The 70,182-nt window shown below is 54.5% G+C and overlaps 1 protein-coding gene across 1 annotated transcript; it reads right to left on the bottom strand.

Annotated features, from left to right (window-relative positions):
• Positions 1-27,281: 27,281 nt before the first annotated feature.
• RXRA (retinoid X receptor alpha) lies at positions 27,282-65,539 on the bottom strand. The gene is made up of 9 exons (XM_086475553.1): positions 65,330-65,539; positions 60,232-60,382; positions 59,271-59,450; positions 44,789-44,958; positions 39,339-39,468; positions 34,393-34,525; positions 33,190-33,281; positions 31,404-31,509; positions 27,282-27,429 (listed from the first exon to the last, which is right to left on the bottom strand). The coding sequence occupies exons 1-9, from the start codon at positions 65,537-65,539 to the stop codon at positions 27,282-27,284; spliced, it is 1,320 nt and encodes a 439-aa protein (XP_086331679.1).
• Positions 65,540-70,182: the final 4,643 nt, after the last annotated feature.

Raw genomic sequence — 70,182 nt, 5'->3', positions numbered from 1 at the left:
AAATTTGTACTAATTGTTGCTTTGCTGGAGAATTCACGGCTTCGGCTGTGCTGTCTGAAGAGCTACTAAAGCATGGGCGCTCTGCGAGCTCTGAGAAACACAGTGGTCAGCTCTGGTTTGCTTTTCAGAAAGGAAGAGAGGCAGAAAGGCTGGGGGTAAAGCTGGGTAAAGATCTGAACCCTAAAACTAGCCATGTCAAAGTACAAGGAGGCAGAATGAGGCGTTGGAGACCCAGGCACGGAGAACCCGGCCGTGCCATCACCACTGTACCCAGATGTCACTTGTTGGTCAGATTTGACCTGATTTGTTCTAATGAAACTCGAAACTTGCTGACAGATATCGGACAACTTCAAATATTTCCTCTCCTGCAGTACTGCAGGTGGAGATTAGAGACAACCTCTTCTCCTTCAGCCTAGAGGAGTGTTCAGTACAGCGCTGGGTGGTTCTGGTCATCTTTAAACAGGATTAAAGGGTAATTACGAAGCGTCTCTCTGCCACAGAGAGAGTATCGACTGCGTTGGGCTGCCAGCGCTGCAGCGCGGATGCGGCTGAGCTCGGGCTACTCCTGAAGGCGTCAGATGCGGAGGCCAGCAACCCCCCGCATTTGCAGGGAGGCTCTGCACTGAGCTGCCCTTTCAAAACCAGCCTTCAGCATTCAACGCCCAGAAATCTCTGCCCAGTTTGCTGTACTACCCTCCGTCGCCTTTACCGGTGCTGCGGAGGCAGGAGCTTCAGCACAGCCGTGGTGGGAAACCCGTGCGAAAGAGGCAATGAAATTGCCCCGGCTTCTTTCATTCTCCAGGCTGAGCCAAGAGCTGAAAGCTGGCAAACCTGGGGGGGCTTCAAGCTCTCTACCAGCATTTTTGTGCTTAAGTGGAGTCACGGACTCTGTTGGGGTTCGCTGGAGCTCAGGAGAGGGAGATATTACGGCCGAACGCGAACGGCACAAAGGCGACTGAGCATAATTAAGGCCCTAACGACAAATGTTGGACTTGGGTTTAATCTGCCAAAAAAAAATCTCTTTCATAACATCCCCGCAGAGGTATAAAACGCTGAGCAAACCTGGAAAAAAGAAGATAAGTCTTTTCATTTCCTAGACTGATTTATGCTCTACAAACAGTATCACATGCTGTCGCTGACAATTTCACGCTGAGTTACTTATGCTGCTTTCCCGACATAACGATACCTACAGATGGGAAGGAGATTTGGTGTGCCTCGGAAAGAAGCAAGGGAATATTTCTATTTGACAGCTTGTTTTCTTTGGTCAATGCATTGAAGGATTTTAGTTCATTATTTCATGTCTAGGCTCGGTTCCCAGCCACCAAAGGGACAGCTGAAGTCGTGGGGTTAGATAGAAACTGAAATACTTTTCCTGATTTCGCCTGAGCAAGTGAGCAAAATGTGCCTGGGGACACGGAAAGGAATTAATTGCTGTAATCCGAGTCCTGAAGTCCTCGAACGAGGGTTTTAATTGGGTTAAAAAAGGGGGGAAATCAGGGCTTTAAAGCACTTTTCGAGCCAAACGCACTAAGCTACGAGGCGCCCATGGGTGCTCTGCTGGGGCTGCAGCCCCGAGGGACCGTCTGGGGAGCAGATGCTGGTGGGATTGGATGGAGGAGGAGGAGGAGGAGGAAGAGGCAGTAGCAGCACAGAGGTAGCAGTGGGGATGTGGCCAACGGGGACCGGTAGCTTCAGGTCCCAGCCCTGCCAGGGTTCCTCCACGTACTCGGGGAGCTTAGCCAGGCATGTTGTGCTGTGCCCTCGCCTTCACCCTATCTGCCTAATATCCATTCATGATTTAGGATTAGTCTTGGCTTCAAACAGTGAGGCTAGAGCTGTAACATGAGCTGAAATAACACAGGGTAACAGCCTGTGCAAAGGATAGCAGTGAAGGAACAGTATTTTCTTCACATGGCGGTTAGGAAAGCAAAGGTGGGTGTTGGGAGAGGGTTTGAGGGAGTTGGGTATGTCCCATTCAACACCCAGTTGATGGAAACTAGTGTGACTCAGGTCCCTAAGTACCTTTTCCAGGCTGTCTCTCTGTCTCTGTGGCACAAAGGACACTTGGACAGGAAAACCCCTTGCAAAGAGAGGCTGGAGGAGCCTGGCTGTGAGGCCCCATAAGCTGTAAACACTTGAATTCTCATTTGCACTCCTGCCTTCCCCTGAGGATTTGTAGAAAAGACAGCAAACGCTTTCAGGATGCTGGGAGCAGGGTGCAGAGTGTTTGTGGTGCGTTATCAAAAAGCTTAACCTGCATCTCCGCAAACATGTCAGGAGATGCTATTTACTGCCACCGCCGAAAAATCTTGTAAAGGGTCCAAGACATCACCCCGTGGACAGTGTTAGCGGCTTGAAAAGGTCAGGCTAGTAAAAATGTGTCCAAACAGGACAGCTGAGGTGCAAATCGGCTGCATGGGTTGCATGTATAAACGGGGCACTCACCGAGCGCGGCCACCTTGAGAGCACAAAGCAGAGACAAGAGCCACATTGTGCTGCAAGGAGAGGTCACATCCTGGGACCTGCCAACCTGGTTTCTTCTCCTTCTGCTGAGGGCTCTGCAGAATGAGTCTGAGCGGGTTTACACTTGACCAGTCCCAGCTGCTGCACTCGTCCTGCCCCTGTGGAGGTGTTACTGCTCCTGGTTCACCATCCCAAGGATGCCCCTTGCATCCCTCCTTCTGAGAGGCTTTCTCATGTGCCTTTGCTTAAATCCAGCTACAACTCTCAGTGCATCCATAGTTGCAGTCCTGGTGTCTTTGCTTTCCAGGAACATTTGTGTTTTGTTGTTTCCAGTGTGAGCGAAAATTAGCTTTTGGCTTTGATAACTCATAAAAGCAGCAAAAATCCCGTTCCCTCAGAACAAGCCTCACCAAAGCTGCTGGAGAGAGCGGAAGATTTGCGTTGGCTTGAGTGAGCTTTTCATGCGGGCCTGGCTGTCGTCTGCAATCATGGCACATGTCAGGGCTTAGGGAAAGCAGCTCCAGCTGAGAGCGATGCCAGGGAAGAGCTGGGCTCTGTAGAATTTCATACTCCGTTTCAACTGATTGCATTGGAGAAGGGTGCGGGCACTCTGCAAAGCCTTGCAGGACTCACCAGCTAAATGGGGAAGTGTGGACCAAATTGCTCAGCCCCAGAATGGAAAAGGAAAACCAGGGCTTTGGCATGGATGTCTGGATCTTCTCCTTCCCATGCCTCCTCTTGAGAAAATGGCAAGAACTTTGCAGTCAGCGATTCTGGGAACTCAATGTCCATCCCAAAGAGACCGTGACCTTATCTTGGTGTAACAGCAGAAAACGAAGCATGTAATATTCATTGCTGCAATCACCATTCTAATTAAGATCTAGCTAGGTGTGAGATGAAGATGCAGTGTGGAGGTTTCCACAGGAACCTGGCTGAGGTTTAACTCCAGCAGGTTCCCCTTGGCCTCCCAAGCTGCACCTCGATGGGAGGAGAGCTCACAGCAAGAATTCAGCCCACGTGCCACATTTTGCCAAGTTAAAAAAAAAAAAAGGGAAACATCACAGGAAGCAGCTGAACCTGAAGCTGCTGCTGTGGAAGAGCCCAAGGCAGGCTTTGGGGCTGACCCACACAACAAATGCATCTTTCAGCTGCTGACAACCATGCAAGCCAAATGGCCAGGGACTGCAATGTCCAGGAGTCAAAGGCAACAGCTTCCAAAATGAGGCGAGAGATTTCCAACTTGCCTGCTCCAGTGAGGTGTTTTTTTTTCCTTTCAGCTCTTCCCAAGGCAGCTGCACGACTGCAGCAGAGCTGGGGTGTCGTCCCCCCGCCCCGGGCACACCTTGTCTGTGCCTCCAGGGAGCCTGGGCACACTGTGCATGTACAGACCCATTCCCAGGGGACACCAGCCGTGCCTGGACTGATGTCTGCACGCTGAGGATTGCCTGGGACCTGGGCAGGGAGCATTCAGCCTCTCCCAGCTTTGTTCGGGTTCAAATGAGAGGAAACGCTGCATATTTTAAATGCCTGCAGATTGAAGGCTGCTGTTTGATTGCCTGCAGAAAAGCTGCATTGCTGGGATGTCAGTTCACAGCAGCGGAGCCCAGGGGGATATCGGGGATGAGGTGGGTGCTGCCAGCTCCCCTCGCACAGCCCTGCTCTCAGCTGGCTCCCCTGAGCTTCAGGTGGCCCCTGAGCTGGAAGCCGAGTCCCAGGTTTGCAGCGAGCTCCAGTCTCCATAAGGGGTTGCAGCAAAGTCCCAGTTCTCCAAACACGGCTTGTGCTGGGAACATGGGGATGTACTTTGGTGTCCAGCCTTTTGCCAGGCAAAAAAGGACATCCAAGGGTGGAAACAGCATTTTGCTCCAATGATCCAGCCCTCCAGCTGCCTGGATATTGCCCGCAGGCTGCTTTTCTGCCCGCCACCAGCATGCACACGCAGGTACTGGGCTATCTCAGGTGCCACTATGAGGTGCTGGATTCCCTCCCCTTAGGCAGAAGTTGAGGATGAGATGAGCTTTCCTCCTCCCTTCACCTCCAGGCAGTGGCCCCCCCGACTCTATGAAATAAAACACCCTTTGCTGCAAGAAATCCAGGATTTTTTACATCCCTTCAGCGAGGGGAAGGAGAAGGGAAGGCGGTGCAGGCAGGGGTGTTTCACCACAACGCCCCACGCAGCGCTTCAGCATGGGAGATGCCTAGTAGAGGCTGCAGAGCATCCCCCACCTCTCCTGACCTGCTCAGCGCTCCTCCAAAAACCCCAGCCACACAGCCCAGCAGCCTGGGCTAGGCCTGACTGGGACATGGGGATGCTGGGGACCATCTGTGGGGCCACCACAGCCACCCGCTGCTCTCTTCTGTGGCCACGAAGCCATGCTCTGTCCCACTTGTGTGATCAGGAGTTTGCTCACATTCCTGCTTCCACCCAAGCAGGGCAGGGCTTCCCCTGCACTTGGTTTTTAGGTGTTTTTTTACTTCTCCTGACAAACTGGTGAAACCTGAGGTTTTTCATTGGATATTTTCCTTCAACCAATCCTGGGTTTGTACTGAAATATTCAGGGTTCGTGTCTTCAGCGAGACAGTGAGAAATTCCAGCTGAGCACCGTTTTCTGAGGTTCAGCAGCCAAAAGATTAGGAAATAATCCCTTTTTTTAGCCAAAACTCCTGGAGAATCTCCTCTGCCCTCATTTCTGATGAGCAAACACGCACACACACCCTTTCTTTAAAAAGAGACTTTTACGTGGAAGCTCCAGCAGCACCCGTTTCCTCCTTGGTGTTAGATGCAGAGATGCCCTCCCGAGCCATGTCCCTTCCCCACTACTGTCCCTTGCCCCACAGGGAGAAGGGACACCAGCAGACCCCCAGTCCTGCCCTGCAAGCGATGCTCAGCGTTGGCTCTCGCCAAAACCACCTCTCCAGGAAACCACGAGTCTCTCAAGCTCTCATTAATGAAAGCAACTCGCTGACATACCCTCGTATCAGCTCTCTAATGAGACAGGCTGGATCCAGCGCCATTCATTAAAAGAAAAAAAAAAAAAGAAAAGAAAAGAAAACACCAGAAACTCAAATTATTTCTTTATTCACAGCCAAGGAGCGACTCACACATTTTTCTAATACCTCTGCTCAGTCATCGTCTCCCCCAGCATCAGCAACGGTGTCTCTGGGCAACTTCTTTTGGCACAGGATTTCCCCTCCCCGTTTGCACACCTGATTCCTTCCCATGGGAACTGGGCGGGAGGGGGGGGGACACACACACGGATTTTTTCCTTATTCCCAAGCCTATTTTGTGACAGTTTAACCCCTGTCAGCTGAAAGCCCAGCTCTCCTGCAGCTTCCTGCTTTTTCCAATGGAAAGTCCACTCAATCTGACAGCAACATCTTTATCCTTTCAAGTGGCTCTGTCCCACTGCCGAGCTCCAGGCTCTGCACAGAGACCCCGCAGCCAAATCTCCCAAAACTCTCCCCAGAGACAGCATCAAACAAGCAAGGTTAGCTGGAAGTTGTCTGAAAACAGGAGTCCTCATGGTTGCTAAACTGGGATCAACAGCTCGTGCTTACCCCGTTCACCAGCTGGGCTTCCAAAAACTAAATAGACCCTCATCAGTGCAAGCAAGAAGAGCCCAGCCCGGGACGTGTTTCGGCTGGGAGCAATCCAAGCCCCAGCTCTGTCCGTGGGGATTTCGGGGCTCAAGGCAGCAGCAGACTGCTGCAGGACAGAGGAGGTTTGTTTGGATAGAGTGAGGAGGCATTTCCCCCTGTCCCAAGGGATCCACAAGACACAACCAAGGCTAGGAAAGCAATACAGAAACAGCCCATCTGGACGGCGCCCTTCTTCTGATTCATAATGTTAAATAAAATGCCAGAAACTGATCTCTCTCTCTCTTTTTTTTTTTTTTTTTAAAAATCAGCCAGTAGGCCCTTCATATTTTCCCACTTACATCATCCAACATGGTTTGAATCTACAGTGACTGGTAAAGCCTCAAAGGCATAATTGCAGTTGTCTTAGGAAAGTGAAATCATATGGTGTTCCCAAGATCCCCTCCCCCTTGCTTTTTTCCTTTTCTTCTCTTCTTCCCCCCCCCTCCTTTTTAAAGTTTCTTGCTCAGCTTCCAGATGTTTCCTGAGGAAAAAAAGAAACAGAGCAAGAAGCAAAGCAAGGCGAAGAGGAGGGTGCTGTAGTGGACAAGGCCACGTGGCAGTGAGAGCTCCCCGGCGAAAGCTACAGCCTTCGCTCAGAGCAGCCCAGCTGCTGGGGCACAGCGACGCTGCTGCCTGTGGGCCTGATGCTGGACCACGTTCTCCCATCCCATCCCATCCCATCCCATCCCATCCCATCCCATCCCATCCCATCCCATCCCATCTCAATCCTGCTGGGAGCTTGGCCAGCTTCTCCATCACCCCACGGTCCAGGCTGGGAACCCCGTAAAGGTCCTGAGCTGAGTGAGGGGTACTAAGCATCAACATATGTCCAAGACACAGTCAGCCTCCACATTTGGGGAAATCCCAGATCCGTGTGGGACTTCTTGAGACCCTGTAACTCAGACCAGGCTCCCCACCTGCCTGTCACCGTGACAGAGCCTTTGCCAGCCCCTTCCTGAGCTCTGAGCGCTTTCAGGACTTCGTTAAACCACCGTTTCTATGGGTTGCCAGTGCCTTGGTGGAGGTGCTTCCACCCACCCACAGACCTCGGGCTTGGGAGGTGAGTTTGCATCTAGACAGCCTCACACAAGGCACTTGCCTCGGTTTTTAAAGACCCCCAAGCACTGGAGGCATCCAAGCCCCACTGACCCTCACGTATGATGGAGGGTAAAAAATTATGACTGTGCTGGAGTGCCAAATGGCCTGTTAGAGACAGAGCCCTGCACGCTGACACTGGAGGAGCTCCTCTGTCCCTGCAAACAGCCTCACTACGAGCAGAAACACTCACCCCATGATTTGGGCAAGCACAGCTCAGGCCTGGTTTCAATTAGGGCTGTATTTTACTGAGCTGGCTTGGAGGAGGGTAACACACACTCCGAAGGAGGTGCCTGAAACCCTGCCTTCTCTCCTCCGAGTTCCCTTTCCTTGGGGAAAGGGAAGAAGGAGTCACACCCTGCTGAAAATGTCTCTTTCTTCCTGCACAACCCCTGCTGTGCTGGGACCGGTAAAGCTGTGGTGCCAGAGGATCAGGGATAAAGCCCATCAGTGGGGCAGGCTGGGCTAACCCCACCTCATGCCTCTCCCTGCCCTGTGATGGGAGGAGAAGCCCCAGTGCCCGCAGGAGGAGGCGGCAAGGGGTGAGCTCAGACTCCGAGAAGGGGAGGGCAGGGATCACTGGCCACAGTAGCCAGACCAGCCTTGCCTCCCTCCCCAGCCAGCAGAGAAATCCCGCCGGCAGCGCTTCCCCGCAGCTTTGTGGCGGCTGTACGAAAGCGGGGGTGGCCCCGTGCTGCAGGAATGACCTTCCCTTTGAGCTGACAGAGCAAAGGATGCAGCGGTGGTCTCAGCACCGTTCCCCTGCCGCACAGAGGATGCTGCAGCCCCAGAGGACCACCGTGATGACACCACTTGACCAGTGGGCCTGACACAGTTGTTAGGGAACGAGGCAGGTACAGTTCACCAGAGATGAGTCAAGCGCTTCCTAGGGACTACAGAGCCCGCCGAACTAGTAGCGTGAGGGGGTGGGAAGGGATGCAGCCAGCCAAGAGTTGTTGAGAGTCTGGGTCAAACACATCTCTGAATCAACTTAAAGACCTCAAAATTAAGTCATATCCAGTGTCTTCAGAGCATCAAACTCCTAATAGTGAGGGGGTGGTTTCCAGCCTCCTGTTGGGAGTGCAAATACAGCTCACCCAAACCCATTCCAGATGTTCTGCCCTTGCTGGAAAAGAGGGAGGAATCGTAGCTGCAGCCCCCTGGGTCTGTTGTTGAGTTGATTTAGAAACAACAGTGAGTGCAATGCATCCCGTCTCCCTGCTCAGAACAGGTAGCAGCAGGCTGAAGGGTTGTTTAGTTGTGCAGGATTGTTGTTTTGTGCCTCCCCAGTGTAGGCACCGAAAGGGTTAAATGTGATCTGCATGGGAACGCATCTCATTTGTGCTGAGCCAAGGCCTGGGAGGGCTTGTGCTTGTCCCACAGGCAGCTTTGAAGGGCCTTCTCTACCCTCAGCACACAGTTTACCATTCCCAGTGGAACAGAAATCTAGCTCCACCCAGGGCAAGAATGAGACCTGGCTGGAGAAGCCCGAGTAAGAAAAGGAAATTTGGCCCTAAAACATTGTCCTGAGTTTCTAGATAGTCTGTACTGCTGCTTCTTGGCCTTTGCCAACCAGATGTTACTATCACAGGCCACAGCCCAGCTCCACGCCAAGGCTTGCCTCTCGGCTGCACTGTCTACATTCAGCAGAGCCACTGTGTTCTTCCCCAGAGAATTCAGCACGACTGACCCTCGAAATGGGCGTCTCAGTCCACACACCACGCAACACCCACCAGCGCAGAAGCTCGGGAGTTCAGACTGGGAAAAAAAAAAAAAAAAAAAAAAAAAAAAAAAAAAGAAAAGAAAAGAAAGAAAAAGGAGCAGAGAGAGAAGGAAAGGAAGAGACAACTTGTCTGGGAGCAGCAGAGACACAGAGGCAGCGTTAGCAAAGCACCCAGCCTTGCACAACCCTCCCTTGATCACAGTGCGGCTTGGTTTTGGCAGCAGTTTCACCCCGGTTCCCCCTCCCGCCCCCGCCGCCCTCCTGCTCGGGGCCCGCTGCTTTCGCGCAGACACGCGTTGGGTGCCTCCCCCGCCGCTGCTGGATCCCCCGGGGGCAGAGAGCGGGGAGAGCAGGGGAGAAGGGGAGAAGCAGCGAGTTTGGGGGGAGACCCGAGCGACGGGGGGATGCGGGGATGGAGGGATGGGGGCGGGGGGGGCGGGGCGCAGGACCTGTTGCCAGCTGGTTGCCAAGGCGACGGGCCGGCGCAGCCAATGGGAGGGCGCGGCGGCGGCGGGGGGATGCGCGGTGCTACGGCGCCACCTGGTGGGCAAGGCGGGGAGCGGCAGCGGTGCCTCCGGCGGGACGGAGCCGGGCAGACCCCGGGCAAAACCCGGGCAGACCCCGGCCGCAGAGCCGAAACCCCGGGGGGGGGATGTCTCACCCAGGCTGAGGCCTCCCCACGTAATCCTGGACCCCGCCAGTTTGAAGCCAAAGTTTCATCGCGGCTGGTTTAAGGCCGCGCAAGGCAGGAGCCGAGCAGGAGGGGTAAGGGAGATCTTTTGTCTTTCTGATCTTGATGAACCCAGTGCGAAGCCAAGGTCCCGAGTTTAAAGGCTTTGCTTCCTCGCATAAACTTGCCATCGTGTTAACAAACCACAGGCTTCCTCCGGTCCTCGCCAAAACTGCTTTGCAACGCGCGCAAGCCCTGACTTGTTCACGGTAGGAAACAAAGTTGGTCAACGGCAGCTTCCCGAGGCTTCCAGAGAAACCTGTCTGGAGCACTGGCTTCTTATTCTGGTTCCTAGCACTGGTTTCCATACTCTTATCCTCTTCAGATCATGCAAATCGTGTAAACACAACAGGTCCAGGGAGGTTCCCTTCCCTTATGACACCAAGTTGATGCGCTGGATTTTCCTTTCAGGTTGAATCTTTCCCATGGGAAAAAGAAAAATGCTGTTTATTCAGCACTGTCAGGAGTGGAAAGAGCCCCCCCCCCCCCCCCCACACACACACACACACCTGGCATTATAGGTGCTAGAACCAAAGCTCTGTGGGAGAGGGGCTACATTCTGCAGCACCAGGAACCAAAATGTTTGTCCTCTCAGCAGAGTACAGAGCATCAGTGTGGTTCAGAGCTGTTGCAGGCAGAAAACCCCGCAGCTTAAATTGTGAAATCTTACAAGTGGAAGATAATTGGATGTGTATCTACAGGGAGGTGAATGGCAAACCAGAACTTTTGAGCTCTCAACCTGCTATGCACAATCCGCAACCAGTGGGGGCTGGTTGTAAATTTTGCTCCAAAAAAAAGTGAAATATCCTGGATGTTTCAACTAAGAAAGAAACAGGAGACAGAACCACTGATTAGGAGGCTGATCACACACTGTGCTCCTGCACACAGGCTGTTTAGATCAGGAAAAATGGGGACTTAAATTTCTGGAAAGAAGACGAAGCCAGAAAGAAGGATTCCTGAACTGAAGAAGTGCTTTTTTGGAAAGAGAGAAATAGTGGGCTTGGAAAGAAAGGAATTTCCTCATGGCTGGAGGAAACACCCTGGGACTGGTAAAATCCTGGAGATCAAGGAGATGTGTGGGGATGCAGAGGGAGCATCTTCCGGCCGAGCCGGGAGAACGCAGCACTGGGGGGAGCAAGTGAGTCAGTGTGAGGGAGCTCAGGTCTCGCCAGTAGATAAACCCCAGTTTCCAGGTCCACTCCGGGCTCTCCTTCACTCTGGCCCGTGACAAGGGCACACGGCTTTGCCGTACCCCCACTTTTCTCCTCTGTGCTCAGGCTCGGTGCTCCAAAGACCTTGTGCTGTTTTCCACTCAGGCAGGGAGGCGAAGGGCTCCCCTCTTTGCTCCAGTTTCTCCTGAGGCCCTTTGTCCTGGCCCTCTGGCCAGCTCCTCCGCCAAGTCCCCAACCTTCATGTCACTGCCCAGGTGCTCTGCCTGTCCCCGGGGAGCTGCTCCAGTGGGACCGACGTAGCAGGTACCACCACCAAAGTCCTCTGGGCAGGGTCTGCCCCTGAGCCCCGCAGACCTCCCTGGGCTGTGACAGGGGACGTGTATTTATGGGCCAGCCCTCTGAACCAGGGCTTAGCATGGAGATGCTCAGGCTGAGGCTGAGGAATTAGTCTTCAGCCCTTTGTTTAGCTTCTTAGGGCCCGGATTTTGACTTTTAAAACACTTTTCTAAAACTCTATAAATAAATCACATTCTGCGCGCTTGAGTCAACATTAGCCTAAAAACCACCCTCCTTATAGCTCATGCCAGGCAAATAAGACAGGCTTGATAACTGGAGAGAGTGATTTATAAAGGCACCATATGGGAGCTTGTCTAAGATTTATAATTGATTAGTGAGTGGCAGAAATATTGCCGTGGTGCAGCGCATGAATACCTCAACGGTTTGGCTCCTCCAAGGGGAGTGCAGCGACTCTGGCGGTCATTCCATCCCGGCCCCTGTAAAAATCACCCTCCATCCACACCCCAGCCAATTCCCTGAGGGGCTTCTCACCCCTCGCACCCAGGAGCAGCGGCGCTGGATCTGGAAGCACGCTGGTGACTCGAGGCCACGATTCATCCAAGGACAGCAGAGGTGGGCACGTAAGAGCAGCCGTCCATCTGCCGAGCCCATTTATTAGAGCTCCAGGAAGAACTTCTGACCTGGGATCCATCTAGACGTTGCAGGCAGGTATCAGGCAGTGGTTATTCTCGTGGCAATAGCTCCGGGTGCCGACGGACAGTCCCAGGCAAGCATGGAGGGGAGGAAAGGATCGTGCCTTCCCTCTTAATCAGGGGGGTTTGGGGCTCAGGGGAAGTGAACAAGACCCCACGGCACACTGAGCACTTAGTACACGTCCGATTTTTTTCCCCAGCACAGCTTGCCCAGGGCTGTCCTGAGCCTCAGCACGAAGCTGGGGGGGGCTCTCGGTGCTGTCCGTGCACAAAAAGTGCCCCTTGCAGACCTGCGGCCTGAACCGCCTCCGTAGGCAAGAGGAGAGAAAGAAAAGACTTGCTTTAGAGTGCGTGACAAAAATTCATATTTCTAGCGGTAGGCAGCATCCAGCGCGCATTAGACAAGAGTTGTTGAGTTAATTAGAAATGTATATTTGATACCCAGCCTGAACAGGGCCCGGCACGCTGCTCAGGTTTAATAATTGATTTGTAATTTATTTGCCCATTAATTCTTCCTCTTTCAGAGCAAAGCCAAGAGCTCGTGCACGCTCGTCCATCATCCTGGCCGGCGGCGCAGCAGCCCCTTCTCCCACAGAGCTGTCGGGGGTGACAGACTGGGGCCTCGTGCAGGCTGTAATTAGTTACTTACTTCAGAAGCTTTTTATAGGAGACTGCGTGCCTCTCGAGGAAGATTAACAAAGGGTTTATTTCCTGCGGGCTCGGGCCGCGTGTCAGCAAAACCCAGGCTCCAGAAATTATTGATTCGCTTTCCATAAGGTTTGCATTTTCAAGGTAAGTGATTTGGCTGTTACAGGCATCACGTCCCAGGGCTCCATTCATCACAGCACAGAAACGGGGCTGACCGAACCACTGGGAGCAGGTTCAGGTTTAAACAGGGACTGTAACACTTTCTCTCACTGTCACCATGTATTATAACAGGAAAAAGGGTTTCCAGGATGCCTATTCCCAGCTAATCAGAGAGAAAACCTAATTGCAAGCCCCAGCTGGCTGCAAGACCCCCGCTCCCTTCTGCTGTCACAGGTTCAGGGGGTTTACAGGCTCGTTCCTATATGCTCATTTCTTTTATTTCCCATATGTTTTCTGAACCTTCAGGACTGTATCTGAGTCATGGTTTTCAAGCTGCCTTCTGCTGCAAAGTGGATTGGAAGCCCCCATTACCTGCCAGGGGAAAAAGGATTTTCCCAGGTGACTGGGAGATCCCAGGGTCCTGGAAACCAGCAACAGCCAGCGTGGACTGGTGGACACTGGGATGTCCAGGAGCAGCAGGACAAACAGGTAAAATACCAGCAGGATGGAAAAGGGCCCAAACAACAACAGTTGGCAAACGGGGAGGTATTTTGAGTGGTCAAGATGGACATATCACACAGGGGAAGATCATATTTTTGATGAAGAAACGTACAGCTCACATTTTTGCTGGGAAGGAGAACCCTGGTTTCTCCACAGGGCTGCAGGGCAGAAGGGACCGTCTCCCCTCCTATCTCAGCAGTCCTCGTCCTCTTTCCACTGGCCTGAAAAACTCTGGCTGTGAGAAAGTGCTCTAATAATAGAAGCCATAAGGAGGGAAAAAATGGGTAGGAATGGGGTAGGAATGGCACCTCCCCACATGGGCATGGCAGAGGCATGGCAGAGCCCCCCAGGAAGGTCGGGAGGCCCACAGGCAGTTTTGGCAGGAGCGAGGCCATAGAACAAGCCAGGCTTCATACGTGAAATCTCACATAGAGCTGCTGCTATAAATAAGGATGATGGATTGATTGCCATAAATCATAACCCTGCTGACATCCGAGAGCTCTCGTAAGCGGCAGGGATGCTCGTGGGGCTGGTTGTTCTCCTTTGGCAGAGGCAGGAGAGAGATTAGTCATTTGTTGTGTTTCCTGAAACCACCTCCTCCCTCCCCCGCAAGACGATGGCTTGAAGAGGAGGAAGGATTTGAAGTTCCTTGTGAAAAAGGCTACAACAGGTCTCAACCATTGAGTTCCACAGATTCATAGGATCAAGCCCTCGTACTCCTGGGGAAAGCATTTCTGTCGGCAAGGGTACTGCTTATTTTGAGCAGAAGAAAATGAGAATTCAAATCGTCCTCCTTTGAGGTTAAAAATCTCCTTTCTACTGTGTTTACTGGGACGGCACAGAGACCGGACCAGCTCAAAAGGGACATGTCTGCTCCCACCACAGCTCGGTTCGCCCTCGGCCACAGGAAGACCTGGTCCAGCAAACGCTCCAGAACTGCGGCGGGCGAGAGCTGCGGAGCAGGATTAGCTCTGCTCCCACCAGCGATGGTATCTGCCTGGAGGATGATCCTCCTCAACAGCACAGAAGCCCCACCCAGGGCTCTCCGGAGAGGCACAGCCTGCTTGAGTGGTTACAACCCCGGGGCTGTGCAAAAGCACCTGGTTCCTTTGTTTGACCTGTCTGTAACTTCCCTGACCTCGACAGTGCTGTTCCTGATTTACATCCCCGTGAAGACAATCTCACCCTGGACAAAGTCCCTCAGCAAAGCACCAGCAGTCAAAACCCAACAGCCCCAGCGACACCCCCCAGCCAGCAGCAGCCCAGGGACCGCTCCCCTCCTGCGAGCTCTTTAAAACCTTTGCTACAAACGCGCTTTTCTTGAAGTTCAAAATGTTCTGGGCATAAATCCTTCTCGTCCCTTCCATGCTGCTGGAAGTTTGCTACCGGCTGTATATTTTCAGATTTTAGAAATGTCACCCTCAACTGCTCTGAGCGCACGTAAGCACCGTAAGAAACAAACCATATAGACTTTCTGTCAATAACACCAGCCTCAGATGGACTCCCTGCAGCCCTGGCAGAGTAAATTATAGCCTTTCCCCCCCAAAATGATGGCTGGCTGCTTATTACTGGCTTTCATCTTTATTGCCTCTTAAGGTAAAATGGTTGGAGTGACAACAACAAATAGCTAGCCACAAATTGTCTCTCCTGCCGGCTTTCCTCCCGCTTGTCAGCGGGCTGAGGTGCTCGGAGACCTTCCATCACGCAGCAAGGATGCTGAAATGGGCTGCGTGCACCTTACCATGCCATCCAGGAGCCTTTTCTAAATCCCACCCAGCCTTTCTGCTGCCACAGTCCCTGCAGGGACCAAGCGATACGGGAGGGACACGCACCAGAGGAAGCACTGGGCACTTGGCCCTCTTTCACCCTCTCACCTGAGCCACTACGAATTTTTTATTGTGTGGGAGTGCCCCATATTAGACACCAGTGAATCCACAGCTCGCTGGATGGCACAAACAGCTCTACATGTGGGGAATGTTTCACGTGGCTCATCCCTTGCTCGCTGCCAAGGCCCCGAGACCCACCAGAACGGTCGGGTTTGTGCCTGGGGACATGGTGCTGTGTAAGGTCAGAGCTAAACTCGGGCTGAACTGAGCGGCGCTGGCTTCGTAAGGCAGAGCCTGAAAGTCATGGTGAGCATTTTTGATGTGCTTGAAGGAATCTCCTGTCAACAAGCCTCTTCCAAGGGGCAAGGCAGAGAGCTTGGGGCAGAAGAGGTGGGAATTTCCAGCAGAGAAAGTCGTCAGAGACAGTGGTCCCCTAATAACGAACAGGAAGATTTATCAATATGTGAAGACAAAATCCTTCCAGGCAGGGGTTAACCCATGGGGTCTTTGGGGACCCACCTCCACCCTCCAGATAGCAGGAAATTGTGCACAGCACGTTCTTTGCCATAAGGAGGGAAACATTTTTGGAGCAGGAACAGACAGGCCAGAGCAAGCTTTTCTCATCCAACCGGAGTCTGACGGGAGGATCCGGTTTCAGAGGATTAGGTAATGTCTTCGGATCGCCCAGGAACCCACGTCCTGCTGCGTCTGCTCAGGCAGCGAGCTGGGAGGGCAGGCAGATGTGGATGGCCATGGACACACAGGAGCAGCCCTCCCAACCTGGCCCCGCACGGCCTCCTTGCTTGCCTGCAATGCGTGGGCAGGGATGGAGCAGGGATGGAGCAGGGATGGGGCAGGGATGAGGCAAGGACAGAGCAGGGTTGAGGCAGGGATGTAGCAGGCATGAAGCAGGTATGGAGCAGAGATGGAGCAGGGATGGAGCAGGGATGGGGCAGGGATGGAGCAGGGATGGGGCAGGGATGGAGGAGGGATGGAGCAGGGATGGGGCAGGGATGGAGCAGGGATGGGGCAGGGATGAGGCAAGGACAGACCAGGGATGAGGCAGGGATGGAGCAGGCATGGGGCAGGGATGAGGCAGGGATGGAGCAGGCATGGAGCAAGGATGGAGCAAGGATGAGGCAAGGACAGAGCAGGGTTGAGGCAGGGATGGAGCAGGGATGGAGCAGGGATGGGGCAGGGATGGAGCAGGCATGGAGCAAGGATGGAGCAAGGATGAGGCAAGGACAGAGCAGGGTTGAGGCAGGGATGGAGCAGGGATGGAGAAGGGATGGAGCAGGGATGAGGCAGAGATGAGGCAAGGATGGAGCAGGGATGGAGCAGTGTTGGGGCAGCAATGAGGCAGGGACCAGGGACAGAGCAGGGTTGAGGCTGGGGTGGAGCAGGGATGGAAGCGGGGATGGAGCAGGGACGGGAGCAGGGATGGGGCAGGGATGGAAGCAGGGTTGACAGGCCCTGGCTAGTGACTGACGGGGGGCAAGAGACCTGGGGCGGGGGGCAGTGCCCTCCTTCTCTGCTCATCCTGTGGCACATAATGGTCAGAGTCCCTCTGATTGCCCGTCCAGGGGTGAGGAAGGGCTTTTATCTCCTGCTGGGCTGGAGGAAAGTTGCAGGGGCAAAGGTTTCCTCTGTCTGCAGGGCACAACCCCTTCCCAGGCTCTACCTGGACATTGGATACCACCTTCCCTGCCGTCAAGATGAAGCCCTCCAGCTCCTCCAGCCCCTCCTGGTGGCACAGTGTCCTTAGGGCCCCACCACCCTCCTGTGATGTTGGCAGTGCCATACCCCCTGCTCCTTTCCCACCACAACCAGGACGAGTAGAAGGCAACCCCTTGAGCGCGCAGAAAGGGGCAGGGAGCCCCAGGAACAGGCTCCAGCCTCAAGCAACAAAGCAGGAGGGTGGTGGGAGGCTGCAGCGGGCAGACAGGGCTGGGTGGGAGCACCCTCCCCGCTCCGCCCCTGGCTCCGCTGGCTGACCTTGAGCCAGGCAATTTCCCCTCCCTCCTCTTGTCTCCCTCCCCAGCTCACTCCAGCTCTGCGGTGAACTCCTACAAGGCAGCCCCTACCATGGCGAAGGATGTGGGTGCACTTATTACCAGGTAGGGTGCTTTTATGTTGTAAATTAAAAGGTCCAGACAAAAAGAACACCAAGAGCCGTGTCCTCAGGAATCACAGTGACTCAAACACACGCTTTTTAGAAGCAAATAAATTAAATGACTTGGCTGTCTCACTCATCGGGCTGTTCTACCTTTAACAGTATCCTAGCAAATACTTGTGTCTTCATTTAATTTTCTTCAGCCTAATACCAGCCATAAAAGAAACACAGCAGAAAGCCAGTCCGATAACTTTAGCGAATTTCCATTTGACCCTCCCCCTGGGTTTTGGGTTGAGTGTTGAGTGAATGAGCTTTAAAAGCATCTTTTCATTTAGTCTTCCACAGCAGAAAATCACCGAGCCAAGAATCATACCTCACTTTGTCAGTAGAAAAACAAGATGTGGGCTTAGTGGAATTGAGTTGCGTTGGAGCACGGTGTGGAAAATCTTGCATATAAAGCCAAACAAGGTTTCACTGCCAGTGTTGTAAGGGAGGGAGATGCAAAATTTTTGTGGCTAGTATTTCTCGCCTGTGCCTTGGGAGCTCAGGCTCTTTGGAAATGAAAGATACTCATTTTAGGCAATGCTTTACTTTAAGCACTTTGTTAACCCTTTGTCATACTGCAGGAAAAGCAGACGCTTGTATTCTTTGAAGGAAAAATGAGTTAAAATGCTGTGTTTTAGGCGGTGGGCTGTCGACTTGTGCAGCTCGCCACAGCAAGGAATTTCAGCGTCAGGACAGAAATTTCAGCGTCAGGGCAAAGAGGAGGGAAGGAAATGGAGGTGATCAACAGCGAAACATCTTTCAGGGACAGAAAGCAGCTCAGCAGCCGGGCTCAGAAAGGCCCCAGGTCCACGCACGGCACCAGGGAACGTAAGAGGGAGGCAGAGCTTCGCTCCGCGAACTTCGCAGCCTTCCAGGATGCTGCCGAAAGCGAGTGATAAACCAAAACATCACCTTTTTGTTTCCACGCGTGGTTCCCTTCCAGCCCTGGGACTGCCCTAGAAAAGGGAATTGGGCATCCCGGGCAGGAGGAGAGGGACCCGGGCAGGGGGCGAGGGACCCGGGCAGGGGGCGAGGGACCCGGGCAGGGCTCTCTCCGGTCGGGAGGTGGCAGCAGCACTTTGCTCTTCGCTCGGACGGGCCACGCCGGACCCCAGGGGCTGCCCCAGGCACTGTGACACCCCCCCCCCCCCCCCCCCCTCGGGGTGGGGGATTAGCTGCTGGCCCGCAGCCTTCTCTAAATTCAGCCTCCTGCCCTGCACCCACGCTCATCCCAGCAGACTCCAGCCCGAAATCCCAGTGGGGAAACACCCCGAGCACCTTTCCCCCCTCGCCCTGGGGAGCCAGGGATGGAGAGGGGAGCGTTGGGGCAAGGGAGGGTGATCAGCTGGGTCCTCAGGTGCATCCCCGCTGCTTGGAGCCCCAAATTTTGTCTGTACTTGGAGCCCCCAAATTTGACCCTGTACCACATCCCCTTCGAGCTGCCTGCGCGCTGGTCTCCCAGTGCTCCCATTTGGTCCCATTGTCACCCACGCACACGGGCGAGGCGGCGGAGGCACCGTGGGGCTCGCCTGGGAGTGGGTTTTTGCACGGCCTGGCGGTGCCACGGCGAGACCCGTGGCGATGTCGCTTGGAAAATGTGATGCAGAAGGCCAAGGCGCCCTTTGCAGCCCCGGAGCGGGGGGGATGGCTGCCCCGTGGGGGCACGGCAGGACCCCGACCCCGGCCCCAGGGCCAGCCAGGGTGAAAAGGCTACTTGAGAGAGGTCAGGAGGAGAAAAACCAACCTGCTTTTCTTTGGCAATTATGAAGTGACAAATTACCAGTGAAAGAGCTCATCTGTCTGTATTTATTTGTAGAGCCCCTCCTCGCTGCAAAACGAAGGCACGGAGAGGACGGGGATCACAGTCCTTCTCTTAAGGATTTCAAAACAGTCTGCTGACACCTCGCTCCATCTCTGTCAGCACTGGGAATGCCTAGAAATTAAGTGGCCAGCCTGGTGCCACCAGGCAAGATACATCTCCAAGACCAAGCACCCCGAGCATGCTCTGCACCCCCCCCAACACAGCAACTTCCACTCTGCACCCCCTCAAGCACCCAGAGGACCAGGAACGGGGTTTTGCAGGGGAAGCTAAGCCCCCTCCCGACCCCAAGCCTCCAAGAGCTCAGGGTGTAAGGAAATCTGGCAACAGGAGGCTCCTGACAAACCAGAGAGCTCTGGACCCCTTTGTGCGCACAGTCCCTGAGCTCCATGTCTCCGTGCTGCACACAGGGCAAGGGCGAATCCTGCGCACAGCCAGCCCGGAGACACAACAAAAGCCATTGCATGTGCGAGGTGTTTAATTGCGTTACAACCATCTCCTGTTATCAAGGAATCAGGAGGGGAGTCAAAACAGGCGCTTTGGTCCCTGCAGAAGCTGGAGAAACAGCAACGAGTTGGCCGAGGTGCAAACCTCCTCCTCCCTCTCCGGCAGCAGAGGATGGGGAGGCAGAGCCTTTCCCCAGAGCTGGGTTTGGGGGTCTGGGAAAGCCCCCCGCCTTCCTGGGGGTAGGGGCAGCAGCAAACGCAGCAGCAATCACCCACAGGAAAAAAAAAAAAAAAAAGAATAAAAATCAGTGGCCAGCTTGGCTTTGCTTTTTTTTCTGTTATTTAAATCTTTAAATACAGAGGCAAAACTGATTTTATAGAATATAGAAGCAAACTGTGGTTTTCAAGCCACCGAGCAGCAGCAACCCAGCCAGCCCGTGGCCAAGGACAAGCATCCCAGCGAGCGCTGCCCCACGGATCCCGGCTCGCTCCACCCTGGGAGATGGGGGGAAAAAAAACCCTCAGGAAGGGAGGTAAATATTTACTCTCTAAACACAAACTGCTGCCTGGAGGTTAACAAGACACATAACCACCTTCTGCAACAGGAGCCATCAGATGGTGAGTGTGGCCAGCCCAGTGCTCCCCAGTCCCTGGGGGTCTCCCAAAGCGGGGCAGGAGGGTTGGGAGCGGGCAGTGGCCCCGCACTGGGGAGCAGCAGGTTGCTGCTGAGGCGAATAATCCCCCCCCGTGCCCCTTCCCCTGCCCTCCGCAAGCCACCTCCCAGGGCTTCCCAAACGAAAAAACATTGCGGCCAAGTTAGAAACACACAGATCGTCACTAACCAAATTGGAACTCTTATTTTCCTTCTCCATTTGAGCAGCTCTGCAGCCGTCGGGGGAGGATTTATCTCCACGGTAAACCCAAGAGCAAGTTCAATCTTGTTTGTACCTGGCAACAAATCCAGGTTAAGCTGAGGCCAGCGCTAACGGCTCCTGTTCACGCGCCCGCCGCACCGGGGCTCCCAGCACCTCCCTGGCAGCAACGCTCCTGCTCCGCAGGCACTGGTGTGGCTCCAGGAGGGATGGGGGCTGGAAAAGAGCTCGCTGTCCCCACGCGTCCCCTGGAGCTCGTCAACACTCCCTCGACATCAGGTTGGGGGTCCTGCCAGCCTCCGTGGTCCTTTGTCACCAACTGGGGGTCCTGCCAGTCTCCGTGGTCTATCTCCACACTGGGGGTGCTGCCAGCCTCCGTGGTTCTTTGTCACCAGACTGGGGGTCCTGCCAGCCTCCGTGGTCCTTTGTCACCAACTGGGGGTCCTGCCAGCCTCCGTGGTTCTTTGTCACCAGACTGGGGGTGCTGCCAGTCTCTGTGGTCCTTTGTCACCAGGTTGGGGGTCCTGCCAGCCTCTGTGGTCTATCTCCACACTGGGGGTGCTGCCAACCTCTGTGGTCCTTTGTCATCAGGTTGGGGGTCCTGCCAGCCTCCGTGGTCCTTTGTCACCAACTGGGGGTCCTGCCAGCCTCCGTGGTTCTTTGTCACCAGACTGGGGGTCCTACCAGCCTCCATGGCCCCATGCCCTCAGGACGTGCCCCTGGGTCTGATGCTCCCCCCAAAGCCAAGCCCCCCACAGGGACCATCCCTGCCCACAGCCTTGCCATGTGCCCAGGGTGGCCCAGGTCAGCCCACTGCCACCCACGCAGGGAAAGGCCACCAGGCGCAGGCGAGGAGGAGGGGGCTGCCCCGGGGAGGGGAACACACAGGGACGAGTGATGGTGTCCCTAGCAGGGTGCAGCTGGAGATGTCAAAGGGATCCAAAATTCACTCCAGGGAAATTCCTGAAGGGAAGGGGAAAAAAAAGCCTTTGCTAAGCCTTGGGGTCGCCCCTACGGTTCTGCCATTGCTCGTCACCGACAGCCGGGCTGGATTTACTCCGACTCGGCCTCGCAGCGAGCAGGAGGGATGGTGCCCTGGGAACGGGGACCCACTGGGGCCGTGGGGACCCCCCCAATGGGGACAGCCCCCCCATGGGGGTCCTGAAGGGATAACTCACGACACGCCGGTGAAGAACAAAAGAGGACTTGGACCGGGTTATATTTTAAAATGCTCATATATTTTCTTTTTTTTGTTTGTTTTTTTTTTTCTCCTTTTTTCTTTTTCTTTTTTTTTCTTTTCCTTTTTTTCTTTTTTTCCACAATTCTAATACAATTGTTCATCAAAATACTGGCGTTTCCAGCAGCAATTCTTTTTTTTTTTTTTTTTTTTTTTAAAGTGAATAATAATATACGGTAGTGATTTCACAGTAAAACAGACCTGCGGGAACGCCGGATATACGTGACAAAAGACACCCCCAGACCAGCCTGCCCCCCCCCCCGCCCCCCCCACCCCCCCCCCCCCGCCCCCCGCCCAAGATTTTGGAAGTGGGGGAAAAAATAAAAAGTTCATTCAAAAAAATTATTTCAAAAGAGATTTCATATAAAGCCTTTAAAACACGGTCAAAAGTTTCTCCCTCTTCTCCAGATCCCTGTCCCTGTGGCTGAACACTTACAGAGAGAAAGAGAGAGAGAGAGAGAGACAGAGAGAGAGAGAGAAAGAGAGAAAATAGAGAGAGTTTATAACAATCTCTGTAGAAGAAAGAAAACAATCCAGAAAGAAAATATCCAAGAATACGTAAGGGATAAAATTACATTTGTACAAAAATAGATTTTTAACTTTATTGATGCTTTAGATATTTTTCCTTATCTTTTCTCTTTTTTTTTTTTTTTCATTCTAAATTTTAACGTATTTTATTTTTTTATCTACGCATCCCATCGCCAAGGCATCCATCACTAAGTACTGGGAATTGCTAAAGCTATTTTTACTCAAACCCACCTGCTGCTCAAAAGAAAAACAAAACAAAAAAGAAGAAAAAAAAAAAAAACCAAAACAAAACAAAAAAGAAGAAAAACAAAGCAAAACAAAACAAAACAAACAAAAAGGCATCTTAAAATAGATGCAGTTCCTTTGTCTCGAGGAATAAAGATCCAGATTTGGCATCTGCCAATTCGGAAAGGGCTTCAGATACAATGTACTCGCTCACATGAAGCAAAAAAAAAAAGAAGCAAGGAAAACAATAGGAAAAAGAACTGATTTGAAACGAAAAAACCCACAAAAAGTCTGTACTTGCTACGGTTATAATATATGTATATGTGAGTGAGGGTATTTATACAGTGTATATATCTACAGTACATACATGTATACACACGCACATATGTTCTCAACTTAAACCAGCTCATGCACCTCGTCACTGATGGGGACAGCACCAGCTCTTGAGCCACGGCCCCACCATCTTCAACCCTCCTCGCGGCCAGGAGCCGAGCCCGGCCAGCCACGCCGCGGCTCTCCTCGCCGGCCAGGGTGGGCAGCCAGGACCGGGGCCGGAGGGGCGGCGGGTCCGAGGCGCCGAGAAGCTGCCGGCGAGCTCGGGGGGTCGGTGTGGGCCTCCCGCCCCCGCGGGGGCCGGGGAGATGGAGGTCCTTCGCCCGCCACTCCGCTCCTCGGGTCCCAGCCGGCAGCGGTGCTCAGCCCCTCGGTGCAGATGGGTGCTCAGGGGGAGGCAGCACCGCGATGGGGCAGCCCGCGGGCTCGGGTTGGGTTAGGGCTTGGTTGGAACGTGCGGACGAAGACAGCGAGGAACACAGCCCGGGTGGCAGGTGGGTGGCTGAAAAGCTGATGTTTGTGCTATCTTTAGAAAATTAAAGATTGTCCCACCAACAAAAAGGAATTAAAAAAAAAAAAAAAATTAATTAACAAATAGATCACCCTAATCAAACCAGATTTTTGCAGGAGTACTAAGATCTGGTTAAATGAAAGTCCTACCTCTCTAGCGAATAATGTGCCTTTTTTTTCCTTTTACCCACGTATCACCTCTTCAAACAAGCACGTAGTATATTGATAGTTAATACGATGAGGACAAAAAAAAAAAAAAAGCCAAAAGTGAAAAAGAATATAAATGAAAGACTCAAAGTCATGCAAAAGCACATTGCTTTAAGGCTGCTGTGGCAGATGTTACTGGACGCACAAAAGCTTTTCCTTCTGATGGGGAGGGCTGGGCTGGTGATGTTGGAGGGGGATGGACCCAGGGCGGGCTGGGGTCTGGGCTCTGGGGGTTGATCACACACGTTCAGGACCCGCTGGCAACCCAAAACGCTCCGTGTGGCTGCCGGGGGAAAGCAGAGGAGCTTTATGGAAAGCAAGAGTCACGCTGAGTTACAGCAACGCAGGGGCTCCCTCCACAACCTGCTGAAAACAGAAAGCCCAGAACAATGCTCAGCCTTTCCCCAAAATCCTCCTCAGCCCGGGGGGGCATGAACTGAGGCTGTGCGCTGCTCCAGCAGGGAAACTGAGGCACGGAGATGGGGTGTCCTGACCCAGAGCCCCTGGCCTGCAGAGCCTTCCCCTTTGCATCGTGCTGTTTGCTGAGGACATCCCCTTGCTCGTGGCATTTTATTTTTATCAGGTTAAATGCTAACTGGGATGGGATGGGATGGGATGGGATGGGATGGGATGGGATGGGATGGGGTGAGATGAGATGGGATGCGATGGGATGGGATGGGATGGGATGGGATGGGATGGGATGGGATGGGGTGAGATGGGATGGGATGCGATGGGATGGGATGGGGTGAGATGGGATGGGATGGGATGGGATGGGATGGGATGGGATGGGATGGGATGGGATGGGATGGGGTGGGATGGGGTGAGATGGGGTGAGATGGGGTGGGATGGGGTGGGATGAGGTGAGATGGGGTGGGATGGGGTGGGATGGGGTGGGATGAGGTGGAATGGGGTGGGATGAGGTGAGATGGGGTGGGATGGGGTGAGATGGGGTGAGATGGGGTGGGATGGGGTGAGATGGGGTGGGATGGGGTGAGATGGGGTGAGATGGGATGGGATGGGGTGAGATGGGGTGAGATGGGGTGAGATGGGGTGGGATGGGGTGGGATGGGGTGAGATGGGGTGGGATGGGACAGGAGCTCCCACTATGCAGCCCGGCAGTTGCCCGGGGCTGCAGCCAGCCAAACCCCAGCCTTGCAAGCCACCCCAGCTCAGCACCCAGCACCAAACAGCCCCTTCCAAAGCCAGCAATCAGGAAAAAAAAAAAATGGTTCCACCCAACAGAGAAGGACAACGGGTTTATTCTAGTGTACTGTCCACCAACTCTTTCACGAAACACCCTCATCCCTTCCAGCAAGCAAGTTCCAGGCTCCTTTCTGCCTGCAAGAGCCAGGCTGGGGGCTGCTGGCTGCCCGGGGGGCTGGCTTGGCTCCGGGCTGAGCTCCGGGCCGGCTGGCTGGGAGCTAACACCTCCCTGCAAGCCCCCCGCGGGGCTGCGCCAGCCTTACGCTGGCAAGGAACAGCCTGCTCGTGTTTACTGGCACCCTTTACATATTTCATTTCTCTTGCCTAGTTTTCTTGGCAAATTCTTGCAGGGTGAAGCTGTTTAATAATATTTTCGGCGGCATGCAGGCTGCTGGAGAAACACAGCCAAAACACTTTCCCTGCCTCTGTGGATTTGCCACTTCAGGCCAGCCTAAGGGAAAGTTATGACCTGAAATCCTGAGTATTTATTTAGCAACGAGATGGCCTGGTTAACTGCAGGGGATGGTGCCGGGGACTAGAGCTGCCAGGTGGGATGACAACAGGCGGGTGACAACTGTGTCCCCTCAAAAACAGGGGTGGGAGCCGGCGGGCACTGTCTCATCCCCCTCCAGGCACAAAGGGCCAGCTACAACCCGGGGGGAGGAAGGGAAACACCTTTGGGACTTAATACTTGGCTGTTTTGAAGCACAGAAGACATGAAAGCGGTGGGGAAGCCCTTGGCCCCAGGTTAACCACAGGCACCTCACTCTTGGCTCTGAGCACCGGCCCCCTCGGTGTGTTCGGGACAGCCTGTCCTGCCAAGGGGGGGGGGAAAAACCTTCCCCAACATCCCTCACCACTTGCTCTGCTGGGGTTTTTTTCTCTAACTCCTTTTTTTCAGTGGGGCTCCGGAGACAGCTGATGAGGTTGAAAGGGGGACATGAAGGGGAAACACTCCCTGGCTGACCTCCTCTCCCCACGCACTCCCCAGGGAAGCCCATCCCGTTGGGTGTGGGCACGTTCCTGGAACCGTGTCCCCAATCCCCAAAAACCTGTTCATCACCCTGCTGTCACCCCAAGACTCAAAGAAAAGGCCGTGCAAAAGCCAGGGTGCTTTTGGTGCACTCAGCATCCCAGATGGGCCGGGGACGGCCACGCTGCCCACGCAGGGAGGGGGCTGCTGCTGTGTCCCCCACCCAGCCAGGACCTCTCAGCCCCCACACCCCTGCCCGACGGGGGAGATTCGGGGGAAGGGGAGCCCTGTTCTTGCTTCACCACTAATTAACAGCCACAATTACCAGCCTGGCCAAGCACTCCCACTAATTGTTGCCTTGCAGTGTTTTGCATGGCAGCTGCTGAATCAAGAGGAGCAGGCTCCTGGGTGAGCCGAAAGCCCCCGTGCAAGGCGAAAGCTCGGGCGCTGCTGGCCCAGGGAAAACGCCTGTTGGTACCCGGGGCTGCTGCGTACCTGCTGTGTGGGCATGGAGGGGGCATTTTGTTGAGCATCAGCTGGAAACTTCCCTCCAACCTCACTAAACCAGGTCAGGCCCAAAAAAAAAAAGAACCAAGAAGGAGCCGTTGCCGACATGCCAGCTCCTGCTGCTCCAACGCAAACAGCCCTTGAAATAAAGCGTAGGTCTGGCAGGACAAGCTGGACTGGGGCCACGTCGGGATGCTGGGCACGGTGCTGAGGGCGAGGGTCCCAGTAAGTCCCCACAGGCTGGGGAAGGGCGATGTTGAGTCCCCCAGCAGCCGTAAAGCAAGCGCTCCAGCCGGTTCCTGTCCACGTGGGCAGCTCCGCGCCGAGGGCAGAGGGATCTTCGGGATCTTTGGGATGCCCGGCTGCCCCCCGGGGATGGCAAAAGGGGTTTTGTTCAGGCGCTGCTGCCCGCCGGACCCCCTGCACAGAAGGGGAGAAGGTGCCCCGGCTCCCTGTGCCACCAGTCACCTCGTTATCTGGGGGGGTGGGGGGGGGGGGGGGGTGTGGGATTCAGCTCAATTCTGCTTTTCATTGAAAGGAGAAGGCTCTGTGCAGCCACGGGTGACTCACCGGCAGGGCACGGGCCGGGCCGCCTCTCCAGCCCGCCTCTCCCTCCGCGAAGTAACTACCGAGACTACTAATAATAGTTAGAAACCAAAAATAGAATTCTTTTTTTTTTTTTTCTTTTTTTTTTCTTTTTTTTTTTTTTTTTCTTCTCTTTTTCAAAAACTCCATCCTCTCTGAAAATAGCCAGCTGCAATCCGGCGAGTTCAACCACTCCCCTCGGCTTGTCCAACACCCGCTGCCCCAAGGGCTGGGACGGTCCCAGTCTTCCCCGCTCCTGCCCCGGGTGAAGAAGCACCTTCGGCTGCGGCACACACATCGCGGGGGTCGGGGGGGGGGGGTGGGGGGTGGAGGGGTGACGCCAAGCCCGGCCGGCAGCTCACCCCAAAACTCATGGCACGGTGGGGGCTGGGGCAGGGGGGCGAGGCAGGGCGGCGGGTGGCAAGCTCTCTCCGCTCCCACTTCTTTCCATCTAGCGCAGGGAACCAGCGAGCAGGTCTCGAGAGGCAGCAGTGACAGCGAACGGACAAGGGTGAAGGCGACGAGGAGGAGGCGAGGACGGCGGGGGGGGGGGGGGGGGCGAGGGGCAGGGGTGGGGGGGTCACCCCGGATCAGACGGTGCCTCCAGCGCTGGGGAGAGGAGGGAGGGATGGGCGGAGGGGGCGGAGGGGCGGGGGGGAGCGGCGGAGGAAAGCAGAGGAAGGGGCCCCGCGTCGACCCCGGCCGGGCGAGGGACTGACCCAGCGGCAGTTCTCTAAGTCATTTGATGGGGCGCTTCCAGCATTTCCATCAAGAAGGTGTCGATGGGCGTGTCGCCTATTAGCTTGAAGAAGAAGAGGTGCTCCAGGCATTTCAGGCCGATGGACCGGAGGGCTGGGAGACGGAGCAAGAGCTTTGCGAACCTGGGGGAGGGGGGGCAGGAGACACGAACATGGTCAAGACATCCCACCGGCAGCCCCACTTCTGCGCCCCGATCCCCAAAGCTTCTGCGGCCACTCCTGCTCCGAAGGGCTGGGAGTCAGGCACAATCTCTTTTGCTACCGAAGGCATGGGGCTACAGCCAGAGCTGTGCGGAGAAATCATTAATTATGGCCCCAGCCTTGACGATCAGGCAGTCATGGTGGATATTCGCAACAAACACATGCTGATAGATGAGCTGGAAGAGTAAAATAAGAAATCAAAGGCCATCCCCGGACTGGGGTGCACCACTGGCTTCATGCATCTATGTCATGCATGTGCATTACCATTTGGTGAGCACCCCGAGATGCTCACGGGGTCCCTGCACCGCAGCCACGGGGAGGAGGCACCACAGGGCCTGTCTTCATAAAATCCCAGAACGGTTTGGGTCGGAAGGGACCTTAAAGATCATCTCGTTCCAACCCCCCCTGCCATGGGCAGGGTCACCTTCCACCAGACCAGGTTGCTCAAAGCTCCATCCAACCTGGCCTTGAGCACTGCCAGGGAGGGGACAGCCACAACGTCTCTGGACAACCTCACCACCCCTCACAGCGAAGAAGCTGTGTCACAGGCGGTGGTGCAAGCAGCTTCAGCAGCTCGATCTTTGGTCAAGGAACAGGGCAAGCAGCCAGGGAGGGGATGGAGGAGATGTTGAGCGGGGTTAGCTGGCACTTGGCTCGGCAATGCCCCTTTCCTGCAGGTACCTGTTTGCTGCTGAGCCCTGGGGGCTGCTGGCAAGGCAGAAACCCAGCTGCCAGCCGGGCTGGAGGCACCTCGGGGGGTGAAGGCAAGGGATGGATGCGAGGGCTTTGGCTCAAAAGCTGGAAGGAGCGCAGCAAATCAGCTGGGACACGGGGTGCTCCCCTTCTCCCTGCCGAGTGCGGGGCTCCAACAAGCCCCAGCAGACCCAAATCCTCTTCTCCCCAGCCTGCCTTCCCTGCTGAGACGCTCCTCAGGTCGGACCCACGGTGGCAGCTCTTCGGCAGGAGGGCTGCACAGCCAGGCAGGGGAGAGCCAAGGGGGCTGGGGGGAACCGACAGCGCTGCGGGAGCCGGCTGGGGTGAAGGAGCCGAGCCCAAGGGCCAGCGGGCCGTGCTGGGGAAAGGCTGCTGTGTGCTGGGCTCCAAGGGCAGGAGGAGGCTGCGGAGCCAGGAGAAAGCCACCAGCTCCTGCAAGGGTGCTTCAGAGCACCCCGGGGTGCCCCCACCCTGCCTGCCTGCACCCCTGGGGTGCAGGCAGCAACCCCAGGCACTGTGGGATGTTGCCTCCCTGCTCTCCAAAAGGGGGAAAGGCCTTTGAATGGTCAGGAGCACTTTTATTTGTTTTTCCTGCTCCACAATCCGGGCTTGGACATAAGCAAAGGCCGGAACCATCCCAGGGAGAAGGGGACTCTCTAGAAAACACGCACATAGAGAGAGACATGCACAAACATACAGACATTATACATGCATGCACACTTCTCTCTCCCTATTTTTTTTTTTTTTTTTGCTGAGCTGGCGAGAACGGCGGGAGCAGAGCCAGGAAAAACAAATCAGTCCTACCATCCCATTCAGGAAGTTTCACTTTAAACCAAACCAGATGATGGCTCCAGTCCTCGGATACATTTAACTGTGAGAGAACCAGCCCACAGCACAACGTGCCAGGGCTGCAGCCAGGAGGGGAGAAAATAGCCCCGATTCCCCACGGCTGCTCGGTGTCACGTACGCACGGCGCCCTCGCTGCAGAGCAGCAGGGGCTGGTGCTGGGGGAGCACGGCTGGGTTTTTCCTAGGAATGCCTCCCTCTGTCCTGCTGCTGCAGAGAAGCTCCCTTTTGGTGTTTACACGGTGCTTACAAGCTCCCGATGGCCAGGGACTAGGCTGAAGTCATGCACCGAAGAGCATCTCGCTCAGCACGGAGCAGGGGAGGGCGCCTGCCACGGGCTCGACCAGGCCTTTGCTCAACCACAGGAAGAACTTGCTTCCAGCCCCAGATGGTGATCACATTGTGCCACGAGACCAGGAGGATGGAGAGAGCTCCTGAGAGCTTCGTTTAGCTCTTGTGCAACCCTAGACTCCCAGCCCACGAGTTAACCCTCCCAAGCCACCCGGGCTTATTCCACCACTGCCTTGGCCCACAGAAGAGATGGAGTAAGGTCAGCAGTGCCCAGTCACGGCTCTCAGGACAGCCCTAAGCATGCAAAAACCTTCGAGGTCACCAAAGAAGGGTGTGAAGATCACACAAGGAGGTCCCCAGCCCAAGGTCATTCAAAGCCAGTGAGAGATCAGAACTCCAGAGCCTCTGGTGCAGGCTACCGAACCTAAAATGCTCCCTTACACATCGCTGACCGTTGAGGTAGAGCCCTGGGGAACTGATTTTGACTGGTGGCTCAGCGACTCAGCCATGCACAGCAGCTTCGTGGTGGTTTGGTCGATGAAGAGCGGGGCTGTCCCCATGCCAGCCCCCTGCCCAGCCCCACCCCAGCCTGCAGCAGCGCGCGAGGGCAGCACGACCCAGCTGCAGACACTGGATGCCTGTGCAAAGCGAAGAATTCATCCCACCCAGGGGGGGGAATAATCCAGGAGAGCTGCTGGCCACAAGTCCCAAGGCGGCTCTTCTTGTGCCAGGTACGGCTGGCTGCTCGTTGTGAGGCCCAAGGGGAGCAGAGCTCTTCTGAAACACCAGAACAGCCAAAGTCCAGGGTCTGGGTCTGGATTTGCTTAGGAACTGCAATTTAATAACGCTTTTTGGAAGAGGAATTGGCTTGAGAGTTGGCTTGAGGTCCACACAAACCACTCAGGAGAGGAGAGGTAATCACCCCTGCTCTGTGCACCGTGCTCATCCCTCATTTCCCCTCTCACCACAAAGTCAAACACACCCAACGGTACCTTCACCCTCCCGCTCCCTGCCACAAGCCAACCAGGAACATCCAAGAAGCCCCTTAACAATGCAACTTTTTTCATCTGCCAGCACACTGGTACCCAAAGGGGGAGGGAAAAACTAAGTCCCATATTACTTCTGAGGGTGTGATCTGCCCACTGCGTTCACTGCTGTAAAAGCACCTTTTTTTTTTTTTTTCATTTAACCATCCAGACACACGCAAGACCAGGAACGCAGGTGAGATGCAAATCCCAGTTGCTTGGGCTGTTCTTCCCAATATTCACGCCTCAGCAGCGACACGCACCAGCAGCCGTTTCCAGCGCTTTGCTTGGTTTCTCAAATGACTGTCAGTAACTTAACTGGCAGTTGCCAGCTTCAGGCTGTAACTGGGAAAATGCGCCCACTCAGCTCCTGAGCGGTCCAGGAAAGCATTCCTAATTCCCCCTCCCATTCCCAGCTGGATTGGGGGAGGCGGGGAGGGGAGAAAAGAGCATCAATTGAGGCTTTCACTTCCCAGCAATGATGCTCATCTGCCACCGAAAATTAACTCCGTGTGCGTCTTATTTTCGCTGCGGTTTGCTCTCCGTGGTTGCCAAAAGGGAAATGATACCCCTTCCCCCATGTGCTCATCCCACTGCTGTGGCCGCAGGAGCCGGGGCTCCTCAGGTCTCCGCACCACCGTTACTGCCTGACCTTGTCCTGGCTGTGCTGCATTTACTGGCACGGGAATAAAGGCCCCTCTGCACTTCACCGGGGGATTTTCTAAGGACGTTCGCAGCTGAAGCAGGTAGGAATGAGCGGTTTTCTCTGCAGAGAACCGATCGCTCCCAGAAGACATGGGAACAGAGAGTCCTCCACGGAAGGGACCCAGCACCCGCACACAGCCGCAGCGACCCCGAGGATGGCACTCGGGCCCTGCCCTGGCCTGCAGCACCCTGTGCACCAGCTGCAGCACCCGTTGCACCAGCTGCAGCACCCGCTGCACCAGCTGCAGCACCCGTTGCACAGGGCTTTGCAGGGGCACGAGCCCGGAGGAGGACAGGGCTCAGCCAGCAACTCACCTCCCGGGCTGGTCGGGGTATTTGTGTTTGCAGTATGCCTCTAGCGACGCGTACACCTTCTCCCGTAACGCCTCCACTTCAGCTGGGTTGGAGAGACCTTTCGAGTCTGAAAGGCAATGAAAGGACCATCAGCCAAAAACCTGCAGGCTTTCCAGGCCGGCAAGGACCTGCTGTGCACCCCGCCAGCCCACTCCATCCCTCCCAGCACCACCAGACCAGGGCATAGTGCTGATGCAAGGTCTGAACCCCAGGTATTTGGGGCAGCACCTAACACCTCCTGGGGAGCGTTCAAGCCCTGGAAGGTTCGCCTTGTGACTACAGATCTGTTTTACCCCACCCCATGCCCCAACCCCAACCATTTTGGCTCATTCCAGTGATCACAGCATTTAAAGCGTTTAAGTTCCCCTCAAGTCCTGGGGATTTCTCCCTCCAGCACAAAGCCCTGGGACGGGGCTAAATGAAAAGCCCCCGCTCTGGCAGGTCCCCTGCGATGCAGCGAGGATCTGTTTTCAGTAGGGTGAAAGGGACAGTCAAGCAATCGATATCCCCAAGCACATGCGCCATGGGAACCTCTCCAGATTCCCCTTCTTTTACCATATACGGCTAATCCCAAATTACAGACAATAAATTACTGGCGATTACAAGGGGGTGGGGGGAAGTTAAGCAGAAAAACAAACCCAAGAAATAGCAATAAACTCTGCTGAAATGCCCTGGCCCGGGTTCGGTGGGAAAGGCCAGAGAAAGAGCCGTGCTTGGGCACAAACCATGCTCCTGTGAGGGCAAGGAGGGGAAGTGGTGGCCGCAGATGTGGATGTCTGCCCTTGGCCGTCATCCGCTTCTGCTCTGGACTGCCCTGCTCTAAAATCTAGGAGGACCCCCCCCCTCCTGCCAACAGAGCTGTACAGGTATCGGCAGACTGGCAGTCTTATCTCCTGCTGCAACGGGGCTTTGCTCTCTGAAACGTTGGAGACAACCCTCAGCACTGAACCTTCTTCTTCCCTTGGGCAGCTGGGGCCAAGGGGGAAAAGCAAGCAGCACGAAGCCTCCTGGAGTCTGTAAAACTGAGCAAGCCGCAGACAGAAAATAAAGTTCCTGCGTATTTTATGAGCACATTTCATGCCTTTCACCCTCTTCAGGTCCGCAGGGGGCTTTTCCAGAAACGCAGTTAAGAAAAGCCCTTGGATGTTGAGATCAGGAAACATAGGACAACAAGGTCCATGCTCCAGCTTTGCTCTAATCCATACTTTTGTCTTCAAGGATAGCTGGATTCTTTTTCGCCCTCATTCAGGGACCACCGCCTCAAGCACCAGAACTTTCTCTTTACTGAGTCGCTGTAAAACTGCCAATAGGAAGACGGTGTAAGGTCGACCAAGCCAAAGCCCCTCGAGCTCAGCAGAGAACTCAGCCCGTCAGTAGGAGTCAGCTCCAAAAGCAGCCTTCGCCATCTCCCTCAGATGACTGCAGCCCCGCACAGAGAATATTTCGGACCGTGAAACCGTGCTGCCCTCTGCAAAGGGGAAAAGACCCCTCGGAAAGGGAGGCCTGGAGAGTAGCTCTGGGCACAGATCTAGATGCATCCCTGACCTGCAAAGGACATGCTTGTAAGGTGACAGATGCACGTGCAGCACTTAATTTGCCTCTCATTCTTGCCTCTCTTCCTTCTTGCCCTGTCCTCGGGAGCTGGGTGCCCTCAGTTATTTGCAATGGAGCTTTAGAGGCAAGAAAAGGAGCCAAAAGGCCACAGCATCAGCCAAGAGAGGACTGGAGAGAAGGTAACTGCATGTACCGGGGTTGAAGAGGACAATGGCTCGCAGGCAGCCTAGCTCTGTCTTGTCCATCTGCATGTCTCGCATTTTTGACACGAGTTCTGTCAGTACTCTGCAAAGGACACAGAAATCACAGGCGTCAGCGTTAAAAAGGAATGAAAAAACACCCAGGTGTCAGACCCAGAGCGAGGTCCTCCGGTGTGTGGTTAGTGAAGTCATGGGACAGTACTCGCTTATGCCAGCGGAGGATATGCCCTCATTTTCCTCCTGTATCAAAAATAGCTCATTAGGAACATCAATAGTTCCTGTGAGATACAACAGGGACCATAAAAACCGGCTTCGTACGTTCACTGAGAGGCTTTGGCACCTGAGAAAGCTGCCTAAAAATAAAAAATAATAATATAAAAAACCCCAACAACCCAACAGGTATCTAAAAGCAATTTCCTCTGCCGGTAATTTTTATTACTCCCTTTGGTCTTACTGCAGGTGCCGGTCTTGAAATATTTTCCACTGATTGCCCAGTTTTTCCTGTTAGATCCTGCAGTGAAGTCATGATCTTGCACTTGTGACTTCACAGGAAACAAATGACGTCGCCCAGGTCTGAAGAACAATTTCCTTGCAAAGCAAAGAAGCAAAGGCGGTTTGGTTTCAACTAAGCTGCCTCAAGACGAGTCTCGGGCAGAGAAATCAGCCACCATTTAGGCGGTGTCTGGAGCCACGCCGTGGGTCAAGCGCCCTGCAAGTCTGGCTTTAAAACACTTCCCCAAAGCACGAGATTAAAGAGCCCTTGGGATACGCATGTGGAACCTGCTGGGTATTTTTGGTGCTTTTTCATCGTGAAAATAAACTCACGTCTTGGTCCAATTAAAGATGAAAAGAAAGAAAGGAGCGCCCTCCTCGTAACATTAAGAAGGCATCTGGACCCCATGAAAGAGGCTTTGATTTGCGCTGGGCAGCCCTCTCCCTGACTATTTCGGGCTGTCGATAGCTGCAAGTTTAAGGGGAGGGACTGAGGGCCATGGCCTGCAGCAAGGACCATGACATTCCCACGCACGCTGTGGGACGGACATGCCTCAGCCCGGGCTCCTCCGACCACGGGCCGGCGCATCTCCAGCCGACCCCCTCAAGCAGGTTGCCACACGGGGAACGGAGGCAGAGACGGGGATGCCTAGGTGAGGTGGCCTCAGGCGTGTCCCCCACCGCCCGTCCCTCCCCCTGCCCACCTGTCGAAGATGGCCCCGACGCCAGCACTGTGCGCGCTGTTCCGGTGCACGTGGAGCCCGGTGGCTAAGAGGATCCCGTCTTTCACAGCTATGGAGCGGTGGGAGAAGGAGGCGATTAGGAGCTCATTCCACCCTGGGGAGGAGAAAACAACCAAGGCCGCAGGTTAGAGCCACGGGATCCTCAGCGGGTTCGGGAATCGGCGATGGCACAGCCCCGGCGCTAAAAAGAGAGGAGGAAACCACTCGAGGAACCACCTTCGCTAGCGTCATGAGGCTGGACATGGGAAAGAAGCGGGGAGCCAACCCTGGATGTCAGGGAAGGAAAAAACCATTAAGGAACAAATGCACTAAAAATATAACGCTAATAAGGGAAGCCGTTTCCTCTATAAACCTTGCAGGCACCAGAGAAAACAGCTTTCTGCCCTGCTCCTCTCACTGTGAACCTACGAGTGGGTGTGGAGCCCTGCACTCCCCCTCTGACCTCACACTCCGTGCCTCCGAGCAGTTACAGACCTATTAACGCTTTGTACCAGCTAATTGGGCTCATTTTCAGGCCATAATGGGGCACAACAGTTCATTCACCATTATTCAGCTGCCACGGAAACTCTCCCTTGCAGGTTTGATGCTTCTGCCATCTAAATACGGAGAGGGATTGCCTCTCCTCTCGCCGGCTGCTGGACGACGATGTCCCACGTCCGCGACTGCTCCACTAACAGCTTTCCTCAGCTGCTTGGAAATCAGCTTTTGTCTTATTAGTTACTGGGCATGCTGCTTCAGGAGAAAGGAAAACACAGCCCTTGAGCCCGGACATCACGGGAGCGGTCTGGGCTAGTTACAAATGGGGAAGGGAGATGCAACCTCCCTCCCTGCCTTCCAGCTCCCCTTCCTAATTCAACACTTCTTCAAACTCTTAAATCTGCTACCCGCTGAGTTCAAGAATGCCCGAAACAAACCTTGTTATGACAAGAACTGCTGTAAAGTTTTGAAGGGTGGAAATTTTGGCGACTTTCAAGCAGGAGAGGCATCTTCAGTAAGAAAAGATGGGTCTTCTGCAACACTCATCATGTAGCTGATTCACCCAGCCTGAAAACGTTCTGGTGTCCAGAACACAGGGCTGCTTGGCAGGGTCCAGAAACGTCAGGATATTTGATTTTTTTTTTTTTTTTTTTCCCAGGTTGGAAAAGCAATACAACAATATCCTTCATCTCCTCTCCTGCCACAGAAACACGTCTTTTCTCACTGACTGGAATAAATACAAGGTCCGTGTGCGCTGTATTTACCTACTGTTGCAGAGGTGGGTTGTGCCATTAGAAATGTTGACAAGGAATAAAGTTCACTCTTTCCTAAGTGGCCACAGGATGTTTCCACCCCAATCACGGGAACATTTATTTGGCTGTTTACTGGGCGAGGCCTGGCACTGGGAGAGGGATTGCAACACTGTGAAACCCAAGGAGGACGGAGCAGAAGACGCGGGACCGCACCAGCAGCCTGCAGGATCCGCGCTCTGTGGCTGAAGAGGACCTCGCAGAGCCAGACCCGCAGAGAGGTGCCGTGGGTGCCTCCCACCAGCTGTCACACACAGCCCCTCCACGCAGCCCCAACCAACAGAAACCAGAGCTGATTCCCAACGTCCCTCCACGGCACCAGCTTTCCCAAGGCTGCCCTGACTCTCGGCCATCACCCCACACCCCTCTGCTGCGGCTCCGCACAGCCCCAGCGGTGCCGAATCCGTCCTCCAACTTGCCAAGAATACGTGGAAGTGGTGAGGCTGCAAGGCGCCACCGACATCTGTGCTGGGCTTATTCCAGCCAAGGAGCGCTGGATTAATCAACATCCTTCGGCTGAATTATTCCCATTTAGAGCTGGGATGTTCTGGCTGAAAAGGGGAACCTATTTTTACCCGGTGCTTTCACCAGAGCATCCCCAAAAGCTGAGAAAGATAAAGAGGCAAGCAGGAAAAACTAGGTATAACCACAGGCAGCAAATCTGAGATGGAGATCACACAAGTCTACGCAGTTTCCCACTTCAGCCCAAGCTCTGGAAAAGCAGAACAGATTTGACTCTTGCAGCTCCATTCTCATCAAACAAGGTGGCTGCAGCCTCCGGGGATGCTTTGGCTCCGCTGGGGTAGGGACGGCACCTGGCAGCGCAGTGACCATTGCGTTCATCCACCTCACCACCAAGTTTCCCCACCAGCCCTACAAAATGAACTGCGGCTGCCGAGGATGCCGTGCTCAGCACCCTTTACCAAGCCGGCCTCGACGCGAAGAAAACATCAGGTTATTCCTGTCTCAGCCGCAGCAAGCTTGGAAACAAGAAAATCCAGGGAAAACAGGCTTAAAAAGCTGGGTTTCCTTCTCCTCCAAAAACCTCAGAGAGGGAAGATTTTTAAATGATTCAGGATTAGAGGAAAGCTACTGCCAGCCCATCCAGCACTGCTGCTCCAAAGATGAGTGCTCCACTTAATTTTGCCTCCAAGGATGCATGACTGAAGCTGACTGATGCTCTTAGCTAAATTTTAATACTTAAATATTTCATGGGCAGCTGTTCTCAGCAGGCCGCTCTCCCCACTCAATAATAGATAGAGTCACTGGTTAAAAGACTTGGGGGAGGTTATCTGAGGCCCCGACAGAGACGCTTGGAGCAGGGAGCCCCTCGGAGCTGCTCCAGGTGCTCAGCCCACCTCATGGCTATGACGTTAGAGCCACCATGGAATCTGGGATGCGATGGAGCCTGCAGCCCCCTCTCCTCCTGCCCTGTGGTGTGGCCTCTCCAGGATGCCAGCTCAGAGCTGGTCGTAACGAACACCAGCACAAAGGAGAGAACATCAGGTCAGAAAATCTCCAGTTCAGCTTTCGTCAGCCTTCTCCTAAAGAGAAAGGAAAACCTTGAACTGTTGTTGTTGGTTTTGTTTCCATTTCACAAAAGAAAAAGGCAGCTTTGTGTCTGAATCCAGTTCTGCCCTGCGATATCTGCAGAAAGCTCTCAAAGATTTCTACAGAGATGCTTCATCTGCTCATCCACTCTCACAAGAGGCTCTAGAGACCCTCTTCAAAAATACACTTTCTGTATTTTCCAGAGCAGGCCATGAGCCAGCTCTGGCAATACTCACACCCACGGAGAAGTCAGAGGAGCACCTTCACCAAAGGGCTAGCAGGAGCCACCCAGGGAGGGCATGGGACTTGGCAAGTCTGCAGCAAGAACAAAATCCCCAAATTCTCCATTCCCAGACTACTGCTGTAACCACTAGATGAAATGTGACTATAAAAATCTCCTTTCAGTAATATAAGAAGAGTAGAAAACCTACACCAGTGAACGGTGAGACTTAATCGCCCAGAAACCATGGAGGTCAAGGATTTCAGAGAGGTTGCAAGAGGGACCGGGTATTCGTGTGCAGGGTCAAGGTGTGCAGTTACAGTGGTTGAGAGTTAATAAAAAATGGCAGAAAGTATTAAGATTCATGCACTTGGGCTCCAGTCAGCCTTATTAAACAGAATGACAGCTAGTGCTTGTGTGGTGGGAAGGGGAAAACACCCATCCCATCATCTTCCTACTCTGGAGCCCTTTTACCTTCTCCTGGAGCAACCTGGACAGACCTTGGACCAGAAGAGTTCTGGCAGTTCCTGTGTTTTGCGTTGACACGAACACCTTGCAGTTGTGTTGATGTGAACACGTTAAAGCACTTTGCTGCCCAAATTCATGGGCGTTTATTTTGGGGCACACACTTTTTACAGGAAGAAGCCAGGAACGCTGCCATCAAGGTGGATCTCGCAAGAAGTGTGTCTACAGAGGCCATCAACCCAAGGCCAGAAGAGAACAGAGAGAGAAGCACACACCCTGCAGGGTTTTCCCCTCGCAAATTCCCTACAAAAGTGCATTTTGGGGAAACAAGAGGAACTTTTAGAGTCCCTGGCTTACTTGGGTTTGGCCGCCAGACTGGTTCACTCCAGGCAGCTCACCAGCACGCCCTGCTCTAAGGCTGCACCTCTGCTCTGCAGCAGACTCCTCCATCATTCCCTTTTGGATTCCCTTGACTACTTTGAGTAGCCAAGGCTGGTGTCTCTCATTGCCAAGCAGAGAGCTGGGTGCCACCACCAGACATCAAGGGTCTCCTCATTTCCTCTCCCAGTCTCACCCTTCACATGGAGTTTGTCATTTCCTGGAAGCAGCTTCACGTGTCCCACTGACAACTTGCCTTCCTCTTTGTTTAAGGGAGCAAAACACTCCACTGCATCAAGCCAAAGCCTTTTTAATCACTTACCTGACGACTGGAGCCACGCAAAGAGCTTCATGCCTAAAACGCACCCTCGTGGAGCCCTGCTCTTGATTTGTTGCCCTCCCCAGTCCCTGCAGAGAACCTGCCTGCGGTAGGGGCTTGAACTTACTCAACGGGAGAAGACCCTTTTCACAGCTAACTGCTTTTCACCTCCCAAAGCCTCCGTTCCTGCAGACCCCCTGCCGCACAAGGAAATTTAAAATAAGCCCAGAGAATTTTATTTTCATCTTGGTGGGTGGGAGAGGGAGGGCGATATATTCTTCTCCCCCTTCTGGTTTTAATTATGATCAAACATTTTAGTTTGATGAAATTTCGTGGAGTCCCAAGCCCACTTGGTCTTTCAAGTCTCAGTTTGGGAGGAAGGCAGAGCGTAGCTCCCTTGGTTTACATCACCCAGAGCACATCTCCGAGCGCCTCACTCATCAGAGACGAAGCCGGGCCATTTTTCAGCTGATTGGCAGCTGGTGCAACATTTTGGATCACATTCAGCAACACGTCCCTTGGGTCTTTTAAAATCCTATTTAGCAATTGAATTATCAGAGGCTATTACTCAGAATAGGTTAATGGCTTTCAAGTTGCCGGGACCTAAATCTAAGTCTAATCCCACCGGTGAGATGTAGCACTTCTACAGCCCCGTGCCGGAGCCTGCACGGGGACGGTTCCCACTCACCTGCTCTCAGCAAGATGACCTGGTCGTCCAGGGGCAGCTCGGAGAAGTGGGGGATCCTCTTGGCCCACTCCACCAGGGTGAAGAGCTGTTTGTCTGCTGCCTGGCATATGTTCGTCACCGGGTCATTGGGCTGCCAAGAAAAGGAGATCGAAAGGCTTGGAGAAGGCAGAGCAAGAAGAAGAGGAGAGGCTGGAGAGGCAGATGAAGGGGCTTGCTGCCTCCCTGCTGCAGGGAAGGACCCCAAAGTCGGGAACACTCCAGAAGTGGATGCTATCAGTCACAGGGAAAGGAGGTGACTTGGCTTCTCCGCTACATGGTTTTAAATAGTTTTCAGCAAGCTCCAAAACAGGAACCAGGAGTGCTCAGACCCAATATCCATCACACCGACTGATGAACCAAACGAGCTCCAGCCTGGGGAAGGGCAGGCTCCTGCACCCGTGCAGCATGCATGTTCCCCGTGCCAGCTCGATAAACCAGCACCAGAGGGGGCATTACAGAAAAAAGAGAAAAACCCCTTTCCTTTGAAATATTATCCAGTAACAAAAACCATCTGCTCTCAAGGAGGACAGTCAGCCTAAACACACCAAATCCCTGTTTAAAGGAACTGCTAACAGCTCAAGTGGGCTTGTGATTAGGAACTGGAAGAGCCTGTCTAACCCCAGCGAAGACAGACCTTGCTAGTACAAGTGTGTATATAGGGTTTACCTCTCCGGGCAGGGATGTATGAGCCCCTCCACATATCCCGCTGTAATCCCTGCTGATATCTAGCAGCTTTGATGGTACAATTATTTTTCTTCCATGTCCTTAAAAGAGCAGTTTCCAAACTGGGGGGAAGAGTGTTTACATCACCCCTGGACTGCAAGGAGGAAGGGGTGTGCATTCAGAGGCAGAGCAGACATGAACACCAGTGCAACCTCTCCGTCCTGCAAGTCTCAGTTTCAGCAGGACAAGGCCATTCCTCATCACGAGAAGCTGCTCTATGGCAAACCCCTCTCCCAGGCTGGGGAGACGAGGACCAGGCTGCTCACAAGTCTCATTCCTGCCCCCCCAGAGCCGTGCCCCGGACCCCTGCCCAGTCCCCTCTGCTGTCCCCTGGCAGCAAACACAAACTCTGTGCCTCAGTGGCCAATGTCTCCCATTCTCCAGGCTTAAAATAACCAGCATCTGGCAAGCTCAGGGGCACCCGCCTTCAAAGTATTTTCACCTGTTGCGTGCAGAGATGGATGGGAATGGGATCGTGTTCAGCAGAGCGGCTGAGGAGCAAGGAGCATCGTTACGGGGACGTTCCCTCCTTGCTCTGTCTCCAGCAGCTCCCCTGAGGGGTGCAAGGGCAGGGGAGTCTCACTCTGAGGGAGCTAGGGGTGTTCCCTGGGGAAGGAGACATGAGCAGGGACTGGGCTTTTCCCTGGGAGAGGAAGAGAAGACAGGATTTCCTCTGGACAACAGGAAAACCCTACACTGGGTGTGAAGAGGAGCTTTGCAGGGTTAAGTGTTCCACTGGAAACACAGTGAACATCGGCATTCAGAGTCATCTGCAGGAAGGGTGAGAAGGGACACCCATGGCTCAGGCTACAGGAACATCACCAACTTCAAGTCATCTGAGTTGGGTCGGCAAGCTGGAGTAGCCAGGTGGAGAACCGAGGTGTCCCAGCTCCTGTGGGGCGGGATGGGGATGGAACCCTGCATGTCCCAGAGCAGGACACGACTTACGGGAGACCCCATGCTCCAGCAGAACCTGACCCATGAAGCAACAAGTGCCTGCACAGCCCCATGAAAGGGGTATTTTAGGAAAGTTAGATGTTTTTGCCAAAGCTTTTATCAGAGGTTGCTTCTGGGCAGGTTGTCGCCGTCTCCAGGACTCGCCCTGATGCAGCAAGCCCAGGCTCTGGGTCCCCCAGCCCAGGCTGTATCACCGCTGCTCTGCAGGCAGCACAAGCTGTCCCCAGCCTTCGGTGCTTCATACAAAGCCTCAGCGAGAGGCCCAGCCTTTAATTAAACCTCAGATGGCAGTTCCTGGAACCACCACGGTGCTTCCTGGCAGAATTTAATCACCGTAGATTGAGAGGCAGCTCAAAGTATCATTCCTGCAGGCCGAAAGGGTCCTGCCCATCTCCAGGAGGGCATCTGCAAAGCCGTGCTAGAAACTCTCCCCATGCACGGTAAGTAAATCCACTCCTGCAGTAAATAGTAAGGGCACAGTGCCGGAGTGTGACAGAATGAAAGGACACACGGGCACCTGATCCTTCTGGAAAACCAGAGCTTGGAGACATCTTCCAGAAAATGGTGACTTGAAACCAGCTGCTCAAAGGCCAATTAAGAGCTAATGGGGATAACGCCTCTCAGTTACAGGCTTTGCCTTTCAGTGGCCAGGAGCCCATCCAAGGTGGTGCTTACATTGCAGGAGCCCAGCTTCGCGGCTGCCAGGGACAGGGGACAGAGGCAAACACATCCTCACGCCCCGTCGTACTGCCTGGGGACAGGCACCTGCTGAGGGCGTACAGCCAGTCCCCAGCTCCCGAGGGAAAGGGATCACACGGGGTCTGGGGGCTTCCTGGGACACACAGAGTGGAGGAATCCTGTCGCCATGCTCCTTTACAGCTTGTGGGAACCTCCCAAAGGGTTTATCCCCTTTGCCACGGTCAGAAGCCAGACAACTGTTGCAATTAGCTATTTGCAGCGGCCGAAGAGCTGTTATCAGGGGCTCACCGGTGCAAAGAAAGCGAGTGTTTTAGTGATGGTGATGGAAACACTCGTCTTGGCACTCTCCTACCACCCTAGGCAGGAGAGCAGATTTGCAGGGGCACATCCCTCTGTCTCAGCTGCTTTCTGCCTGGCCCAGCAGCCTTCCCCGTCCTGTCCATGCCACCCACAAGGATCACACCCCACTGTACTCCCCTTGCTCTGTCACAGGCTTCAACCCATGAAGGTAACCCATCCTCTAGGATGGTGTCAAGGTGACACCTCTAGGGTGTCAAGCAAGGCCCTTGCAAGCACCGGAGCTCTCCAGCTCACCCGCAGCATTCAGTGCAGATGGGCTAAGGTGCCGGGGCACAAAGAAAAGGACCCAGCACACCAGGCTAATAGGGAATAGCTTGTGTTTTACCCCTGAATCTGCCTGCCTTTCCACCACATGGGCTCTCTGGGGAGGGCTGGGAGGAGGGCAGGTCCTCCACCTTCCCTCGCCTCATCCGGTGGCCTCGTCACTGTGAGCTGCTGATCTCACACATCTGCTAAACCTGCTACAAATGTCACCTCATCGACAGGAGCCGCTTGACAATAATAGGGCATTTCAGCAAGCCTCCTGCTTCTATTTAGATGCAACACGCATCCTTGTTCACAGTAATGCGTGTTGAATTATGCAGGAACCAGCTTTCAATTTGCTACAAGAGGCTGAGGAGATGCAGTGCCAGACGAAGCCATTTATTTCAGCTCGCTCTCTGGGGTTTGTTTTCAAGTCAGCACAACGCTGGCTACAACTCCCCTGAAGTATTTTGAATCCTGATAGCCGTCGGAGCCTCTCCGAGCCCCTCGCTAACCACGGCGGAGCTGCCTCCTCCAAAAAAGCCCCTCGCAGCTTCACGGCGACGGGACTCTCTGGCTGGAGGGCATCACCGCCCGCAGGCGCAACTGGGCTCTCAAAGGCAGAGGAGCACCATGGCCCTGTATCTGCTTCTGGAGAGTTCCACTGAGCAATTGTCTCTGTCCATAGAAGGAAGCCTTACGCACTGAAAAGCCTTACCTAGCAAGCCAGCCATAAAATGTCCTTGCAGGTGAAGGCCAAAAAGAGCATTCCATAGAGGCAGTCAAGACTTAGACTCCTACAAGGACTCTCAGATCTCCTGTCAAGCCTGGCAAGATAAGGTATTCCTGGCTCAATCCTCCAAGCCTCATATAAAGAAAGAGGTAAAGTATTATTTTAGCAGAAAATAAAAACTGCAGAGTCCTTCCACTTGCTAGAAAGAGCTGCCCTTCATCATCTCAACCTCACAGACACCTAGCACAGAGCAGTAAGAAATGCAGAGGGATACTTCAGCGTACGATCCTGCTCTCCCAGGTCAGCCAGCCTGCACGCTCGCAGAGCCCCAGCTGCAGCTCTGTGCCCCCCCGAAGCACTGCGAGGCAGCCGGGAGATGCTCCCCGCTCCAGCCTCTCCCCTCCCCAGCAGCAGGGCTGGCAGTAGCCAGCAGGGTCTTGGGGTAACCTCCACCTCCGCAGCCCTGATGACACCCTGCAGCGGCGGTGCCCTCTCCTGCTAACAGAGCATGCTGGGGGCTGGGCTGTGCCTGCCAGAAGGCATCGCCCGAACGGGAAATTCAACACGTGCAGCTGACCCCAGCCCCAAAAACATATGCGCAAGGGTGCATGGCCATCTATTCTTTTCCTCTCCCCCTCCCTCTCTTTGCTTTGAGACTCCCCAGTCCCTTCAGTACCCCAGGGCTTCCCCGGGGTACCCCGGGGTGGGGGTAATTAGCCCCACTCCTGACCCTACTGCTATATTACTTGCCCCCCCTGCAGTCCTACCCTTTAGAGGCATTTCTCTCTTCCCATGCCTTCCACGGGAACAAGGGCTATTGAGGAATGGGGACTGCACCCTAAATGCTGCCTAGACTGGGCAGCAAGTACTTTCTCTGGAATAGGGCTCTTCATGAGGGCTTTGCCTGGGGTCTATCCTGGAGACGGAATTTTAGAGGATAGGTTGGCTCTCGCATTTGGAGGTAGCTGCTTTGCAGGGAGGCTTTCTCTAAGCAAAGCTATAACCTGCTGATAAGGGAATCTATTAGGAAAGGGTCCAAGACAGTTTCCCTCATCACAGCTTCTCACTCTTTTCCTATTTCCCTGTCAGCTATCTCTTGTTTACACGAGGGCCTGTTAGAGCCCAGATGCTTCAAGCAGGCCCAGTTATAATGTAAGCTTCTAAATGGGGAAGGAATTTGAAAGCAAACTTCTCAGCAAACTTCTCCAGGTTTTATCTTCTTAGAGCCAAGCAGCTGTATAATTCTGCATCTGAAAAGTCACACCTTAATTTTACAGCTCTTATCTCTTTGCACTTCAGCCACACAGGTCTGTTTACTGGCTTGAATGGACTCTGAGCTCTTCAGAGTACGGAGTGTCTTCCTGCCTTTTAGTACTAAGGGCTGTTAACTAAAATAAAATCTCTGTGAGCCCTTCTAATCACACCTTTCAGTATCTGTTCCTTCCCTATGGCTGTGAGACAGGAAACGCTGGCGGTTGCGCAGGGGCAGAGGGGTTCGCTTTCCTCATGCTTTCATCTCAGCTCACACAGGCTGTCTACAGCAGAGCTGAGAGGTTGCATTTCTGAGCTCTTATTTCTTTTCCCATAAGATAACCCCTCTCTGACCGAGGCCCACTGCTGTATTCGTGCTAGATCGATGCCGATACCCCACAAGCCCTCCCTTCTGTCCCAAGCACCAAGGCGAGAGGAGCCTTACCGAGCTCGGCGTCAAGCCCATATTCGCTTCAATGTACGTCTCTGTCTTTGGCTCCACCGCGAGTTCGGCTTCCAAGATCTTTTCCACGGGCATGTCCTCATTGGCGCTGCTTGTTGACTCCACCTCATTCTCGTTGCGGTCCTTCCCCCGCTGCCTCTCCTCCTGGACGGCTGGAAGTGGACAGAGAAGGGACAGTGTCACTCTAGGGCTCCCGGTCATGGTGTCACAGGCTGAGCTGGACCCCGAAGCTCCATGGAGCTACCAGCGTTACTTAGCCATGAAAACCTAAAGCATCCTCAGACCTGTAGGACCACACAGACATCTGATGTCTTGCTCTCCCGTCTGACCTTTTCCACCAGTGTGGTCAGTGGGTCTCGGGCTTGGATAGTCCAAGGGGGTGTGAGGTTTGGGGAAGCCACCAAGCAGCCCTGGCCTGGGTGAGCTGCTCTGTGTGAGCTCCCCTGGGATCATGGCAAGGGAGGCTCCTGCTCAGACCTGGCCTCTGCTGGGAAACTCCCCTTTCCACAGAGGGAGAGGTCCTGCAAACAAGAAGGAGCCTGTTAGTGCCCAGTTTCCGTGGAGGTCATGTCATGCATCTAGTTCCCCGGTCCATCGGGGGGACGCTACTGGCTGCCACAAGGCTCTGGGGCAGGATGGTGGCACCGTGGGACAGGAGCTGGGAGCAGGGATCTGCCGGCAGGCACGCTATGCAAACCACCATCCTGTCTTCGGGCAATTTCTAAACAGACAGGAGAGACCTGTCCCAAATCCTGCGTGGCAGGAGTAATCTAGCCAGAAGCATGTCACATGCTGACAAGTTCATGTCTGAGCAGTACATAGATGAAAAACACCTCTTAGATGCTACTAACATTATTATTAATGATCTCCCTTTGAAACCAGCACACACGCTTTCCCTAAACCTGGAAAGTAGCTTTATGCAGACAGTTACATCGGTAACTATCCTTCTCAATCACCACGTTACATATGCTAAATCACACACTTTTCCGCACACCGTTGTTTCCCACAGTATGTTTTAGCCCAGTCTAGCTGAGAACAGCCCAAGCAACAGGAGTTTCCATCACTGGTCATGAGAGACAACTCCCTGAACTTATCCAGCTCTTTGTTGAGGACTGAATGAGGCATTCAGGGATGTAAAAGGCCTGCTATTTATTGACAGTTATCCTAACACTTTACCTCTCTGCTGAATTTGAAGCTGGTTATATGAGGTCAAGAGAAAGCAGCAGGGGCGCAGGTATTGTTCTAGGGAAATCAGAGCTGCCTGTAACACAATAAGGCTTTTTAGGCAATCAGTGGGACCAACACTATGCCAAGCGCAAAAATAAAACCTAGAATATAAAACTTACTTCTTAAAAAAACAGGAAATTAAGACACATGCTAGAAGAGTCCTATATGGACACTGATCCCATTAACCCAGCTCCACCCCAGCACGCGAAGGCCTGGGGCTGATTTCCACTGCTCGCCCTCCCCTCCCGCAGCAGCTGCCGGTGCAGCGTTGCTCTTTGCTGCACGTCAACACTGTTCAGACTCCTTCCATGTGAGAGCTGTTATGCAAAAAAGCAAGAGGTTATTTTTTTGAAAACAGCTCTTAAGTTTATGGGCTGCAGAGGTTCCTGAGGCCCACGCACTGTTTTCTGCTTGGTCTGCCAGAGCCAGGTAAGCTGCTGCTGTCAGAGCTCAGATTTGTGTCATGGCTTTTGTCCATCTGGCTCTTGTCTGGAATGGATTCTTCATTTTTTCAGGCCAACATAAAATCCTGCTTAAATGTCTCCCCCCACCCCTACTCCTGCTTTCTCAATCATCAAAAGGCAAGAAATTTTTGCTTAATGCCAACCCTTTTTCAACAGCACAGATGCACCAAAACTCCTTTGGGCACATTAGAAGAGATAAAACACCTACTAAATAACAGAAAAGCCTAAGAGAAAGGCAAACGCTCCACAAATGGGATTTTATAAAATGACTTAAATGCCAAAGACCTGATGCACAGTTGCAGCAGGTCTCAAGGATAAAGGTGCAAAAGCATGGTTCCTTGCTCTGAGATCAACCACCTCCACCGCTGGGACCACTCTGCTGGAAAGGGGCGTTAGCCCAGAAAACACATCCTCTTGCTCAGCCGCCAGTGACTTAGCCGGACACTGGGATTTGTGGGAAAGCATTGCAGAGCTCTGAGGAGACAGTGGCTACCTAAAGCCTTAAACATGCAAATCTCAACCTCACCAAAACCAACAGTCACATTCTTGGGGGTGAAGAATCAGACAGACTTGAAGGGTTATAGGGGAGTGAATCTTACAGGTCATCACGACATCATTTGCTAGTGATTAGGCTGAATCTAGCTGGTATACACGATAGACGGAAGAGACAGATGGAAGGAGATTATACATATAAGCAGTTATTTCTATGGATCTGTGCTCTGAGCTGCTAACACCAGAAAGTTAGTGCTGCTGCTCGCTGTGGAGCTGGTCAGTGGGAAGCTGACTCATCCCAGGCTGCTTAGCCCCACGCAAAACCCTTGACACTCGCCCCTGCCCAGCTGGCTGCTGGCAGCAGCGCCACGCCAGGCAGAGCAGATGGCGTATTCTCACCGAGTATGTCAAGCCCAAAGATAAACCAAGCCCTTGCCAGGGAGAGCGTTACCTGCTTTGCTACCCCTGTGTTTCCAAGACCAGCCAGCCTTCTCCAAAGCCAGGACAAGCCTGGCATCACTTTGCAATCCTTCCCCCACCCCCAGCTTGGATGACCTCCCTCCATCCCCTGTCCCTGGCCCTCTGGGCTGCAGGAAAGCAGCGACTGTTTCCCAACACTGAGCTCAGAGGCGTCGCTTTCCTCCCTTGCCCCCAAGAAGCTGCTTCATGCACACGTCTTCACCGAGGTGTGCATCTGCAGGACGAGGTGACTGTCCCGCGTGAAGTTCAGTTGCTGCTTGTTCGTAGGCTCCGTGTTACCAGGTGTTTATGAACCCAACCTGCTCCTCATTTGGAAACGACGCAGGACACTTGCCCAGCCCTGCGTGTTGGATGTAGCTTTCGGGGATGCCTGTGAGGCAGAGACTCCTCTAGATGTTGGCTCAGTTGTAGATGCTATTTTCTCTCCCTAAGGGCAGCCTGAGGAATGAAGTGAGAACAGCTTCATTCTTCATGTGAGCAACAGGTTTGCTCCTGCAACAGCTCTGTGCCTGGCCTTGGGGTACAGCTGCCAGCACACGCACGAACTCCCCTTCAATGGCCATCTTACTGTCACCTCGTTCTTCCAGGCATGGCACTCCCTCCCAAAGTCCCTCTTCAGGATCCAGAAGCCGAATTCATTTCAAATATAGTGTCTCCACTTTCCTAGTTTCAGATTGACCCTGAAGCATCATACAGCTCCAGGGGTGGCAAGCCCAACACGTTGTCCTGAAAGGCAAAAAGCATTTGCAGTCGGCATTCAAGACTCTTGTACTCTGTGGGTTCCAAGACTTGGACTTCCCTGAAGATGCAGCCAACCTTGCAGCCTGTGCTTCAGAAGCTCAGCAGAACTGAGAGGACATCCGAGGTGCAACGAGCAGGCAAAAGTGTCTAAGAGCTGCCAGTCACACAGCTTCTTAGCAGAGTCCTCCATGTCTCCGATCTCCACTGGCGTTAAGCCCAGGGGTAGATGGCTGCAATTTACTGCCATCAGTATTTCCCCAGAGCTGGTGCTCCTTCTTAGAAGAGATGCTGAGGGACACATAGCCATTTCAGAAAAGAATGGGGACTGTGTTTCTGGAGATATAGGAAAAAAAAGCAGGTGGGGTAGGGGGAAGGAAAGAAGGAGTAAGTATTCCAAGTAAATCAGCTTTTTTAAAAAAAAAAAATAATCATGCAGTATGGGATGTTGTGTGAAGGAAAATCTTCAGTAGTGAGAAGATCCGCCACCATAAAGACATACGACCTTATCTCTGGAGTCCACTCCCCACTCCCACCAGGGATCAGTCAAATAAACCATGGTGGAGATGACAGAAATACATTTTTCAAGTGGATTTGGTTTGGGAGCTGGGTTTCTTTGAGGGTTTGCTTTTTATTTGTCTTTTGAAAAAGAGAAATACAAACATGGTAGCCGCATGGCAGCTTGTCTGGTAATATTGAAACGGGAATACCTTGTTCTTCTTGGCTTCCCAGAAGTCTTGTGTGCCGGGATGGATGGTGCTCCATCCCTGTAACACAGTAAAATTTAGAAAAACAGATCATTATATCATTTGGTTCTTGTTGCTTCTGCTGTATTTTTCTCTTCCTTTCATGTAAGTTGTAAACTCACAGGCTAAAGACAGAAATACAGAGGGGTTCTGCGACTGGCTTCTCCAACCCAAATTCTTCCTTGTGGCACAATCAATGTGTAGTTAAGAAAAAATAAATATTTTCAACTCCAGAGAGGCCCCAAGCTCCTTCTCCCTCCTGTCTCACATGTGATGCTTCGCAGGATTAGCAAGGACAGGACACAGCAGGGCAATTCAGGGGAGCTGGTTCTGCTGCTAGCTCCCTTCTCTTGCTCACCATCGATGCCCTCCTCTGCACTGTGCCCTTCTGCTTAGCTGGGCGGGTAAGGAGACATCCAGCTTCTGCTGAAGAGGACCTTGGGAAGAGGATTAAAGTACAGAGCGCCTGTGATAACAAGGCACTTGACAGCATGACCTACAAGGACCTTTCCAAACCTCAGTTGGGTTCTCTTGCTCTTACCACAGTAAGATGGTGATAATGAGGTGAAAGGCTGGAGAACACATCCCCGCTGCTGCGGGCTGAGCTGCCGCTCACCAGGAGGAGGGAAGGACTGGCAAGGGCTCTGCAAGACCAGCGTGACCCTCCCGTCTCCCACTGCGCTCGATTACAGCCTCAGCAGACGGGCTTGTCTGGACAAACCATGAGGCTTGTCTTGGATGGATGCGGGGAGGCCATCGAGAGGAGCCTGTGTCCTTGTCCTTCCACCTCACCACTCAGGCTGCAGGTGTCAGACAAAATTCACGCTTAGGACCGTGCTGTTCCCAGCGATGCTGATTTTTCTGGCCACGCGGGTGGCACAGCATTTGATCAACGGTGTGGGTCTATTTATCTTAAACGCAGGAGGCGAGCCAGGCATACTGCCTGCTGCAACCCAGAAAACACTCTCCTGGCAAGGCAAAGCAGTCCCAAGCTGTCGTTACACCAGCCCTGTCTGCCGTAGCATGTTTTCAGAGATGAGCTTCCCCGCGCTCTCCTCTGTGTTGACGGCTGTGCCATTGCTTTTCTTTCTCTTCAAGGAGACTCGTATGGTTGAGAGGTTTTCTAGTCTGATTTTCTTAACGTAAGAAGGGAAGCATTTAAACCTTGAAATCCACTTGAGGAGAAAAAAAGATGTTGTAGTCAAAGAGCTTGGAGAGGCAGCCCCACCTCCTCCAGCTATGTCTCAGCTGAGCCAAGGACAGAAGCCTGTGTTTTCCATGGCACCTGATGAAGAGGCTCTTGTGTTATTCTGCTTGATTTGGCCTGTACTTGCCCAAGGCCAGTTGCTGTCATTTTTCATCTCCAGCTTCTCCAGCCCATCTGCACCTCCCCAGGCCACGGTACAGCAAGATAAAGAGTGCCATGTGTCAAGACCAGTTCTTGGTGACCTCTCTCTAAGAACCAAAATGTCTTCTCCCACGGATTGCAGATGAGCCTCAGCTGCCCGGGTCCAAGGGGTGACGTGCAAAAACGCCAGATCCATCCTCTGCCAGTGTGCACATCCACACTGGGCACCTTGCCTTTGCTCATCGCGCCGCATCTGATGGCTAAACAAGCAGGTTTTGAGTCCATTGCAAAGTGAGCAACCAACCTAACTCAGGTGCCCAATCCAACCAGTGCAGGTGGCTGTGGTTGAGTCACGAACTTTCCAGCTGCTCACTGAGGCTCTGGAGGACACTGCTGGGAAACCACTGCAGCATCCCCAACTCCTGCCACTTCACCGCGAGCCTCGTGACGAACGTCGCTATGTCCCTGCTCTTTGAGCCGTGCGAACACCCCAAAATCCCAATCCTCCAGCAAAAGTTCTTTCCTTTTTAAGCCTTGGGCTCATGGAGAGAAACCTGACGCTGTGATCTGCAGGCTAATTAGATTGAAAACAAATAAAAAAATGGCAAGTGCATGCTCTGTTTCTAAAGCCTGGTCGCAGATGCATCACGGCACTCGCAGCCGAGTCCCCCGTGCTGCGGCGTGGCCACCAGCCACGGGCACTGCCACGCTCGGTGGACACCTCGTTTTTGCGCCAGAGGAATGTTAATGAGGGGAGAAAGAGGCCCAAAGCGGCAGGATTTTCCACCAAGGCAGAGGCGTTTCTGAGAGCCCCCGTGGGCAGGAGCATCGCAGCCTTGTTTGTTTGCTGGGAGAGACGCGGAGGCTACGGCAGCTCCTAATTACCACATACCCGGCGTTAATACAGACGAGCGCTTGTTTCCGAGGCGAAAATCCATCCTTCCAGGAACAATAGCGTGGATGACTGGCTGGGGTTTGTTTCTTTTCATGGGGGAGGAGAGGGAAGGATAATTCACTCCCACCAAAATTGGACTGAATGGGGTTTTCTCTAGGGGACAGATCCAGCGCCTGGAGGCCCCGGGCACGGGGAGCCCAGAACCACTGGGGCAGGCACCGATGCTCAGCCCGGTTCTTAGATTGTGCAGAAGCTGCGGGTGAACAGAAGATGCACTTTTTGGCCTCGGCTCTCCCGTTCTTCTTGGCACACTCTGATCCTCTCCCGCCTTCGTCCCTTTTGCTCCTTGGCATTCCCCAGCAGATGCAGGGATCCACCAAGCAAACAGGGATGATGATGCCTTCCAGACCGCACCTCCCCATTTTGGGGCCATGCCCCTGCATCGCCAGGGGACAGCACCCTCCTCCTGGAGAGCCCAGAGGCTCGGGTGGCCTCCAAGACCCAAACCTGCTCAGTCTTCTCTGAGCCTACAGCTGGGTGGCTGCTTTATTTATGAAGTGCTGGGTGGAGGGTTATTGGGGATTTCAGTTTCGCTAGTGGCAGAATTTATTAGGCTCTGCTGCCTTTTTACAAAGCTACGTTTTAGCTGTGTATCACTGGCGTCTTGAAGCGCTTATGCCTGAGGTACCTGTTTATATCGAAAATGCCACAATAGCTGAGGAATATAATTCTACTTTGCTTTCATGAGCCTCCTTTTTTTTTCAAAGATGCAAGTTTCTACTACTGCAAACAACCTCAAAAGCTGAAATACGAGAAATAAATGGTGGTGTTTTCTCCAACACTTTCAACCGAACACTACATTTTTTCTAAGAGAGGCAAAATACGGCGGTGATGATAAAAAAAAAGGCAACTTCAGTGTTAAAAAGTGGATTGAAACCTTTGCATGCAGTCAGTCCACCTGGGGAACGGCTGCGGAAAACAACGGCAAGGACCGTGAGCTCACTTCATTCTCAAAAGCCAGTCACTGTGAAGTATGAGCAAACAGCAACATTGCTAAAGCGATGAGAGAAAATCATAAACCAAACCCTTTTTCTCAACCTAAGAGTATCCTTAAAGACAAAAAACCAAAGCCAGCATCATTTAACCAGCTGGCTTAACGAGCAGCACTTTAAAAGGATATAAGAAACAAGCTCATTAAGCTGAAAGACATTTTCCATTCCAAAATCATTACTAAAAATAACCGTGCTCTTGAACTCTGCCCCTTCACTAGGGTACGGCCGCTCGCCTGCTTTTCCATTCACTTGGACAGCAGGCTGGAGACCTGAATCCCTGCTCTTTCTCCCCAGATTCCTCTTGCTCCTGTTGGTCCCGAGAGATGCTCCAGGAGCCAGGATGACTCCAGCTCTTGGGGGCTGCAGAGGGGGGGGGGCTGCACAGCCATGGCAGGGGGTGAATACAGGCAGCTTTTGTAAAAGCTGTGGAGAGGTTATTTAGAGATTTGATAGGTATTAACAGAGAGTTCTCCTCTCTCCAAGCCATCGATGCCACCAGCCTAATACGCCACTCTGCTTGTTAACGAGTGGGGTTCATTCAGGGGGTTGAGGCCAGCATTTAAGAAGACACCAGGACCCCAAAAGCCACTGGCTTCATCACCACTCAGCAAAATTCTATCTCCCCCAGTCAGAGACACTCTCCGTAGGTATTCAGTTTCAGTTTCTCCATGCTTACGGCTGTAACGGTCGCCATCTGAATCGAATCAAATGAGGTTACTGTAGCAGTGCGATTTCTTGCACCACCCCAAGGTTCTGTGGTTTCTTCTGTTTTAATAATCAGTCTGACTGCGAGTAGGGGGGCGGGGGCTCAGGTGGATGGGAAGAGTTCTCTTCGTCTGAGCTATCATTATTTCCATCACCCCAAATGTTACCACCCCAGTCATCCGGAGACACCATTCATTTTTTAATTGGAACTATGTCGGGGGGGTTTGGAGATTGCGTTAGCATCAATTCAACGCGTTTTACCAGGTTTCGTTGTTTTAAATGAGATTCCTTAAGTTGTTTTTGCAGTCCTTCTGTTTTAACTGATAACAACAGCTCGGGAGATTTGCGTCCCTCAACCTCATCCTGTTAAGTCTCGTATTTTATGGGTGAATTTTCTTCTTTCCTGACAGGCAGTTTTTAGGCACACTCCCAACATTTCACAAATTATACCTTTATCCTTTCCATCTTTAGTTTAACCTTTAGCATCAGTTAACTGTTCTTCTACCTCTTCCCAGTTATGCCAATTATTATAAGCCCAAATCTCTGGGAAGGCAGGATTTGGTTGGACACCATGCTTTTGTTAAGTATTCAGTGATTTTACTTGTCATCCTGCTGACAACGGCAATTGGTCGCGGATGAAATATTTTCACACTGTTATGATTCAGCAACAATTTGAAGTTTATTGGTGGTGTGAAATAGATCAATAGCTTGAATTTTAGCAGTTCTTAATCATTAACCGATGGAGAGTTTAACAAGGTAATGTAGTAGAATACGTTATGATTAAAACAGCGACTTAGTTACAGATTTGAGAATGACCAGATTCACACTAACTTACTACAAGGTATGCTAAATTAAAGCATATATATATATATATATATATATAAAAAAAAACCACAGACAGACAGATAAACACATAGATAGGTAGAGAAATGGAGACAGAGGGCTAGCCTAGAGTTAGAACTTCCCTCTTTGAGTTTTGGGGGTAAATACTCACAATCCATCAGCATTCCTCAGCGGGCGACGGTCGGGTCCCGAGAAGGGTGACTTCTCGTCCCTGACCAGCCGTTCAGCGGTGCCCGAGAGCTGCGATCCAGGAGAGCTCCGAGGGTCTCCCTTAGAGTCACTATTTATAGGGTCCGAGACAACTGACTTTCCGCAGGTACTTTCCCGTTTCGGCCCAGCTCGGATGATGTCACGCCCCGGTGCTTTCCCCCCCGGCCGCGCAGGCCCAGAACTCGCCAGATCCCGCAGTTCTGGTATCACCCGCTTCGGGCCACAACCCGGGCAGGGCTGTGCGAGGCCTCTTTGTCACCATTGTCCTCCAAACAATGGGGGAAGCGGGCGCCAGGTACGCGCGGGGGGGGGGGCCTCCACGCCCCGGGACGCTGCGCGCGGCCTGGGCACAGAGGTACGGGGCTGTCAGGCCTCGCTGCTCCCCAGACAATGGGGGAAGCAGGGCCAGGTACGTTAAGGAGGGGGAGCCTTAACCCTCTGGTTCGCTGCCTTTTGCAGTCCGTGCCTGACGTGCCCTGGGCCGGTATGAGACCCGGGGAGGGGGGATCACATCGAGGACCCAGCGGCCCAGGAGCAGGGGGGGAATTGTACCACCGCAGGGACAAGGCACAGCTCAGTGACTGCTGTGTTAGGGCAGACGCTTTGCTCCAAGTCACTCCGGGTCAAAACACAGGAAAACTAGGGTCCCTTAGTCCAAAGGGATGTACCTGAGCAGCTCCATGGAGATATGGGGAGGTCTCTGAGGTGCAGACTAGAGTCGTTCCCTGCAACGCCCCAAGTCAAACCCTTCCCAGGCTAAACCCCTCAGCTCGACGGCAGTGCAAGCGGGAGAGAGAAAACCCACCCACAAATATAGGGGAAGAGGAAGAATTATCTCAGGCTGTGAAGTTTAATGAAGTCTTGAAGTTAGAGATTAGGCATGCAACCGGACAGACGGCGCCCTGGATCCTCAGAGGATGACTCTGGATCACGCCACGGCAGCCGATGGGGGCAGGCTGCAGCTGGGACATACCCAGGCCACCACCGTTACGCTATCTGCACCTGGATTTTGGAACAATCTTGGGGGTCACTTATGCAGCCCGAGACGCAGCTGCTGGGGGAAGACAGCCTTCTGGTCTCCAGATGGGCTACGAGCTTCCCGGCAGAGCTGCATCAACATCCATTTTACCTAGTCAGCATCAAACTTTGCTGTTAGTGCTCCACAGCACGCTCGGGCTGCAAGCTTTCGCTTGGCAAGTGCTAGCCCTGTTACCAAAGTGGGCAGCCCAGCAGGTCCTACGGAGACAGCCTGGCTCACACGAGGAGCCGCTCATGTCCGGAGGCAGCGCTGGGGGAAGGAGAAGCAGGAGACGGAGCGGGGCCGGGCTGCGCCAGTTCCCAACGTCTGCTCCCTGTGAGCCGTCCAAGGGCGGCCAGCGGGAGCATGAGAAAGGGCTCCTCGCTGGTATTTCCTGCTCGCTGTGCGATCCGGCAGCGTTGCCAGCAATGGTGGGGCCAGGACCTCGTCACACGAGATAGCGACGCGCTGCAACGCGAGGCCGTGGAGTTTGTAATCTCCGATGACCCCCGTCACCTCTGAAGTTAACCCCAGCTAATGGCACTGCATGCAAGTCGCCTTTATCCCAAGACCCTCGGTATTTGCTTCCACCTCTTCACAAGACCTCTGCCTCCCTAACTCAAGGGCAGTTTTCACTTTTTCTTTATAAGGCTTCTGATACACAGACACCTTAGACCCTAATGAGTAACAGATCAAGCAGAGAGAGTTATGCTTCTGGATGCAAACAGCCACCCCCACTATAATAATCTGTGCATTAGTCAAGATCCCTGATGGTAATCTTAATTTTGTTGACTATCCGGTATTTAGTGGAGACAGAGTACAAAAACCAAAGCTGGCAGTAATTCACAGGGGAAAAATGTTCCCAGTTGTTTATTTATTATAGCTGCAATACCTCAGAGTCCATGAGGCTCATTCACCGTGAATACGGTGTCAGGATCGATCTTAAATGTTTTTAACAGGCAGCAGCAAGAAAAGATGCACTCACTAGGAGGAATCTTCCACTTCTGCAGGCTTTCACCCCTTTAAGTCAAGGCTCGTGGCCCTGAAGCAACCCCCCATCCTCGCAGCAGTAGCCTGCAGCCACCCCCTGCCCCTCGCCTCCACAGGTATGCTGCTTCGTCTGCCCTGGCCAGGCTCCTCCCTGGAGCACACAGTCAAGGTCCATCCCCCTGGGTCTGCTCTTGGCACATTCACCTGGAAACCCCCCAAATGTCGGGATCAAACCCTTCCAGAGCTCCGTCAGCTGCCTAAGAGGTCCCATTGGGTTTACTCCTTTAAGCCAACTTCATAGCTACGTAGGAGACCCTTTCCTTTTATCCTTCTGGCACAGGTTTTTGGGTACGAATGTGGCCCTCACCCCCCTCCTTCCCAGCATCACTGCAGGTCGCAGCACTTCTCACCACCACGCAGGATGCCTTTCACAGTTATTCTCTCACCAGAGCTACAGTACTGACTTTAGAGGGGTTTACTGTACTTCCATGACATACAAATACCTTTGGGCTACGGGAGAGATACTTCCCCAGCAGGAATCTGCTATGCCTTTATGCAGCTATAAATTAGGTCTCCAGAGCAAGATATTTTTTAGGGAAATGAGGCCCATTACCCTGGCTCTGTTACTTAAAAGATGCAACAATTTACACTAGAGGATAAAAAGCCAGCTATGCTGTAAGGGAGTATTTAGGCAAAATGAATTAGCAATGCAGGATTTAGCCTGAAACTATTCCCCAAAACAGAGGTGATGGGGAGGCAGCAGGACTGGTGTTAAGGACAAGGACAAGGCTCCTGGCTGGCAAAGTGGACAGGCGCAGCAGTGAGCTGGGATGGATGCAATGAGACCTCTTTTTTTTGACAAATCAGGTGGATTACACATGTGAAACTCAAGAGCTGCTCAGAACCAAAGCTCAGTGAGATCCAACTTCTCACTTTCAGGTCTAGGACAACACTAGGAGATCTCCAAACCTGCGATGAGACACTGTGAATTTTCAGGTTTACAACAAGAGAGAGTTTTATTTGGGGACTGGGGGAGTTATTTCAGCTTTCCTACATGGGGACTGTACCCCAAACATCTACTGTCTGCCAACGCACCGGCTCTCTGTCCTTCTCTGAAGCTGTTCTCAAGCAGCACCGGCACCAGAAGACCAGCCAGCACTGCCCGAGTGCGCTTCTAGAGTTACAAAGATCCCATCTGTCACACTTTTAAATAATTGGCTGATCGTTATGAATTCATTTGGCATTCGTTGTGATAATGTTAATCAAGATGAATTAATAGAGTCCTCATACTGTACGTGCTCCCTGGGGAATTCCACCACCATTTCGAAATTAATTAATGGACCTATAATTTTAGTGGTGCTGCCCATGCAATCACCGTTAACGGCAGGCACGAAGCAGGTACCCGAGATCACAGGATGTCACTGCAGGCTGCGGAGCTGAAGCGTTACTGCTGGTGTTCCCTTCCCCACAGACGCTGGCTGGGGTGTGCCAGGGGTCTGACAGGGAAGCGGGTCTCCAGCTGCCGATGCAAGGCTCTGGAGGCAACGCCGGGGTAATGGGATGCTCCCCATCTACCTACACTCGCATTTCTCCCCTGAGGAGCAAGTGCTGCTGCTAATACACAGGAGACTTCGTGGCTTCTTTTTTTAGTCACCCAAGTCTCCCACAGCTGGAGAAGAGACTTTCCTCCTCCTGCCGCACACCTCCCACAGGACCCACCACGCTCTGCGAAGCAGCCAGGGCAATGCCAGCCCCTGCACACAGCACCGTGCCTGCACTGCACCGCTCACCTTTAGAGGCTTTTTCTGAATGTCTCAGTCTCTCCACTTAAAGACTAGAGGTCTGGTGGGCCAGAAAGCTTCGTTTCTGAAGGGTTAAGCTCTGCAGGGCCAAGGAGGTTTCCCCTGGGTGCCCCCGCCTCCCAACCCACTGCAGTCCCCCCACACCTTGAGCCGCGACAGCTTTGACATTTGAAGACTCCGCGTGTCGCGGGTCCTCAGGTAACCCCACAAATCGAGCGCGGCAGGGTCTGCTCAACACTCGGCGCAGCTCCGGCGCTGCCCTGTTTCATCAACGCTCCAGACAAGACTAAGTGCTCTTCAAAAGAGACCCCGGGCTGGAGCGCTGCTGGCCGCAACCAGAGCGACTGGGCGGAGGGATGGGTTTATCGGCCGGTCAGGGAGGCAAGTGTGGCTGCGAAGATGTAAGGGGAGAAGGCAGCAGGGAACTGAGCAGCACCACGGGGTCATTTTCACGTCGCGTCTGGTAAAAGCCTGTTCTGCCAGCAGTTTAAAACAGGCGCAGTCAGCATTTAAAAAGAGCATTTAAAAGAGGCACTGCCAGGGAGTTTTAGATCTTGCATTTAAATTCCAGCAAGGGGAGAGATATCTCTTACAAGACTGAATTTCTTTCTCCTTCCCAATGAGAAAAAAAATCCAGTATTCCTCCTGCTAGGGACTGCTACTGAGTTAGAGCAGCCGGTACTCGGCGCTGGTGCCCACGCAGCAGGCTCTGGCGAGAAGGACAATAATTCACCGAGTTTCCCCGCCGCGCCCGAGCAAGGTGTGCACTACAAACAGCCGGGACACACGCAGGAGTCGCTCACCTCCCCGGCAGCACGGTGATTAGTAACCGGCGGATTAAACGCGATCTTTATCTCGCCAGTGTCCCCTCATCAGCTCCGGTTCTCCAGGATGTGACACCCCGTGTTGCGTAGAGAAAGAAGGGCCAGGCCAGGTGGCAGCATCTGTCACCCAAAATGCACTCGAGCCCCGACAGCTTCCGCACCGCTGTTTGACGGGGCTCTGCAGGGGAAGGGAAGAGCTCGGGGCATTCGCCGTCGCTGCTCCCAACGCATGGCAGCCGGTGCGAAACGGCGAGCGCAAGGTCCAGGGCACCAAAAGACCTCGCGAGCGCCGTCTGCTTTCATTCCCCCCACCACCACCCCCGAGCTCGGTGCCTCTGGGCGCTGCCTCATTTACGAACGTGCAACTATTCCTCATCCAGGCACCGTTCTGGGACTTAGCGCTGTTTTGGAGCCCGTAAGAGGCCCTGGCTGTGGCGCAAAAGCAGAACATAAACCGAGAACCGCACGTTTTTGGCACCCCGGTGCAGGCAGCCCTCGGCGAGGCTCAGGCTGGCTCTGGAGCGCGTGGTGCTGCCACGTGAGCCCGCCGGAGGAGGCTCCTAACGAAGGGAAGGCCCTTGCAGCACCCATGGGTGCTTGGGGCAGGCTCCCAGGCTCTCTCTGCCTTACCTTCTCGCTTCATCCCCATCGCAAGACACTTCTGATAGCGGCAGTACTGGCAGCGGTTGCGCTGGCGCTTGTCAATCAAGCAGTCCTTGTTGTCGCGGCAGGTGTAGGTGAGGTCCTTCCGCACCGTGCGCTTGAAGAAGCCTTTGCAGCCCTCGCAGCTGTAAACCCCGTAATGTTTACCTGCGAGGGGGGACGCAACTCGGGTTAAAAGGACTTGCTGGGTGTCCCGGGTGCCCCCACCTCCCCTCTTTGCTCTCCCTCCCCACAAAGACCATCAGCTCTTCCCAGGGCCTCTCCCAGCCGTGTCTGGGGGAAGCAGAGGTTTCCTGGAGCCATGAGCAGAAGGTAAAGAGCAGCGGCTTTGCCTTGGCTTGACTTCCATAAAATCAGGACACACGACCCAGCCTGCTCTGCACCACGCACCCACCCTCCTCTTCCAGCCCCTGAGCCCGACAGGCGCAGGACGCGTCCCTAAGGACCTCAGAAACTAGGTGACCAGAGCACTTCTGGAGCAGAAAGCTTTTAAAACGGCGTAAGAATAAAAGGAATTAGCACATCTTATCTCCCAGGAGCGGAGAGACTCCATGTGAAGCACATCTTTTTATCTGGCGCTACGTGACAGTACCACTACGGCTCAAAAGATGGGTAGAGAGAGACACACTCACTAACGCCCTGCCTTCAGACAGGCTGTGCTGCTCAGGGCTGAGGCTACAATACCACTGCTAAGCAGAGACCTGGGGTCTCCTGGCTCGGCTCAGAGCCTGTCCCAGACCAGGCTGATCAAGAAGGGACTTTTCTTCCCCTCCTCTGAGGGCACAGGCAGCTCCCCTCCCGAGGGAGAGTCCCTGCTGCGCTGCAGGGAGCCATGCAAACCCTCGCCACGCTCTCCCAGGGCATCCACACACAAGCACAGCCCGAGCACGCCGCTGCGAGCCCCTCCCAGGGCAGGCACCAGCCTTACCTGAAGATCTGTCCCCACAGATGGCACATATGTGCTTGGTGAAGGAGGCCATCGTTCCTGAGGGATGTGCTGGCACTTTGAGGACTCCATTGAGCCCCAGGGGTGGCTTAATGTCTTCTGAGCTGCTGACAGGGTTCATGGGTGAGTTGAGCTGTCGAGACAGAAGCACAGCGCTCAGCAGTGAGCCGGGGCATGCGGGTGCGGGGCTGAGCCAGCTCCACAGCAGGCCCTGCCCATGCACTCGGACACGGGGCTGGAGGGCCAAGCAGGGGACAAGCTTCCAGTGGGGACAAGTACCACTTAAAACACCCACCCACAAAGCTGAACCAAGAGGAGGATTTGGGCACACGAGTCCAGAGACCAAAGGCACAAGCACTCCTCTGCTGCTCCGGCATAAAAGCCGACGCAGCTCTGCGCCGGGGCAGAAGGAGCAGGACACAGGCACCACCAGGAGCCCGCTCCTGCACGACTTAAGGAGGAGGCGAGTTCCTCCTGCACTGCTAGATGCCTACCCATGGCACAGCCACGGCACAGCCCCCATGGCCAGGTGCTCGCAAGCCACCCCGGCTTCACGCCTCCTCAGGATGCAGAGCAGGGAAGATGATTTGTGACGGTTCGCAGGAGAGCTGCTGACTGGGAGCAAACGCTTGCACAGATGATGAAGGCCAGGACACTCGTGCTTTTGCTCTGCAATTTATAGATATCCTTTCAGCGTTACCTCTCCAAACAAAAGCTTCACAAGAAATAAATAGAACCCAGATGCGGTGGGGCCTGCCTTTCCTGGGCTGGCTTGGGTGGGACACTTCTCTGTAGCTTTCAGCTTTCCAGCAGCCTGTCCACACACCCCTCCCTTCCCTCCCCCATGAGCTGGGTCCCCACCAGTTGGTGAAGAAAGCAGAGAACTGGCTGGAAGCTGGGTGCTGGCACTGCCCTGTGGCGCTGGTATTGAGTGAAGGATTCCTGAGCCGATTCCCACATCACCCTGTGCACCAAGGCAGGGCTGTTAGTGCCCCATGTACAGAGAGAAACTGAGGCACGGAGATGCAGGACTGACCCGTCTTGATAAGGGAGACAAGCTCACAGCTCAGGGCAGGTTCAAGGAGGTCTGGCGCTGGACAGAGGAGCCAGGCTGGGTCAGCTCAGGATGAGAGTCAGCCAGGGCTGCAGTGGCTGTCCTGGGGACCAGCCTGCCAGGGACTGTCACAGAGCCTCCATCCCTGCCAACTTCTAAATCCAGGTTGGATACACAGGATTTGTGCTTCGGTTTGTTGTGTTTCTCTACCCTAATAGTCAGCAACTGCTCTTGTCACAAATTAATTCAGGGAAGTCCCAGGGCTTGTGATCTGTCAATTAGAGCAGCGCAGCCTGGCTTTAAAGTCTCCAGGCTGGTGGGAAATATTTGGCAGGCAGATGACTAATAACTAGAGAACAGAGCAAGGTAAACCCACCCTGGAGAAATGTGATGGATCTGCCTCCCTCTCCCGCCCTGCCTGTGCCAGCTGATGAATCAAAGGCAGCTGGGACCCAGTGCAGATGAGGGATACACTCCCAGGCTTTAGCTGCTCTTTCAGTTACGCTGGGAGAGGGCAGAGAGAGGAGGGACAAGCGGATCCCCAGGTGGGAGATCTCTTTGGGATCTGTGGGTCCACAGGCACAGAGCTTCTCTCTGTGCTACCTGTGAGCAGGGGCGGCCACCGCTGCTGCGGCACATCCCTCCACGGCTTCGGGGTCACCAGTTCCAGGACCGCCTCCCAGTGCACCTTCTGGGAAACGGAGCCATTTCCCAATTTCCCTGGTGCAGCTGGTGGCTGCGGCTCGTGTCGTGCGGCGTCACCATCCGCGTCCCCAGGGCAGCGAAGGGCAGAGGCCACCGGCCGCCTGCTGAAGATAAGCCTTTTGCCACCCCTTCTCCCAGCGGCACACGGAATCTGCCCAAGCAGCCCCTCGAGAGCATCTTGGAGGGGAACGATGGGCAGAGCAAGACGGGGCAAGCGCTGCACCCCGCTCCTGCACCAGCCCAGGAGGGCGGGGGGGTCCCGCCACCCTCCGCAGCCCCGTGCATCAGCAGGATGCCCCGGTCGGAGCTGAGTCAGCCTCGGGCCAGGGTGGGGGAAGTCATCGGTTCCTCTCACGACGCCAGCCTGAAACCTCAGCGGATGCACCACGTGCACCTCGGGGTTCCCACACGGCCCCGGCGCCTGCCCCGTGCCTTCCTCTCCCCGCCGGCGGCCGCTCGTGCGGGCAGGGAGGAGGCAGAAGGGGAGGCAGCGGCCCCCCGCCTTGGCACAGCACTTCTGCTCCGGGGTAGGACAACTTCGGCTCAGCAAGCGAGCGCGGGTGAGGGAGGAACCAGAGCTCTGCTTCCCCCAGTGACGCCGCGACTCCTCGGCTCCTTTCCCTTCCCTGTTCAGTTCAGTGCGCCGGGGACCAAATCCTGTCCCTTCTGGCAAGCACAGCTTTATTCCTCCTCCCATCCAAAAAAAACCTAACCTTTCTCCAGTCCCCCAGGCACCCTTACAAAGAGCATTGTGCAAAGGCAGAGAGCAGCTCTGGAAAAGCCTAATCCCACACGTCTGATCTCTCCCCGCTCGCCCCCAGGCGCCCTGAGCTGCTGCCAGCGATGCCTGGGGCGGCTGTGCCGGCACAGCCCTTCGAACCGTGTGGAAAGTCCCTCCCTTTCAGCTCTTACTGAAAATCCTGCTTTTTTTCCCCCGTTTTCCCAGAATTTTTAGATAAGAGGGTTTAAATACACGTTAAATCCCACTAAACAGCAGAGCTGCTGGGCCTAGCCTCCCAGTCCGGCTGGGACCTTGCTCACCACTGCAAACCACCCCTGCTTTCAACTGGCTCCTGCCCTGCACACCTTACCCCTGGCCCAGCTCAGCACCAGCATCCCCTCCCGGAGGGGGCCTGGGGGCTCCCTGGGTGCTGGGATCCTGTGGCAGGACACCCCGCCTCGTGCCCTGATTTTGGAGATGCATTTGGAAACCAGGCAAGGTCCTGGAAAGGCCACAGTGCTGGAGGGAGGGCACCGGGAGCGCTCTGAGCATCCTCTGGTGCTGGCGCTGGGGGCTGCTGGCTCCTCACCTCCACCAAACCCAACGGGAGAGGGGGAAAAAGCACCTTGGCTTTCAGGATCCCGCCAGCTCCTTCCCAGTCCAGTATCGGCCAGCAGAAGCTGGGGTGGAGGGGACCCACCCTGCGGGACCCCACCACACCTCGCACACCCCGTGCCCTTCTGCTCTGCTGGCTTTCCAGAGGCGACGAGGCATGGTCTGATGGCAAGTGGCATCTGCCATCTGATTCAAACCACCTTCCATCAGTGCCATCCCCACCCGGCGACGGGGGCCACACGCCTCATTACCCCCGGCGCTTTGCCGACCGGTGCAGCGGCGCGGGGGCCGCGCTCCCCTCCGAGCATCGGCCCGCCGCCTGCCCGCACCCTCCTCCTCCTCCCGTCCTCCTCCACGGGCCCAGGTAGGCGCCTCTGCCCGCTGCAGGGACAGGGACGGGGACCTAATGCGCCCAGACAGGGAACAGATGGCAGGAGCCATTAGGCTGAAGACCTCCTAACTGTCACCTCTAGGAAAACCACTTAAGACAAGTCCCTGAGCAAAGGACGGGGGTGCTTGCACCGCGCCGAGAGGGCTGGAGCCACCGTGCTGCTAGCTCGCTCCCCGCCACCATCTGACCACGCTCTCAATTCCCCTTTCTGCCCTGTGGCTGCGTTTTATTTCGGTTCCCCCGGCTGGCCGGTCCCTAAAGCAAACCGCGCCTTATAATTGACGCTGGGGGTGCATCGCCCCTTCCCCGTTTCCTCCCTGTTTTGCGGCTCACCCCTGCGTTGCTTCACACGCCCCCTTCCCACTTCTTCCCCACCATTTTGGCACTGGCGTTGCTAATTTTGTCGTGGCCGCCCGTTCCCAGGCACTGTTTCAGTTCCCCTTCCCTCAGCCATGAGACAGGAGGTGGCAGGGCTACCCCACGCATCTCCCGCACCAGGAACCCAGCCGGATCCAGCCACACCGGGCTGTGGGGTGCAGGTCCGCCCCCACATCCATGGGGGCCAGATCCTGCAGGGAAGAAACCCATCAAAAGGCAAACAAAGCTGCCGCCTCTCCAGTCAGCACAGGGACGCTGGGCCCTGGGGACGCTGCCTGGGGGTCCCCCAGGGATGGGACTCAGCACAGCACAGCCCTCTCGAGCCCCGGGGGTAGAAAGACCTGTTATCTCTGGAAATAAATCGGGCCAATATTTAAAAATAAAGGTGCCGGCAGGTGCTTGACTCCCAGAGAGGGCCCGGAATAAATAAACCCGCAGCGAGTGGCAGGTGGTGGCCAATTCCTTAATCTGCCCTTTTACTAAACATATACCGTGTGAGCAGCCAGCAACAGGTGGCAGGGGCTGGCCAGCGCGCCCCGATCTTGCTATTTTTAAAAAGAGCTTATCTCTCTGCAGTTGGGAGCTTTTTTACATAATCTTCAGCCAGCGAACGCCAGTCCCGCCCCTGAAAGGGACAGCGGGCAGGGGACCCCTCGGCACGTGTCCCACGGGCTGGCCCTGGAGGGGATGTGCTGCTTCCCAGGGAGGGGACAGGACTGTTCAAGCAAGAAGCACGGGGTGCAGAGAGTCCTAGGGGGGGCTCCGGCTCCTGCCACAGCTACACCAGCCCCCAGGTGACCCAGGGGTAGTCACTGCTCCCCTTTCACCCTCACCCCAGGGCCGAACAGGGCAGGACTGGAGGAGACAAGCAATGGGAGGTGATGGATGGCCATACTCTGACTGTGCTGGTCCCTTGTAGCCCACCCAGGGCAGCCTCAAAGGTGGCTGCAGCCGCCCAGCTCTGGCCAGAGGAGCAGGATCCTACTGGAGCAGGATGCCTCCAGCTTAGTTTCCCCCCTGGGCTTCTGCTTTTTGCCTCCCTTCAGCATCTGCCTGCGCTGCCTGCGATGGGGTTTATCTCCCTCTGCTTGCCCAGCCAGCGCAGCCTCCTGCGAGCCAGGGCTTGCAGTGGGGAGACCAGAGCCCGTTCTGGATCGGGAAACCCACGGAGGCGGCTTCTTCCTGGCAGCGACATCCCCCACCACCTTCCCCTTACCTGCGGGCTGCTGGTGCCGAATCCCAGGCTGGGGGTGGAGGGGACGGACATCGAGTGCGGGCCCATGGGGGAGCTGATGACGGAGAAGGGAGGTCCCATGCCGTTGATGGGCGAGCTCAGGGTGCTGATGGGCGAGTGGAGCTGGCCCGGGGAGCCCAGCGAGGAGCCAATGCCCGGCCCAATGGACGGGTGGAGGGATGGGGTGGCCATGGGCCCCCGGCTCGTGGGAGAGTTCAGGGACGTAGAATTGACTTGGTTGGAGAAATCTGTAAGAAAGGAAAGAGAGAAAACGGGGCTGAGTCTTCCATCTAGGACAGGCTCTGACACACCATCGCCCCAGCAAGCCCCGAGCAGCTGCCCCCCGCTCCTCGCGCTGCCGAGAGGCTGCTTTTCAACCTGAAATTCCCAACGCATCCTCCATCCTTCAAAACCACCTTCTGCCACAGCACCCACTCAGGCGCTGAGAGCATTTCCACCTCGAAAGCCCGTCGTCACTGCCCTCCTCCATCTTGCTCACCCGCTGTAGCCCAGCTCTAAACTCTGCCACGGAGGCAGCATCGCTGCTCCAGCTGATGCACGGGCAGCAGCTCCACCGTGGGAGCGGACGGATGCCCTCCGTGCTACAGGATAATTCAGATTTATCACAGATCTGGCGCGTTTTGGCGGCGAGAGAGTGTTTGTGCATCTGCACGCGTGGTTTGCGCGTCCATCCAGGGCACGAGCGTGCAACGGGGAAGTCTGCGTGGGTCGGCAAGGAGGAACACGCCTGCCCGCGGCACGGGGAGCGGGGGGCAGCTTTCTGTAGGCAGCAGCGGACGGGCTGGGTCTGCCTGCGCCCCACGGCTCCACCATCCCGGGGGAGTGGGAGGAGGGGGGCGGGAAGGGCTGGGGAGGGAGGGAGGGGGGGGGGCGGGGGGGTTAAAAATAGACTCCGATTCTCCCGAGAGGAGACATGGAGCCATTCCTGGCACATTTCCTCCTCATCCTGTCACGCTGCTTGCAAAACAATCCCGAGCGAGGAAGGGGCTGTGGCTTGTGGCCCCTGGGCAGGCTTTGAGGGGAGGCTGCTGGAAGGCGGTGGGGGGCGGATGGGCAGCGTGGGCAGGGGCCCTGCAGCATGGCCACCGCTCACCCCGACACCTGCCAGGATCCGCTGCCCCCCAGTTCATACCAGCAAACACAGGCCCAGAGAGGGGGAGGCACCGGCACAGCTGCTCGGCCAGCGGCTGTTCACGGAGGGGTCTGGGAGCCACTGCGTTTGGCTACGGGCCCCAAAGTTAACTAAATACTGGGAAATACTGTCTTCAGACATCTGCACGGTGCCAGCCATCTCCCCAGGACTGCGGAGCGATGAGCAGACCAACATTACGCAGCGGGAAACACACTCGCTGAACCCACAGCGAGTCCAGCCCCAGCAATCTTCCCCGGAGATCACCGATCCCGGCGGGGAAACCCCAGCACGAGGAAGCGAAGGCCCAGCACGGCAGCGACGCTCCTCTCACAAAGCCGTGTAGCCAGCATCCCAGCGCCGCACCCCAAATCCCAGCGCTGCACCCGCAGTCCCCCTCCCCGCACCCCACCACTGCACCCAGCATCACGCCGCTGCCCCCCACACGGTCACACCTCCTGCCCTGGCACCTTCCTTCCAGCCTTGATGCGTCCAGCCCCATCCCTGCCTCGCGAGGGTGCTCGGGGGGCACGGAGACCCCCAAGGGTTTCCCCCACGCAGTCACTGCCGTGGGAGCCGTGCTGTCCTGACACCCGTAGCACGTGTGTCCCCCCCGCGCAGCCCACCCATCCCCAGCACACCCCCGATGCATCTTCCCCTCCGCAGCCGTCACAGGATCACACACGCCACGGGACAGGCTCGTGCCCTGCACAGATAATTCCTTAAACTCCCAGACAAGAGCCAGAAGCAGGATCCCCAGGGCGGGGGGCAGAGGAGGGGAGGGGGCTTGGATGCAAAAATGGGGATTAGGCTCTAGGGCTGGGACGTTGACAGCTCCCTCTGCACGGGTGTCCTGTCCCGTCTGGGGACAGAGGGACACGTGCCCAGACCCTGTGCCACTGTTGGTGCCGGAACGTGCCCGTGTGCCGGCACAGCTGGCCCTGGCAGGCGGCTCTGTGGCCGTGGCCGAGGCCAGCATCCCTGTCCCCGGGGGGGTTGGCCTCGCAGCGGCTCTCGCAGGATGTTGATATAAAACAACCGCTGGCCACCACGTCACCCGCGGCTGAGTGACGTGCGGGCGGCACAACAGGAACCCCGGGAAATTCCTCGAGGCTCCGGGGTCTGCTCCTGGGGTTTTCGCACAGCAGGACCGTGCTTCCCAGCTCTCTCCTTTTTGGTGACTTTAAGCAGCTGGGAGGAGGAGCGGGGCTGGGTGCTGCGATGTGCCCCCGCTGCCATCCCGGGTCTGGGGGGGCGGGGGGAAACAGGAGTTCACTCTGGAGCAGCCGTGTGTCTGGGTATGGGGTCCCAGCCAGCCCTTTTCTGCAGGACCCCCAGAAACACCCGCTAGCCAAGGTGACCAACGGAGACCTTTCAAGGATGCACTGGATCCCCTGGCCAGGGGAAACAGGCACTTGACCTGCCGGCAAAGGGAAGGCAGCGAAGCACCGTCCTTCCTTTTAAAAGATCCTGAATATTTAAGGCGGGAGAGGTCACAGGCAGGTTCCTGGCGACCGGCCCGTGCCTACTCAGCCACACCAGAAAGCAAACTACATGTGGGGCCAGCACCTCTCCCAAAATACCCATCCCCTGGGTACCGCCGGAGCTCCCCGTTCCCGAGCACCCTGCGCCTCCGAGCCGGCTCCCCTCACCCATCCTGTTTACACACTTTGCCTTCCCAGCAGACACGATCCCCGGCACCCAGCGAGCAACTGGGTGTGTGTGGGAGGGCTGGTCTGGAGAAAATCATCCAGGCAACAACAACAAAAAGGAAAGGAGGCGAGAGGAGGAGTAACCTTGCACGGAACAGGCCCGTTGGGAAGAAGTGTGTGCAGGCACGGACACATTTGGGTGTGTTTTCACCCAAAACCCTTGGCCAAACGCTCTGAAATCTGAACCAGACCTGAACTCCTTCAGAGCGTGATGCCTCAAAGCCCGGTTCAAAGCAACCCCTTGGACACCAGGATGTTTCCACACCTCATCCAAACGCCTCCTCCTCCACAGCCCAAAAATCCGCTGTGAGAGCAGCAGCAATGCAAAATGTTTACCTCCGACTGACCAGCAAATATGGAAAAAGGGCTTTTTTTTTTTTTTTTTCCTTAGCAAAATCGAAGAGTCCACCTGAGGCAACTCAGCCCATTGCCCCAGCTCCAGCGGGAATGCTCCCAGCGGGAAGATGTGTTTGGGGAAAACAATGACTAGAGGTGGAGAGATGGAGATCCAGAGCTGGACATGAGGAGTCCACCCTCCTCACTCATCACAAGCATCCTGTAACACCTTGAATGCTAAAGGACCGCTAGAAAAAAAGTAATTTAAAAAGGAAAAAAGCCTAGATTGAGGAAATATCCTTAACAGAATCAAATAAACTGCAGCAAACTGATGGATACCGCTGGAACCGCAGCAAACAGGGGAGGTATTTTCCCAAACGCATTTTCAGTTCAAGCAGTGTAAGACTATTCACTTTTCCTGCGTAGTTTTGCCATTTAAAGCCGTTGTGTGTGACTGTCTCTTGACCAAAACAAACTCTGTGCTTGTTTCTAAATTAAAGAAAATAAAAAAAAAAATTTAAAAAAAGTTCTCAAAGCATTTCCCCTCTTGCCACAGCCATAAATTGCAGCTATTTTCTCTGTGTGTCCTTTGTTTAAACACAACGACCTCTATATATCTTACAAGATGCCCCATGGCAGTTGGGAGATCGGAAACGAGAGCTCTTCAGCAGCTAAAGAATTTGCAATGAAGCTCTTTTTCTTTCTCTAAACTCCGAACCCGCGAGCCACGAAATTTGGATGGGAATTTTTCCCAAAGAATAAGACATTTAGGGCAGGGCCACATGATCCATCCCCAGCGATCGAGATAGGCGGCTCTACGGAGCCATGTGCGTGCCTTCAGCTCTCCTCCGCCTCAGAGGAACACGCCTCAGCTGAAACCATCGCACGGAGACTAGAGCCAGCGGGTTTTGATCTGGCCTCGAGATAAGGAGCCCGAGTCTTGTTTTTCTGGCACGGTGCTCATCGCTGCCCTTTCCCTCAGCAGATACCTGCCTCTGCAAGATCTCTTTTGGATGCCATCATCCCTGCTCCACAGGTTGGGGAAACCGAGGTACGGGGAGAGCAACGGCCCCCACGAGGCAGCAGCCCCGCTAGCAGACACAGGCGGCACAAGTAGGGCACAGGCTTACGTGACCTTCACCAAGGTCAAGCGGGAAACTGGAGCCAAAGCTGGGAATAGATCCTGGCTATTGCAAGACCCAGGCTAGCATCTCGACTGCTTGATCAACCTTCTCTGTATTTTCTTTCTCCCTTCCTCCTTCCGTGACAGACAACCCTTTTTTACTATTATTAACTTTCAATAAGGGAAGAAAACCTCTTTACAAAACTTTTGTCCCCATTCTCATCCCGCTGCATCAGACACTCAGACAAGTACCAAGTGTCCCTGGGCAGCTTCACTGCTATTTTCCAGCCTCTTGGCATTCTTGGTGCCAACTGCAGAAACCTCCAGTTTGGACCAGCAAAGAGCCACGTCTGGACGAGGCCCGGACGGGCAGGTTAGACCCCCTGGGAGCTGCGGTTGCTGAAAGCGTCTGACCACGTCACCAGCCCTCGCAATACTTTCCTGTTGCATTTTATCACCCAGCGCATGGGGACTCTTGAAGAGTTGCTGCTTGGCCGGGGTACGTCTGCAGCAG

The sequence above is a fragment of the Leptosomus discolor genome, chromosome 19 (genome assembly GCF_034619465.1).
Source record: "Leptosomus discolor isolate bLepDis1 chromosome 19, bLepDis1.hap2, whole genome shotgun sequence".
NCBI classification, from domain to species: domain Eukaryota; kingdom Metazoa; phylum Chordata; class Aves; order Leptosomiformes; family Leptosomidae; genus Leptosomus; species Leptosomus discolor.
The sequence above is the reverse complement of the archived record's forward strand: the minus strand, read 5'-3'. Positions and strand labels throughout refer to the sequence as shown.

What these genes read in the sequence shown, in the direction of transcription:
- RXRA (XM_086475553.1), bottom strand. Translation starts at nt 65,539, where the DNA reads ATGGCCACCCCATCCCTCCACCCGTCCATTGGGCCGGGCATTGGCTCC. An exon ending in CTGTGGGGACAGATCTTCAG is followed by an intron (nt 59,451 to 60,231) that starts GTAAGGCTGGTG and finishes CCCCCCTCGCAG; the next exon opens with GTAAACATTACGGGGTTTAC. An exon ending in TGGGCTTGACGCCGAGCTCG is followed by an intron (nt 39,469 to 44,788) that starts GTAAGGCTCCTC and finishes TTTTCTTGGCAG; the next exon opens with CCCAATGACCCGGTGACGAA.